Below are 71775 nucleotides of genomic sequence, written 5' to 3'. Positions count from 1 at the left end.
GAAGTGCCAACCGCCCCTGGAGTGATTGGGTTCGTGAATGTACCCCTTAACTCAGGGGATGTGCGAGCATTTAAGAAAGAGATGGGACGATTGTTAGATGATCCGTTTGGAGTGGCTGAGAGATTGGATGAGGTTTAGGTAGCACTATTTATACATATGAGGATCTCATGGCTATCCTGAGATCCCTGTTTAGTCAAGAAGAAAGAGAAATGATTAAACAAGCTGGTATCAGAGACTGGGAGCGGCGAAACCCGCAGGGGACGCCAGGTGATCAGAAATGGCCTAGCGTGAGCCCGAGCTGGAACGCCCAAACAGAGGATGGTAGGAGAAGTATGATTGATTTAAGAAATATCATTGTGCAAGGAATAAGGGAAGTGGTTCCCCGAGGTCAAAATATCAGTAAGGTATTTGGGGAATGCCAGGGAAAGGAAGAATCACCCACCGAATGGTTGGAGAGATTGCGACGAAGTCTGCAGATTTACTCTGGGACTGATCCTAGCTCTCCGGTGGGGGAAGTCTTGCTCAAAACCCAATTTGTGGCAAAATCATGGGAGGATATCCAAAGGAAATTAGAAAAGATTGATGGGTGGCAGGAGAAAGGTCTCCAAGAGCTTCTAAGGGAAGCTCAGATTTACATGAGGAGAGAGGATGAGAAACAGAAACTCCAGGCCAAAATATTAGTGGCCGCAGTAAAGGAGGCTCAAAAACAGGAACAGGCACAAGGCAAATTTAAAACAGCGCCGAAAAAGCCGCAAGAGTCTCAAAAGGATGGCTCCGCCCCGCGAAAGGATCCTCCAGAGTGTTTTTACTGTAAGAAAGTAGGACACATTCAGCAGAACTGTCGTCAAAAATTAAAAGATGAAAAGGTATTTCAAGAAGACTAGGGAAGTCTTGGGCTTGTTCAGATGGGGATGGTAACAGCAAAAGAGCCCTTGATAAAATTAAAAGTGGGTCCCCATTGCCAAGAAATAGAATTCTTGGTTGACACGGGAGCTGAAAGAAGCACCCTGCAGAAATTACCCAGGGGATGCGTGGCAAGTAAAGAAAAAGTAGTTGTAATTGGTGCTAAGGGAGATCCCTTCAAGGTCTCTGTAATAAAAGATGTGGAAATTGAGTCTCAAAATAAAATATGCTTAGGAAATTTATTGTTAGTAGAAGAAGCTGATTACAATTTATTGGGAAGAGATATGATTGTTGCATTAGGTATAAATATTGTTGTGAAGAATTCCGAATTGGTAATAAAGATATTCCATTTGACTCCAAAAGATGAAAGGGAAATTGATCCCAAAGTGTGGCATTCGAAAGGGGAGGTGGGGAAGTTAAATATTACTCCCATCAAAATTGAAATAGAAAACCCAGAGGATCCGATAAGGATCAAGCAATATCCCATCCCGATAGAAGGGAGAAGGGGTTTGAAATTAGTAATCGATGACCTCCTTAGAGGGGGTACCCTCGAACCCTGCATGTCCCAACATAACACCCCCATCCTGGCAGTAAAGAAAGCGGATGGGAGCTTCCGACTGGTTCAGGATCTCAGAGCAGTAAATGCTAGAACCCGAACCAGGTTTCTGGTGGTGGCAAATCCTTATACTTTACTAAATAGACTCTCACCGGAGGATATATGGTATAGTGTAATCGATTTGAAAGACGCTTTCTGGACCTGCCCTTTAGATGAAAAGAGTAGAAACTTCTTTGCCTTCCAGTGGGAAGATCCGGACACCAACAGGAAGCAACAACTAAGGTGGACTGTCCTCCCACAGGGGTTTGTAGAATCTCCAAACCTGTTTGGGCAGGCTCTGGAGCAGCTACTCACCGAGTTTATTCCAGAGGAGGGGACAAAATTACTACAATATGTGGATGACTTACTGATTGCTGGGGCATTGGAAGAAAAGGTGAAAAAGAGTACAATTTCTTTATTGAATTTTCTGGGACAAAAGGGTTTGAAGGTATCCAAATCCAAGCTGCAATTCACAGAGCCCGAGGTAAAATATCTTGGACATTGGATATCTCAGGGGAAAAAGAAATTGGACCCTGACAGAGTGGCCGGGATTCTCGTGCTCCCAGCCCCAAAAACGAAAAGACAGATCAGGCAATTTTTAGGGCTCCTGGGATATTGCAGACAGTGGATTGAAGGATTCAGTGAAAAGGTAAAATTTCTGTATGAAAGATTAAACACTGACAGATTGAAATGGACAATGCAAGATGAAACTAAATTTCAAGAATTAAAGAATGCCCTCATAACCGCTCCGGTACTAACTTTACCGGACACAAATAAAGAATTTCAGCTGTTTGTGGACGTAAGCGGACAAACAGCACAGGGAGTTCTGACCCAGGAATGGGCAGGAAAGAGAAAGCCTGTAGGATTTTTGTCAAAAATCCTAGATCCAGTCAGTCGAGGCTGGCCTACTTGCCTGCAGGCAATTGTGGCAGTAGCCTTACTGGTTGGAGAAGCCAAAAAGGTAACTTTTGGAGCTCCTGTGACAGTTTTCACCCCACATGATGTAAGAAATATCTTACAACAAAAAGCAGAAAAATGGTTAACTGATTCAAGGCTTCTGAAGTATGAAGCCATGTTAATCAGCTCACCAGACTTAGAACTGAAAACAACTGCTGCACAAAATCCAGCACAATTTTTGTTTGGAGAACCAACAGGTGAGCTGCTTCATAATTGCATTGAGACAGTAGAGCTGCAAAAGAAGGTAAGGCCTGATCTAGAGGATCAGGAATTGGAAGGAGGAGAAAAATGGTTCATTGATGGCTCCTCGAGAATGGTGGAAGGAAAACGAAAATCAGGCTATGCTATTATAGACTGGACAAATCATAGAATCGGGCCCCCTGAAAACAAACTGGTCGGCTCAGGCTTGCGAGCTGTTTGATCTCTTAAGAGCACTTCAGGGCCTGAAAGGGAAAAGGGGAACCATTTTCACCGACTCAAGGTATGCATTTGGAGTAGTGCATACTTTTGGAAAAATATGGGAAGAGAGGGGGTTGATCAACACAAAAGGAAAAGATTTAATACATGAAGAAATAATCAGGCAAATTTTAGGAGCAGTCAGAGAGCCACAAGAGATATCGGTTGTTCATGTAAGGGGACACCAAACGGGGTGGCAGTTCCACACAAGGGGAAACAATCTAGCGGACAAAGAAGCTAAACGAGCTGCTTTGTTGACGGTAAGTATTCCTGAGATAACTCCTGGAGAACCACCAGAAGTCTCCTTGCTTCCATCCGAGAAGGAGCTGGAAGATTTCAAAAAGGTAGGAGGTTACCTAAAAGAAGGGAAATGGTGGTTACCCGACGGGAGGGAGCTAGTCCCAAAGGGGGTAGCAAAGGGAATACTCAAAAGGTTACACGAACAAACGCATTGGGGAACCAGGGCATTGGCTGAACAATTTTTAAAATTTTTCGGGTGTAAAGGAATTTTCGAGCTTGCAAAACAAGAGGTGCAAGGCTGTGTGATATGCCAGAAAGTAAATCGATCAAATTTTAAACAATCGAATTGGGGAGGTCGGCCACTCTCGTACCGACCGTTCGAAAGAATTCAAGTAGATTTCACAGAATTACCAAAAATTGGTAGGAATAAATTTTTATTAGTAATAGTGGATAAGCTGACACATTGGGTGGAAGCTTTTCCCAGAACAAAAGCAACGGCTCAAACAGTATCTAAGATTCTACTTGAAGAAATAATTCCAAGATATGGGATAGTAGACCATATCGACTCTGATCAAGGCACTCATTTTACCTCAAAGGTTATTAAACAATTGTCGGAAGCATTAGGAATAAGATGGCAATATCACACTCCCTGGCATCCTCAAAGCTCGGGGCAGGTGGAAAGGATGAATCAGACTCTAAAATCACAACTATCCAAATTAATAATTGAAACGAAAATGCCGTGGACCAAATGTCTCCCCTTGGCACTGCTGAATATTAGAACTATGCCACATTCTGAAACCGGCTTGTCCCCATTCGAGATGCTATATGGAATGCCATATAAGCATGGAATGCCGGTGGCACATCCCCGAATTCAGGATGTGCAACTGCAACCATATCTCATTTCTATAAATAAAAACTTACAGGAACTAAGGAGAAGAGGATGGATTCCTCAGAGTACCCCTCTCGGATTTCCCATCCATCAAATTCGACCAGGAGATAAAGTCCTGATCAAAACGTGGAGAGAGATCCCCCTGAGCCCTCATTGGGAAGGCCCGTTCCTCGTCCTCCTGACCACAGACACAGCGGTTCGGATGGCTGAGAAAGGCTGGACTCACTCCTCCCGAGTGAAGAAAATTACAGATCACAGTTCAACAGAGTGGGAAGTTACTACCCCCCCAGGAGATTTGAAGATCAAACTCTGGCGGCAACGCAAATGAGTGGAGATCGGATAAGTTGTGTCAATTTCGATTGTTATTGCTTTCCTTTTGTTCACTTCAAATGCGCTTATTGTAAACAAATTTGGGTAGCTCACTGTTTGATGGGACGTAAACCAAGGGGTTTATGTACAAAGTGTTTTGAAAAGGAATTGCAACAGACCGATCGATTCTTAATACTCGCTACCCGGGCGGGCCTGCTGGAACTTGACTCTCCTGAGTGGTTCCTGTTTTATCAAAACGGTTTGAGGGGTCAGCTTGACTGCAAGGCAGAACCCTTAGTAGTCGAGTGCCGGCGAACAATAAAAGTTCCGTGCAGATTTGACACGGTTAAAGCTTCTCGGTGGGCGATCTTTAAACGAAGATTTGCCATCAGAACATCAAGGGCCCCTGAAGATAGTCCTTGCTGCCGAGAAGATGGTTTACCCCGCCGTATGCTCATATACGGGCGAAGGGCAAGGCAGAGGGATGAAGTGGTGGGGAATCCTGATGTTCCTGAGCCTAGTCATGTGCTCGACCAAGGGGATAGACCCCGAGGTGCCCCCGGGGGTGGACCCCACGGGGAAGTGTGAGCAGTGTCAAGCTGCCACAAAAGCTGAGACATTAGCCGTTTGTCCCCCAGAACTGCACGAAGGAATATGCTGGTTAAATGATACCCAATTAAATTTGTGCAAATTAAGGGAGAAAATTTGGTGTTCCAATCCGGGAGCAAGTATTACAGAAAATCAAATTCGGAACTTGGAGGAACAAAAAAGTCAAATAAATCACCTCCGAACTAAAAGGGAACTGAAGGGGGTTCCCCCAATCTCGGTCTGCGGGCAGTGTAATAAGACTGTCTGGATTGGGGGAAGGAGACAATCCATTTTTGTAGCATATCATCGAGTTAACCCTATTTGTTACAATAAAGCAACCGTAAAGCCGTGCACCATGGGGGGAAAAATGTACTGGGAGGGAAGAAACTTAAAACATGAAACTAAAATACCATTGAATAATGATCCTATAATTTTAGATTTGCTAGAAAACAATGATGATAGAGTGTGCTTGCAATTCGATCAAGTGTTCTGTTTCTCGAAAGATAGTGAAGGGTTAGACCCAGAGAGTAAAATAAAACAACTAACCCTGGAACTAAAGAAACGAGAAATGGAGACCAGGAAAAGAAGGTTAGAGCAGGAAAGGCTGAGTTCCCTCAGCGAACAATATGAACAGTTAGAAAAACAGTACAACAGCTGGAATTTACCCAGCCCCAATCAGAACTTATTCATAGATCTAATGCAAGAGATCGCCACAGAATTAGGCTTGTCCAACTGTTGGATATGTGGTGGTCTGAAATCAGCCGAAAGATGGCCATGGAAGGGAGAGGGATTGACCCCGGAACAATTGCTAAAATGGACTGGATTAAAATTATCCAAAACAACAAGGAGACCCGAGGGTTGGGTAATCGACGAAAGAATAATTGGGACATTTTGCATTAGCCGGGAGGGAAAAGAATTTACCGATTTGGTAGGATACACCCCGTGTGTAAACACGCTCACGGTAGATTCAGACAAAAAAACAAAGGTCTGGCAACCAGAACCACCCGAGGGTTATTGGAGCTACTCTCGGGAAAACAACTGTGAATGGGTGGACATAATTGGGCTTTGCTGGAATAAAGTCCAGGGGGCAAATCCCTTCCATGCCTTTGTAGGTCTGAGGGACTATTGGGAGGATCCGGCAAAATCAAATAAAGGTTGGGAAGCACCGGACGGAATTTACTGGGTATGCGGAAAGAAAGCATACAGTGAATTGCCAAGAAAATGGAAAGGGTCTTGCAGTCTCGGAGTAATTCGGCCGTTTTTCTTTACATTACCTAAAGACGAAAGTAAGTCTTTAGGTGCCCCCCTCTTTGAAACATTGGCTCGGCAAAAGAGGGACTTGAGACGAGAACTACTGATGGCTGGTGGTAACCAAAAGTGGAAAGAGGAGGAGTGGCCTGCCGAACGATGGGCCCGCTACCTGGGCAAATGACGGCAGTTGGGGTTACCGAACCCCCATTTACCTTCTCAATCGACTCATTAGGTTACAAGCTGTGGTAGAAGTAGTCTCAAACCACACTTCGGAAGCCCTGGAATTGCTAGCAAAACAGCATTCACAAATGAGAGCTTTTGTCTACCAAAATAGATTGGCTCTCGACTATCTGCTAGCTGAGGAGGGAGGAGTGTGCGGGAGATACAATGAGTCCAAGTGCTGCATGGAAATTGACGATTATGGCGAGACTATAAAGGGACTAGCTGCCGAAATAAAAAAGGTGGCCCATGTGCCAGTTCAAAAATGGAATTCCATTTTACAGGCTTCCTGGTGGGATCAAATTTTTGGACAAGGGGCGTGGTGGAAAAAGCTAGTCTTCTTTATAGGATGTTCGGTTGCTGGAGTAGTCTTCCTACCTTGTTTGATTCCTTGTCTGATCAGGTTAATACATTCAGTGGTACAAGGAATGCAGATTGCCACCCTCCCAATAGACCCAGAAAAAGCGCAGGGACAAACCACACTTCTTTCTAAACTGATGAAATTAGAGGAAGAAAAAGAAAGCAAAAACGTGATCAAAGCATTAGAGGAATTTGAAACCAAGCACATGCTAACACAGGAAAATAAAGAAAGTACGGAGGAATACTAGTATTCCTCTCCAAATAATAATAGAATATGAATTTTTAATTGGATAAATTATTAGGTGGGGGACTGTAATAAATTATGTGTAAATAAAAATTCGTAAAGATATAAATAAGATGTATATATTGAAATAATAAAAAACCAAAGATGTGTATGTAAAAAGAAAAAAAAACCCTCCTCCCAAGCCTGGCCGGGAGTTCTTCTCCGAAAGCAAAGGATTGCAGCCAACACCCAGATAACGAACATTAACTCGGAAAATAGACAGGATGGGAGCCATCAAAGACAACAAAAGGACTAGCTCGGAGGAGGAACCCAACTCCGGACCTGACCAACGTCTCTGCAGATCTCGGTTGTAAAACAATCAAAGTCGACAAAGACGAGCCTCAGAAAAGTATCTGCCGCTGGTCCTGAATCGCCCACCTGTCAGACCAGTGTTGGAGATACAATCACTGGAAACGAAGGGGGAGACTCCGCCGAGATTTCCATCAGCACCAACCCCGGATCACACCACTTCAGCCTTGATAACCCAAAATTAAAATACATACAGAGTCTCTTTGCATATGAGGAGACTCTGTCCGGACACTGGTTAGGTCTATTTTTCCAAGCCAGGAAATCTATTCACCGAGCAATCAAGAACACTTGGTGAATGGAGCCTGCTTGGAATTTTAGCCTGAGGACTTAAAAATCCTATAAAACCCCAATCCTGAGAGCGCTCAGACGTGGATTTGGGAACCCTACACCTTGGGTGTAGACCCTGTCCACCCAGCGCTGCGCTGACCATTTTTATTGTGGTTTTTTTCTCTCTTTGTCATTCTTTGTTGTTTATTAATAAATTTCTCTTTTTGATTTTATCCCAAATTTGCCTTTGCATTTATAACAGCCTGGCACATCAGAGACACAAAAATACAAAGCTTTAGTTGATACTGGTGCACAGTGTACCCTAATGCCATCAGGACATGTGGGGGCAGAACCTGTTTCCATTGCTGGGGTGATGGGGGGATCACAGCAATTGACTCTGTTGGAAGCTGAGGTGAGCCTGACTGGGAAAGAGTGGCAGAAACATCCCATTGTGACTGGCCCAGAGGCCCCGTGTATTCTGGGCATGGACTTCGAAATGGCTATTACAAAGACCCAAAGAGACTCAGATGGGCTTTTGGAATAGCTGCTGTGGAGGCAGAGGACATTAAGCAATTGAATAGCTTGCCTGGACTATCAGAGAACCCATCTGCAGTAGAACTCCTGAAAGTGGAAGAACAGCGAGTACCAATTGCCACCTCGACGGTGCACCGCCGGCAGTATAGGACAAATTGAGATGCTGTGATCCCCATCCACAAGATGATCCGAGAACTGGAGAGTCAAGGGGTGCTCAGCAAAACCCACTCACCCTTCAACAGTCCCATCTGGCCTGTGTGCAAGTCTGACAGAGAATGGAGATTGACTGTGGACTATTGTGCATTGAATGAAGTGACTCCACCTCTGAGCGCTGCCGTGCCGGACATGCTGGAGCTTCAGTACGAGCTGGAGTCCAAAGCAGCAAAGTCATACGCCACTATTGACATTGCCAATGCATTTTTCTCCATTCCCCTGGCAGCAGAATGCAGGCCTCAGTTTGCCTTCACGTGGAGGGGAGTGCAGTTCACCTGGAACCGACTGCCCCAGGGGTGGAAGCACAGCCCCACCATCTGCCATGGACTGATCCAGGCTGCCCTGGAAAAGGGTGAGGCTCCAGAACATCTGAAATACATTGATGACATCATTGTGTGGGGAGAACACAGCACTAGAAGTATTTGAGAAAGGAGAAAAGATCATCCAGACTCTGCTAGAAGCTGGCTTTTCCATCAAGAAGAACAAAGTCAAAGGACCTGCTCGAGAGATCCAGTTCTTGGCAGTAAAGTGGCAAGATGGACGGCATCAGATTCCCACTGAGGTCGTCAATAAGATCACTGCAATGTCTCCACCCACCAGCAAGAAGGAAACGCAAGCTTTCCTAGGTGCCATAGGTTTTTGGAGGATGCACAGAGTACATGCCAGATCGTGAGCCCTCTCTACCTGGTTACCCGAAAAAAGAATGATTTCCACTGGGGCCCTGAACAGCAGCAAGCCTTTGCTCAGATCAAACAGGAGATTGCTCATGCAGTAGCCCTTGGCCCAGTCAGAACAAGACCAGATGTGAAGAACGTGCTCTACTCTGCAGCCGGGAACAATGGCTTGTCCTGGAGCCTTTGGCAGAAAGTGCCTGGGGAGACTCAAGGCCGATCTCTGGGATTCTGGAGCCAAAGCTACAGAGGGTCCGAAGCCAACTACACTCCCACAGAGAAGGAAATCTTAGCTGCCTATGAAGGAGTTCAAGCCACCTCAGAAGTGACTGGCACAGAAGCACAACTCCTCCTGGCACCCCGCCTGCCAGTGCTGGGGTGGATGTTCAAAGGAAAGGTTCCTGCTACCCACCACGCCACCGATGCTACATGGAGCAGGTGGATCGCCCTCATCACGCAGCGGGCCCGTATTGGAAACCCAAATCGCCCTGGGATTTTGGAGATAATTACAAACTGGCCAGAAGGTGAAAACTTTGGTCTCACTGATGAAGAGGAGCAGGAACAAGTGACACGAGCTGAAGAAGCTTCACCGTACAACCAACTGCCAGCAGAAGAAACACGCTATGCTCTGTTCACTGATGGTTCCTGTCGCATCATAGGGATGAACCAGAAGTGGAAAGCAGCCGTATGGAGTCCCACACGACAAGTCGCAGAGGCCACTGAAAGAGAAAGTGGATCAAGCCAACTTACTGAACTCAAAGCTGTTCAGCTGGCCCTGGACATTGCTGAAAGAGAGAAGTGGCCAAAGCTCTACCTCTACACTGATTCATGGATGGTGGCCAATGCTCTGTGGAGATAGCTGGAAAGGTGGAAAAAGGCCAACTGGCAACGCAGAGGAAAGCCAATCTGGGCTGCTGATGAGTGGAAAGACATCGCCACCAGGGTAGAGAAACTGTCTGTGAGGGTCCGTCATGTAGATGCCCATGTCCCCAAGAGTAGGGCTAATGAAGAGCACCGAAACAATGAGCAGGTGGATCAGGCTGCAAAGATAGAGGTGTCAAAGATAGACTTAGATTGGCAACACGAGGGAGAGTTGTTCTTAGCTCAATGGGCCCGTGACGCCTCAGGCCATCAGGGTAGAGATGCCACCTATAAGTGGGCACAAGACCGAGGGGTGGATCTAACCATGGACAGTATTTCCCAGGTTATCCATGACTGTGAGACGTGTGCCACGATCAAGCAGGCCAAGCAGTTGAAGCCCCTCTGGTACGGTGGGCGGTGGTCCAGATACAAGTATGGGGAAGCCTGGCAGATCGACTACATCACACTGCCCCAAACGCGCCAAGGCAAGCGCTACGTGCTCACGATGGTAGAAGCCACCACTGGATGGTTGGAAACCTACCCTGTGCCTCATGCCACTGCCCGTAACACCATCCTGGGACTTGAAAAGCAGGTCCTTTGGAGGCATGGCACCCCTGAGAGGATTGAGTCAGACAATGGGACTCATTTCAAGAACATCCTTATAAACACCTGGGCTAGGGAACATGGCATCGAGTGGGTGTACCATATCCCCTACCATGCACCCGCTGCTGGAAAAGTTGAACGGTGCAATGGCTTGCTTAAAACCAGCTTGAAGGCACTGGGTGGAGGAACTTTCAAGAACTGAGAGATTAATTTAGCAAAAGCCACACGGTTGGTGAACACCCGAGATTCCACCAACCGAGCAGGTCCTGCCCAATCTGAGCCCTTTAAAACGACAGATGGAGATAAGGTTCCAGTGGTACATATGAGACGTATGCTGGGAAAAACTGTTTGGGTTAATTCTGCCTCCAGCAAAGACAATCCAATCCGTGGGGTTGTCTTTGCTCAAGGACCGGGTTGCACTTGGTGGGTGATGCAAAAAGGTGGAGAGACCCGGTGCATAACCCAAGGAGACCTGGTTTTAGGGTGAACTACCCATGACACTGTGCTTGTATCTGTATCTGCATGTACATATGTATATAGTTAAAGTAGTATGTGTTTGTGTATAATTTAAAGGTTTAGTATTTGATGTAACATTTTGGTATGGGAAAAAATTCGGGGTGGATAGTGTTGAGGGTTAGGTGTTCTTTTTTTTTTTGTTTTATTTTGTGTTCTGGCCTGCCCATGGAATTTTTACCCATTATATGCTGGGACAACCTAACTACCGGTACTTAGGGGTGCTCACAAAGGACAAAGAGTGGCCGGGCCCGGGGGGGGAAGGGGGCAGAAAAGGAGGGTGGGGACAGTTTTTTGGCTGGCTTTTTTCGGCTTCGGGGAAGGATGTTCGTGTGCTGGGTCGCGGAGCTGCTGCGGTGGAGAGAAGAGAATTTCACCATCACCCAGATGGAGCTGCTGCTTCTTCTCCTTCTCCCCTCTTTGTTGGTGGCCTCGCACCCCCTGCCCTGCTGGGACATGTGGCAGTGCCAGGCACGGCCGCGGAACTGCTGATACACCTCATCCACCAGCCCAGGATCTCAGCTCGTCCCTGCTGTTTCCAGCCGACTGTTCCTTGGAGCCCTGCAGGAGCACTGGGACTGACTGCCCGAGGGATTTGTGAAAACAAAACCTCTCCCCCATCCCATCTCAGCTGAGAAAGCTGTCCCGGGGTCCCTGGTTCTGTGTTCTTGTTATTGCTGTAGTTATTGTTTGTTTGTTTGCCTGGTTATACTAGTAAAGAACTGTTATTCCTATCCCCAGATCTCTGCCTGAAAGCCCCTTGATATCAAATTTATAATAATTTGGAGGGAGGGGGTCTACATTCTTTCATCCCAAGGGAGGCTCCTGCTCTCCCTAGCAGACACCTGTCTTCTAGAACCGAGACAGCATCTCATCCTTCTCACCTGTCCAAGCCAGAACCAGGCCTTATATCTCCTGCTCAGGAGTGGAATTTTCCCAGTGACAGCATGTTGTGGTTTTAAACCAGTAATTAATCAAAGGGGAAAAAATTACTTATTTCTTGTTGTGAGATATGGATTAAAACAAGAGCAAAACAGGCATAAAACTTAAAAGGAATAAAGAAAGTTTATTGACAAACTACAATAATAAGAACACCAGAATAAACTTCCAGAAAAACCTTTTCATTTCTTACTGTCCACCATTCTTTTGTTCACATGACAACAGAGCCAGAAACTTTAGAACTTTGATGGTTTAAACAGTTCTAATTCTTTCTACAGTCTTTTCATCAGTCTCTGTAGAGAAACAGAAGTTCCTTTCTGTTAATTTATGGAGTTTCTCACAAGAAAACTATTTTTGTTATAGTTTTCCGTTTCTCTGATATCAGCTGCCCAGAGCTGCTGTTATCAGAGCCCACCCCTCCTATTCTACATCACTCTGAAATGTGTTATGGGTCATGATGTTTAGGGATAGCATTTTTAAGGATAAGTTATTCAAAGGCAAAAAGTATTCTTCACCTGTTTCTGTGAGCTTCACTAGAAAACACTTTTCTCATTGCCTCTCAAGGCTTCAAATCTCCCAGCACTTCACTATACCATAATTACTCTACTTTTTACTCAAATTTACACTTTGAACACTCTATTCCTCCCCATACTCCATCATGAATTAAAGGAGTTCTTTTCAGGACTTCATTGTCCATCCCCATAGTTTTAACAGAAAGATATTTCAGCTTAATTAAAGCATCTTCTTAATTCTCTACCTTTCTTGAAGCTTCTTTTCTTTCTTGCCACTAGCAGTTTATAAAGTCGCTTTTCATGTTGATCACTCTCCTTTTCTCTCTCTGGATAAAAAGATTAATCCGCAAGTCTCATCTGGGTAAGAAAGAGTTAAAATCCTGCTCAAGCTTTTGTAGATAGTTCGGTGATCTCTGCTGAACAGGAGCTGGAGCCATCTGCGATGGAAAGTTTTTCATAGCTGCTCTAGAGAGTGTGGTCACCGTCTCTGCTTGCAGCAGGCCCACAGCCCCTCTCCTTCTTTACTCGGCAGTTTCTGGTAAATTCCATCACAGCAAAACCTGCAGCCAAGCCAGGAACCGGCCCGGCCCAGCTTGGCTCGGGGCAAGGCCCCGCAGGCCCCATCTCCCGGCCGGGAGAACAGCAGGCCCAGCCCGGCCCCCCTCCGGCCGCATGGGCTGGGCAGGGAACCGGAGGCCAGCCAGAGGTCTGCTACTTTTCACAGCCAAGAAACAAAGAGAACAAGAGAGTTCTGTTTTTTTTACTTCAAGGTGGGGTTCACAAGTTGATCCCACTTTTCAATGGCTAAAACTGCTGTCAATTCTCAGCAATGACCGATAATTGGTCAGGAGAAAAGACTCCAGGCAGTCCCCAGCAACTCCAACTTTCCTTAAAGGTAAAGTAACTCCATGACACAGCATCAGCTCCCACATGGCCAGCACGTGAGATGAGACCACGATGGCTCAGAATACTGACTCCATGCCAACAATGCCTCCATGATGCACTGTTCCTCTTTCAAAAGTTAACTGCCCACCCATTGACCAATACATTGTTTCGCTGGCAAGGGTCAAGTTCCCACCTCTTAAATGAGACAGCTTTCTTCATTGTCTTGTTGACCTGCTCAAACATGGATTAAATATGGCAGGGCCTCAAACCTGACTCCGGTCCCTGACACAGTCTTTTGGAAACACCCATTCCTCATCTTCTCCTCTGGATGTCAAGAGACTCCTAAAACCACTTTCTACCCTTGAATGCCTCCCAGCTACCTTCTTAACAGGACCACTCTCTTTATTCCAAGGCTAAGATAGCCACTTGCACACATTAATCACTGCAGTGGGGGAGTCCAGGCCTCAGCACTGTTTGTTAAAATTAACAGAATTCACAAGATTAAGCCCTATTGTTTACACTTCAACATTTCCCAACACCTCTCCTTCCTTTACTGGGAATCAAACACAAACTTATAGTCAAGAAATTCTGCAAGTGCTCTTGCTGCATGAAGCCACATTGTGTCTTGCATTCAGAAATGAAGGAAAAAAACACAAATTGCCTACTGAAACCCTTCTGCTCCCTTCCAAATCACTACTGAAGGAGAAGCCTCAGGCACATCCTCATTCTCTCTCTCTCCCAGCAGCTCCCAGCTGCATTGCACAGTGCTTGCTCTGCACCAGAGAGCACAAAGCAGGCTGGCCTGGTACCCCTGAATATTTCTGCAAAACACACTGCATTTCACACCTTTGCTCTGGCTCAGTGCAGAGCTCCAGGACTGCAGGCACTTTGTCCCAGAGCTGTGTGAGGCACCGGCTCCTGCACATCTGACCTGACTTGCTGTCACTGCCTCACGCTGGCCTCGGTTCCCCTGGCAGAAATGCCGTGCCTGAAGGACACTGCCCTGTGCTCCAGCCTGCAGAGCAGCCCGGCTCCCTCCCCCTGTGCCCAGAGTGCTGCACACACTGCTGACCATTGCCAGCAGTTCCAGGGCAGCCGGCAGAAGAGCAGGAATGGTCAGCCAGGGCACCAGTCCTCAGCTGCTGTTTGCCTTTCTCTCCTCCTGTGCAGACTCCAGATGGCCAATGGCACCAGTCTGTGCTGTGCCCAGCACGGCTACGCTTCCCCTCAGGAGCAGCCAGCTGCCAGCTTGGCTCTGAGAGTGGAGGATTTGCCTGCTCCCAGCAAGAGGCACCCAGGGCCGGGCTGCTGCCTCTTGCAGCTCCAAGGGCCTCCTTCCAGCCTGTCTCTGACGAGGCTCAGGCTGCTCCAGGCTTTGCCAGGGCTCTGCTGGGGCTCCAGCCTGGGCAAGGTCGGGCCTGCTCTCACCTCCCAGTCGCTGACAGCTCTGCACCAGAGGAGACCTTGCAGAGCACCCTCACTGATCTTTCTGCTTTCTCACTAGAGCAAGACTCTCCTCCAGACAGAGAGATTCCATTTGAGACACAAATCCAAGTGGCAGGAACCCAAATACTCTCGAGTCACTTCTGCACAGCCTGCATCTGCACAGGATGTTTGCGTTGCACCACTCCTCCTTTGGTTTTTCCTGCAAATGCCATTGCTGTTTCTGCCTCAACTGGAAATGCCACAGCTGGGCAAAACTTGGCCATTGGGCCATATTCCAAAGGCAGTGTGATCTGGAGCAGATGCATGAAGAAGAGCTTTCCCCACTTACAAACCATACCAAAGAAGCCATCAATGTCACTTTCCACCTCTAAGAAAAAACTGGCAGTTCAGAAGGAAACATTGAGCTTTCTCACAGGGTCAGAAGGAAGGGAATCATCCAAAGGAGTTGAGGTTTCATAATCTTTATTGATTTAAAATCCTACTCTATAATCCTACTCTACAATCCTTGTCTACATTCCTACTCTACAATCCTTGTCTACACTCCTACTCTACAATCCTTCTCTAAATTCTTACTCTACAATTCTACTCTAAGATGGCCATGGCGAAAACTGTTCTAAATTGATTAGAACATTATCCTTCTCTCCTTCCACTGTTTCACTGAAATGATGAGTGGCACCAGGCTGCACCCAGGCTTGGCCGATGTTAAAAATTGATGCTGTAGAAAGGAAAAGGAAACAAGAAGAAAGCATGATTTTCCAAGCTAAGAGCTTCAAAGGCAGGGGAATATTTTTTAAATGAAAAGGGGATTGAGTCAGAGTAGGTTTAAGGAGCATGGGGCTGCAGTGGCATAGGTTGGCCCAAGAGCTGGTAGGTGCCCCACCCCTGGAAATATCTCAGGTCTGGGTATCCTGTTCTCTTTAAAGATGTCCCTGCTCCCTGCAGGGCACTTGGACCACATGAGCTTTACAGACACCTGCCAGCCCTGTCTGGCCTAGGATTCCTCACCATTCTCAGCTGAATGGCACCAAGATTGGAAGGGAGGTGGAGGGGGGCACATCTGATGCCTTGGAATTCAGCAGAGAAGGAGCCCATCCCTCAGACACTGTGTCACCTGCAGCCCCTTGGCATTTTACCTGCAGGAGCTCCTCGGCAGACCAGCGCCGCGCCTCGTCTGTCTGCAGGCAGCAGCTCAGGAAGTCACGCAGTAAAGCTGAGAGGAGTTCGGGCTGCCGCAGCTGTGGGGTTCCTCCTTCGGCTATCAGGAGTTGAACCTGGAGCAAAAAGGAAACAAGAGGCTCCACCTGCTCCTTTCCCATCTGCAACTGCTCTCCCAGAGCCCATTGTTTCAGCTCCACTCTGCAGTGGCAGCTTTTGCCCTGGCAGAGAGGCAGAGATGACTTCCCTGTACCATCAAAAAACCCAAGCCCCAAAGCAGCCCCAGCTTTTCCAACATCCAGCAGGTCTGGCTTTGGCAGCTGATTTCATGGACTGATGTAGTTAGTGGGAAAATAAAGACATGCAAATACATGTTTTCTTCTCTGAGGATTCACACCAGCTTGAAATGCTTCTTGGAAGAGGGATTTTGCTATTCTAACTAACTCTACTCTTTCCAAGGATTATTACATGAAGGGCATCTCTGCAGTGCTTGTTGGTCCCTTAAGCACAGCTGCCATAAAACAAAACTCATTAAGTTTTTGTCCTGTTGTTGAAAACAATGGTAATTGGAAGAAAAGAAAGGAAATCCCCCAGGTGCTCTTCAGGGAAGGAAACAAATATTTGGGATCTCCTATTCAACACAGATACATTAAGATGGCTCCACAAATGGATGGGGATAAAAATGCCTGTTTGGGCACACAGGAGCCACCTGCAGCTTTGTCTCTCAGCAGTCTGAAAATTTCAGGTTCCCTTATGCGGTAAAAGGAAAATATTCCTGGAGAAATCAGAAGAAAGAGAAGCGTCATGCCTTTGGTAAGCCTCTGCTTGTTGGATACTCAAGTCAATGCATAAATGCTGGGCCCATTCCGGAAAGTGCCAGAAACAAACTGGAGGTTTTGGCAGGCTCTCCCCATCACCAGGCTCCAGCTTGGTTATATGGAGAAAGTAGCTTGGGTTTTGAAAGAATATGGTCACTGTTTCAGCAGCACGTCACAAGAAGCAGCAGGGACTCTGTGGCTTTAAACTATCCTCTCCAGGTTGCAGGCAAGTTTCCCTGTGAGAAGAATGGGGGTGCACTTCTCTCAAAAACACTGTTTCAGAAACTTTTTTTGGTTTGAGATTCTTTCCTTCATTGCTGGAAAGATAACACCAGTTCTGAGATGCTTGTTTCCTGTTATTAGGACCATCTACATAGCCAAAAGAGCTGGAACAATAACCCAAAGAAAATGTTGTCTGAGAATGGAGCTTTGTTTGCGTGGGGTAAGGCTTGAGTTGCCCCACTGATGCAACCAAACCTAGAGCAGATGCTGATGTGCTGCAGGGACATTTCTAGAAGGGGGCCTTGGTGGAAGTACTTGCAGCAGATGGCAATGGCATTTTGTCCAATGGCACAGAGAACATGGGACAGGTGAGAAAGAGGGCAGCATTAGAGAGTATTTGCTCCTTACCGAGACAGAACTTCTACTGTCATGAGGAACTTGTCGTTCTACCATTTCAATTCCCACAATTCCAAAAGACCATATGTCCACTTTGGGGCCATATGGTTGACACAGCACCACTTCAGGTGCCATCCACCAAGGAGTCCCGGCTGCCGAGCGACGATGACTTTGCTGAGGGGTGAGCTGAGCAGAAAGGCCAAAATCAGCTGAGAAAGCAAAATATTAGTTTTATTTGGATCCTGTCAATTAGAAAACCAATCTAAAGAATTGGCCAGTAGAATTTGGAGAATGTGCTGTTGCATTTCCTGGACAGCAGTCCCTGCTCTGTTTCCATGGGGCTTTAGCCAAGGAAATATGGCATTGGCTACTTAAAACATCCCCACAGTTTTTACACTTCCTCCAGCAGCACCTTTTGTTGCCCTGAAGGTTTAGATTGTAGCTCCCTCACTCTGGAAGGGACACACACAACACACACACACACAGCAATGCCACTCTTGACTGCTTGTGGTACCTCTGTGCACATCGCAACTGTGCCTTCAGCTCACAGCAGGGGCCCTGCACTGCCAGCAGCACCATTTCTGGGGAGCTGGCAGTCACTGTAAGCAGCCCCACACCCCACATCCCTGGAAGGCTGAACCTGACCAAGAATAGACTGACCCAGCTTGACAGAGCCATCGGTTCTGAGAAGGATGTTGCAGCTCTTCACATCTCGATGGATCACATGGTTGGAATGAAGAAAATCCAGTCCTTGCAGGCACTGAGAGAGAAAACAAAGAGGGTAGCAAAAATGAGTGATGTGATTTCATTACAGAAGAAAGGAAACAGCTGTAAAAATTCCCTTTCCAGGGAAATGGGGAGTAATGGCAGAACACAGTGCCACTGAGAGGGAGAACTTGCTGCTGCAACAGTAGCAGAGCAGGAGCTTTGTCAGGAAAGGCATGCCAGCGTTTGAACCAGCAGCAGCAACTGCTGTTGTAGACTGTCCCCTGCAAACCAGGCAGAGTGACTGCAGCTGCAGTGGGTGTGCTCAGAAGCAAACAGCATTTGGGCTGCGCTGTTATCCTTGTGAGCAGAGGACTGTGCGAAATGAGTCTCTTTTCTTCTCTGCTGTTCATTTCAAGTCCTGCCAACCAGCACCTTTGTTTTTAAAGGCAAGGAATGCAGTGCATAAAAGCACAAGGTAAACATTTAGAGAGGCAAGGTGGAGAACAGCAAATCCAAATACAAGCAACAGAGCTAGAATACAACAGCAGGAGATAAGAAGTGAGTAGAGTGAGAGCAGGGACACTGGCAGGCAGTTCACTTGAAAGGCTCTTGCTTGCTCATAGCATACCAGCAACAGTTGCAACCAAGCTTGGCACATGAAATCACTCCCATTCTGAGCCCCTGTTTCCCAGACAATCTTGCTCAAGCCCTTGGAAGCACAGGTGGGATCCCTGACCTCACGACTGACAGCTGCAATCTCTCCTTCAGACATGTAAGTCTTGCTGATGACATCACTCAGAGTGCCTCCGTCCATGTACTCCATCACCAGCCAGAGTTCCTCATGCACAAGGTAGCTGAAAGAAGGAAACAAGGCCATGCAGATGAACATGCATGGCTAGCTTGTTTTTTTGCTCAATTATTGTTTCTGGGTCCCTTTGAGACAAGGACAGAATTAAAGGAAAATTGCCTCTAGGCTGTGCAGTGTTTTGCAGTCTGTGCTGTCTCAAGGAGAAAGGCATGTATGTAACAGCACAGATAAAAAAGCTGCCACACAAGGTATTTCTGGAAATAAGCACCTAGTCTTCCTGGCATGCACAGCAATGGGAAATAGGGGCAACAATCCAAGGGAAATCCTCTCTAGGATGGATCATCAGCATTTAAGAAACTTGAAAAACTCAATCCCAAGAAAATGTGGAGGCAATGAACATACAGGGTTTTGAATTCTTAAGATAGGGCTGGTGCAGGTTTTTGAACAATTTTCAAACTGCCTTTGCCAGGGTAGATAAGTGCAGGCAAAATGCAGTCTCTTCCCACCCACTGGAGATAAGTAGAGAAATAATAATTAACCAATAATTAACAGCTCTATTTTCTGCCAGTGGCCAAAGCGGGTTTTTAACCTCTCATGCTTGTAATATGGAAACAAACATTGATGGGATAAGACCATGACCACTCACCTGTCTAAATAATTCACAACACTGGGACTCCTATTACTCTCCATGATCATGATTTCATTAACAGTTAATTGCTTCCTCCTCAGTCCTTGAAGATTTATTTTCTTTATGGCCACCTCAAATGATATTGAAAATGAGTAATTTGAGTAAATTGGTGGCATGAGACCACAACACACATGGAGGGAGTGATTCTGGAATGGCACAGCCAAGCTGTGCCAAAGCACCTTGTGATTAGACATTGGAGTAATTAGGAAGTGACAATCCAACAGCCCATTGCTCTGCTCCCTTGGGGGCAGTTACAGACACCTGACCACTGACACTTTGCCTTGTCCACTTGGTAACAAAGGTGTATCAACTCTCACCCATAAAGCTCTGACCACACTCTCTGCTGCTCTGTCTGGACTTCCAAAGAAGTCATCTGTGCCTTGGTACTCTGTGGATACAGGCAGGCCTTTGGGCTTTTAGGGACACCTTGCAGATCTCTCCCTATGTACAGTTCCCAAGTGGCTAATGAGCTACCAGTAACATTCAGATGTATTTGCTGGCAGCCAGAAATGAGGATTCAGGACTCTGAAGCTGTAGCCCCAAAGAGCAGTGAGATGCTCTAAGTGAGATGCTAAACCTTGGTTTTAGCAAATGAGAGCAAGTGGGCACTTCCTTCTCTGCAAGGATCCCCTGCCCTCCTTGCCTTCCTACTGGCAGCTGAGAAGGACCAAGACTGTTCCAAGTGCAATTTGCAGGCTGGCACCAGTCTGTGCTTCTTGTGCCTTTTCAGCACAGCTCTACCCAAAGCTCCACGCACAGATCTCACCAGTAGGGAAAGGCCTCGAGAGCAGCAGGGTCTGCGGGGGCTGTTGACATTTACCTCTCCTCCTGTGGCAATGTCAAGTGCTCTAGAAACTTCTCCAAAAGCCCTAGAAACAAAACAGTAAGAAAGAAAGGAGAAGCTGTTTAAATCTTGGAGAGAAAGCCAGTCCAGACAGGAAATCTCTGCTGTAAATGCTTAAAAGCTGCAGGTTGCAGGAGGGGTCTGCCAGAAGGCAGATGATACATTTTCCTCTCAAGTGCATGGGCACTGGTCCTGTTCCTGAAGTGCTGGGCTTTCCTGCCTCAGCTCAAATAGACAGCTTATTCCTTCATCTCGGCTATCAGTTTCTAAACTGTGCAGTTCTAACCCTGAGCATGGAGTATTTCCTTTAGCAAACTCTTGGAAAGAAATGTCCCTGAGGACTGTTATTGGACAGCTATTGTAAGGGGGTAAGCTGCTCTTTCAGGCAAGCAAGGTTCTTCTCCTGTCATTCGTGTGGCAAAATTCTATGATCTTGAGACATACACAAATGCTAAGGAAATTACCACAGAGCTGTCCCACACTTGAGAGACAAGGAGATCTACCAGGTTCTGTTCCTTGCTGCAGGCAAGACCTTGGTTGGCAGCATGGAGATGTCTTTGACAATGCCTTCTGAGCACGCTTACAAATTCTGGCTAGCACTGAGAGATGGGGCAGACTAACCCTGGTGTCTAAACATGTTTGCAGCTTGTCTGACTTCCCACTTGATGGATATTCCACCAGCGAAACACCTGGCCCAAGGCTGTGTAGAAGTATCTGTGGACTCACCCGCTGCCAAGAATTTCCAGTTCAATGTATTTTGGTATGGGATTTTCCACGTTCACCATTCTCCCTGAGGGAAACAAAATGCAAGATTCTCACTTTCAAGCAGAAATCCCAATTTCCAGGAGATATGAAAGGCGGCCCCACTGTCTGGGGCTCTGAACCCTTTGTGGTCAGCTGTGCAGCAACAACAACAACAAGAGCAACAAGACAGGCAGTTCTGCAGTCCAAATGGCCAGCAGAGAGACTGGTTTTGTCCAGTCCTTTGAAGACTTCTCTTGTCAGGAAATAAAGCCCAGGGAGATGCATTCCCAGGAGAGGAGGGCATCTTCTCTCTGCAGCAGTTTGCCAAAAGAATGAATGCCTTTCCATCTGTAAACCAGAGCAGCTCCTGCTGTAACCCATTCCAAGGGGGCTTTCAGCACCAGGACCCTCACCCTGTATTTGCAGGCTGAGCTCCAAGACGCCCTTGCCCGTGGCCCATGGGAAGAAGCCCAGTGCTTCCCTTCACCCTGACAGCGCGCATCAGTCGCTGCCATTGGACTCGGCCTCTCAGCACCGCACACATCCCCCCCACCTTCCCAGCTGGGCACAGCGGGCAAGGGCAGCGAGGACAGCAGTGCTGCTCAGGCGCCGCTGTGACACGCACAGCTGCCCAGAGGAGATGCTGTCCCTCTCGGGAGTCCAGGCCGTGCCATGCAGAAGCCGGCCCAGAAGAGGGGCTGCTGCCTCGGGGCAGCTCGGCTCTGCAGCGGCCGGCCGGGCGGCAGCACGACTCTCCCAGCTAAGGAAGGCTCCAGCCCCTGCAGTCACAGCAGCCCTCAGGGCCAGGGCACACAGCAAGGCTGCCAAAGGCCAAGCATGAGCACTGACAAGCAATGGCCACAAGCCACAGCCAGCCTGAACCCCTGACAAGCTGCTGTCCCCATTCAGGACACAACGGGATTGGCTTTGGGATCAGACACACCGAGGTGTGGATCAATGTCCTTTTTTGTCTCAACAGGTGAAGGTAGACACAGAATGAAATGGGATCTTTTCTCAGCCCCACAGGTCTTTATGGGAGGGCACAACACTGGCAGCTCTTATGGGCGAGAAGCAGATTAAATGGGTTGTGCTGCAGAATCACAAAGGGCTTGATGTGTTTTCCTAGAGACTGATCTGAGCAGGGGTTGGGTCAATGGGTAGCATTCTAAGAGTCATGGGAATGATTTGAAATCAGATATGAAAAAGTGCCATGGATCTGAGGAATACACAGTGGAGGGGCTGGAGGCTCGCTCCTGAGAAATGCCTGAGGTGAAGTTTTATCTGCTCACACCATGTCTATGTGTCTCTTGGAGATATCTTTATAAGAATAAAAGTAGGATATTAATTTCAGATTGTTATACAAGTACCTGTTTTTCCCTTGTGGGCCCAGTAAAAACTGCTCTTGCTCTCTGTTTCTGCTGTCACCTGATGTTCTTTCAAAGGAGTCCTCACTGACAAAAATACCGCATTCTCATAAAATAGACTTGTCGATATAATAGTGGTAATAAGAATGTTCATACAAATGACCCCAGTAAGACACATGGGGCAGAACAGCTCCTTCAGGATGGAGAAAAGAAAACTCTACAAAAAAACCCCAAAAAACCCAGCAAAAAGAAAAATTAGAAACAGAACACAAAACCCCAAAAGCAATCAATTTCTCTGAAGCATTTTGGTACTGACAAGTGTTGAGAAGCCTGGAGTCTAAGTCGAATTTAGGGATCTAATGTTCTCTTCAGTTTGGCCACTAGCATGCAGGACTTGCATAGATAATTTGCAAGAACAATCTCCTCTTCTGCCTTTAGCAGAAAAGGAAGCCCAGGCAAACCTGAGCCAGTCCAAAATTCCCTCAGAGGCAACAGGAACACCCAGAGTGCTCTCTCACTGCCTTGAAGCACAGCACTTCCTGTGGGAGCCCTAAATGTCCCTGTGACACCAAATTGAGGAGGAATATTTGGTACAGCTATGCTGGCACGTGCACACAATACACTGTCCCTCAGACAAGAAATACACAAGCCATACTCAGTAGCTCCATGTAGTAGTCCTGTAGCTGAGCAGCATCTGTGTCAGTGCTGGAGATGGATGAACTGCCCAGGCTCCAATTCTCTGGCTGGGGAACAAAGGCTTCTTTAGATGACGCTGCTGCTGCTGCTGCTGCTGCTGCTGCTGCTGCTGCTGCTGCTGATGCAGCAGATTCAATAGAAGAGCCTGAGTAGATCTGAGAGAGGAAATGAGTTGGTGTCAGAAAAGTGACTGGCAGGGAATACCCTGAGTTATCTTTACAAATGCAAGCCTGTATGAGGTTGCTGTAACCCACATGCCAGACTCATAAACTGGATTATTTTGGATGCCCGCTTCTGAAACCAAATGGTCAAAACCAGAAGTTGGTTTTAATTGAGTTCATAGCCACCTTCATATTCCTTTTTCATGGATATTCTGAAGGATGATTGCAACAACGACCATTCCACTTCCTCCCAAGGATCCCTTTCCCCCTCCAAGGGCTTCAGACACATTTGCAGCTTCTTGTCCAAATGTTGTACCTCTTCCCACTGAGTCCACTTTTCCTCCACCATCTTTGAGACGCGCTCAACCTTCAGCATCTCTGCTTGGGACAGTTGCTGTGCCTCACGCCGACCTTGGGGCTCTTCATCACCAGTCATTTGCTGGAAGCCTTTGAAGGCTGCCAGGTGAGATGTCAACATTTTCACCTCAAGTCAAACAGAAGAACAAAACAGTCAGAGACTGCAGCTTGTCCTTGTCTGCCAAGGCTCATTGACTGTGAGGAAAGGGAAAGAGCAGGAGAGGAGCAGATTCACCAAGGGATACAGACAGCTTGTGGCTTGTGTTCAACATCTATCTGGGTGACTATGTTCAGTTGCAAAAACACGTGTAGAAACAAGGAGAGCAGGAAGAGGCCAGCAGGAATGCATTCAGATGAGTGCTGGCAAAAGGGGGAAACGACTTGTGCCACTGTCCAGAGCAGCAGTTGGGATTCCGCACACCAGGAAGTTTCCTTCAAAGCAGCTGGGATAGACACTACAGCAGGATGGCACTGAGAGGCATCACCCCACCTCCCTGCTGCTCTGCAGAGGAAAGGTAAGAAGGGCAGAAACCAGCAGGCTGCAGTGACTGCAGTGGCTATCGCTGTTCCACTCACTTGCTCGTCTAGAACCTCCATCTCCTGAATCAGGTGATTCGTTTTCGCTTTGATGATTTTCATTCCTTCCTCCAGCCTCTTCTCTCTTGCCTCGATCCTAGCCCAAGCTTCCTGCAGCTCTGCCTGCAGCTTTTCCTTGATGTTCTGTAAGGAAGAAGAGAGAGATGGCTTGATGAGTGGAGTGGCTGCCACTCTTTGACTCACCTCATCTCCTCTCTGCTGATGGAGCCACATCTCCTCTTCGATGCTCCTCATGTCTTCCTGGTGCCTCCTCTTCACTGCCACGATGGCACCCTGAGCTTCAGGCAGCTCTGCTTGTGGCTCTGCCTTGATGCTCTGTACACACAAATGGAGAACAAGTGACTGGGAGCTGCCATCAGGCTCAGCTTTTCCCTCTTTCAGCCTCAAAATCACAATCATTCAGCCACTTCTTTCTGATTCCCTGCCCACCTCTGCTTCCACTGTAAACTTCCTGTCCCAGTGCTGATCTCTGCAGATTACAAGGCTCTGTGCATTCAGTGCCTCTGGAACTCCTGTCCTCCTCCTCAGTCCCAAGAGCTGTGTTTTATGCCCCTCTTCCTTCCCATCACTCTGTCACCTGCTGAGTCAGGCTTACCTGGCCATTCTCCAGTGGCTCTTCCACGTGCTGCCCAAGCTGCTCTTCCTGCTCTCAGGCTGGGAACAGCTCTCCCTCAGTCTGGCACGGCACCTCTGACAAATCAATCTGCTCCTGCTCTTTCTCCAGAAGGACCTGCACAGAAAGCAAGAGAACATGAGCTTCAACTCCCCACACAACATTTGTGGGCCAAGACTCAAACACTGATGGGCTCACACATTCCCAAAGCACTGTGCTGCTGCTCTCCTGCCTTGTTCTCTGCCCATGGGGAGACCCAGATTCCAAAGGGACACTGGCAGTACAATCAGGGTCCATCTGGGTCTGAATCCCCAAGAGACTCTTGGGCAGCTGACAGGAAATGTGTGGCATTTCTCAAGGGACTGCTGAGGGCCTCCCTCCCCTTCTCCTCTGTTCTCTTTGTCTTGCCATAGGGACTGACACTCAGCCCTGTCCCACAGCTCCATCCTGGCTCTGCAGGTGGTTTCCTGTGTGATTTCATCCCTTGTGAGAGACACTTGTGGAGTTCATGTTCTCTTCAGGCCTGCACCAGCATTCCTGCCTTTCTGACATCTACACTCTTGTTAGAAATCCCAGTCATTCAGGAGAAAAGGATGAGTGCAATTTGATTCTCTGATGGAGGTCAGAGAGCCCCTATGGCCACCTGAGTATATGGAAGAGGACCAAGGTGTTTATCCTCCCTCTTTTGTCAGCTGAGAATTCTGAGCAGCACTAACAGAGACCCTCAAAGGCGCCCATCAACAAATGAATTGACACACCCCTAGGGATGCCAATGAAGGAAACCATGTGTCATGTAATGCATGTGTGACCTAAGTATCCAAACTCCACCTAGAGCTTGAGATTGTTCCACTCCCTTAGGACATGTAGCAATTTGTTGGATAAAAAGAAGGTTTCACAGCAGAAGAGAGTGGAGGAGGAAGACAGCTCTGAGGGGAAAAATCAACCATCTCTGCAGGGGGAATCATCTCTGCCTGCTCTGGATCAGTCAATGGAACCTGTCTCTCCTCCTCTCCTCAAAGGGATGCCTTTAGGTGACCTTTATACCACCAACTGCTTTGGAGCAGAGATGGAAAAATTCAAATGCAATATTTGATATCTATCAAATGGATGATAGATAGATAGATAGATAGATAGATAGATAGATAGATAGATAGATAGATAATCACTCTTATAAACTCTCTTACTATACTTTCTGTCCCTACACACATCAACACTTGGTAGCCAGTGCCCCCATCAACAGCAGTGCTGAACTTGCTCTCCTGTTGCTTCAATAAATCACACTCTTTGGGAATCTGGATTGTGTTGGTCCTTTGCTGTCAGACCCAGAGCACTGCTCTGGGAACTGCAGTCTTTGTGCATCTGTGCTCAGACAAGTTCTTCTCTTGGACTCAACCACACTGATGGTGCTGAAGTGGCTGCAATCAGAAATGAAGCCCAGCCCCTCCCAGCCCCTCTGATCTCTCAGGACCAGCTGGAATGCAAGGGCATTGATTTCCTGCTCAATTCCCAAACACAACACTTATTGATCAACCATGGGCTGCCAAAAGGCATGGGCACTGTTCACCTGAAAGTGATGTGCAAGCCCTGCTGTCTGGCCTGGCACCAGAACAGCTCCTTCTGCCCCAACATCCCCACCCCAAACGATGTGTTCTCCTGCAAAAATACTGCATTTTCCAGAACTGCCATCTTCCAAATTCAAATTCTAACAGAGTCTCTTCCAGTGCTGCAAGTGGGCAGGAAGGCTTGAGCAAAAGCACCTTTAATGGCTGCAGAATGAGAAATTACACAGGGTTCTTCCTACTATCAAAGCAATAGACAAATAAACAAAGCAAAAGATGAAATTGTCACCCACTCCAGGGTCTAATCCTCTTGGCTGCAGGGAGGGGATGTTTGGCAGGAAAGTGGCCCAAGTGGTGAGCACTGTCATGTAGGGATTGATGGAAGTCTGCTTGAAGCAGACTTGAAGCACCACGGCACTGCCCAGCACAGGGGGACGCTCAGTGCCCTGCTCCTGCTGCCCCACTATTGCTGACACATGGCCAGCATGGCCCAGGCCTCCTTGGCCACCTGGGCCCACGCTGGCTCAGGTTCAGCTGCTGTTGAGCGACACCCCTGGGTGCTTTGGGCGCAGGCAGCTGCTCAGGCACCAAGTTGCACATTTGACTTTAAAGACACCATCCAGAATTTGGAGATGCCTTTCCTGTTCTTAGCAACACAAGACAGCACTCAAGGACTTGCGGCTTTATCCCAGCCTCCAGGCTCCAGGGGAGTTTTCAAAGCTGCAGACTTCAGGAAAAAAAGTCTCAACAGACATATGTAATCTCTGGTTTTGCCTCAGAAGAGGGGTTCAGAACTGTGCAGTTTGTGTCTTTCACCACACAAGAGAAGAGTGGCCCCATATGGATCCATGAACAACAAAATCATCTCTTTGCTGCTTATCAAAAGCCAAAAGAGACGTAGGCTCAGAGCGCCTGTCAGCTCTGCTACTGACTGCTCTGCCTGAAGAGGCAAAACAACAACCTGGACACAAAGGCACCGAAATCCCTGATTTCCATGAGAAATTTCACATGCCCAGTCTGTCTCTGAAATACGCCCAGGTAAGCACACCCAAGAAGCTCATGGAGACAATCCATCCCAAAGTGCCTGTGTGGTCTGATCAACATCTTTTGTGCCTGCAGCTACTTGGCCAGTCTGTAGGGCACAGGACTCTCCAGATCCCAGTGTCCTATCCAGAATGTGACATGGCTGAGCACAGTGTCTTTGAAATGCTCCCTCCTCTGGGCACAGAGAGCCTTCATGCTTCAGGCTGGCCCCTATCAGAATCCCAGTAATTGGGGGCCTAAACATGACAGATCAAAAGTCGTTTTTCAGCTGTCATTGGCTGGGGTGACTTGTTAAATGCTGGCAGGACTCCAGCACTCAGCAGCCTCAGCTACCAACAGCAAGTGCTGGCTGCTCAGGAACTTGCAGTTCTGCCTTGCACTAAGGACAACACTACCCAGAATTGGCACTTACAGTCTCCGAATGTTCAGGCTGGGGTGTGACCACCGCTGGAGGCTTGTGGTCATTTTGCTCCTCTTTGGCCTCTTCTCCAGGAGCAGAGGGAGCCAGAGAAGAGTCTGCTGTTGGTTCTGGGCTCTGTGGACAGATAGTAATGTTAGGGACAGGCAGCTACCTATCATTTATAACCTTACTTCTATTCAGCTCTATTTCTACAACTAGCTCGACTAAGGACAAATCATCAACTTTGATAGCACTGGGATTCTAAGTCACTCCAACTAAATGAAAATGGGTTAATCAACTGGACTGAAAATTGTCTGAATTAGATCTCCCACCCTGGCTACTATCAAGAAGCAGCAAAACTGGTCTTCTGGTTCTTTTAAAGCACTGAAGTGGAAAATGAGGAAATAGCCAGCAATGCCTTTGCTATCACTGCTGCAGACATGGAAATGGATTTCCTTTCAGCCTACTCAGCTGCCCACCTACACTCTACTGCCACAGGCCAAGCTCCCAGCTTGCTCCACAATTCTCAAATAGCAGGAACATCAAAGGTTCCTTTCTCACTCACCTCAGGATGGGCACCTCTGAACACACGCCTCAGGTGACCTGCAGTGAGCAAGGGAAAATGAACGCGATGTGGTGAGAAAACTGCCCAGGCTGCTGAATCCCATAGAATAAGTGAACCCAAACAGAGGGTATTTTCCTCTGACAGCATCCCTCAGGGGACACCATTCTTTCACACATCCAACAAGGAACTGGGCAATATTCTTGCTTGTGCCTACAATTTGGCTGGTTTTGCCAGTAAGTGAACACAAACTTGATCAAGAAAATGCAAAGTGTTCTTTCACACTCAATGCTTGTGTCCTGTCCAACAGATAAAGTAGCTTTTGCTCTTTTCACTTTCATGTACTTTTTTAAAAAATAAGTTACATGCAATAATTCTCATTAACTTGCTGGAAACAGTTGCCCAGAAAATCTTCCCCCAAATCCCCCTGAGCTGTGGCAGTTCTATGGTGCAGCACAGCAACAGCAGCTCCAGCGTTCAGGAGCACACACTCACTGCTTTGGAGTTTGCACTTCATTGCAAAGGGTATTGCTATTCTAGCACTCAGAAAAAAGTGAACTTAGTCAAATCCTTTCATGATAAAACTGAGAACAAGAGAAGCTTTCCCTCAATTGTGGGGAGAACCACAAAGTCTTAAGAAGGCCTTCTGAGAAGGTCTCTGCATTTTCAAACCTATCCTGCTTGACCCAGCAAACTGACGAAAGGGCAGACTCTGCTGCCACAGACTCTCCTGTGCACAGAATGGAACCCTTGCAAATGCTGCCTGCAGACCCCTGGCTACAGGTATCCCGTTTTTTGCTGAACTTGTTGACAGGAGCTTTAGCAAAGCAGTGGCATCCTAATGGTCCTTCTGTTTCAAAATCAACCCAGCCACTGAGAAAAAGCAGGAAGACCTACAAAAGCCAGGTTAGGTTACACTCAGGGAAAACATCTACTTACATGCCAGATTAGTCAAGTAATAGCCAGAATAAAAAAAGCCGTAAACAGTGCAAACTGCAGCAGCGAGTGGCTCCATCATTGGAGCACTGCTGTGCCAGTTTGCAGACTCTGCTCAAACAAAAGAAAGAACAAGGCTCCTGTCAGTGTGCAGCTGTCCACTGACAAACACCTCAAGCAGGAGGATGCTCCTGCACTGAGCAAGCCCAAGAGCTGCTCTGACCCTGAGGCCTTCCGTGCACCAAGGCAACCTTCTGATGTCACCATGACAATGTGGCAACCATGCCCTGACATCACAAAGCAAGTGTTCTGCGTTGGAATTTATGCAAATTTATGCAAAGCAACCCAACCTTCCTTCCAGCAAACACAAAATAGCCTGGGAAGTTCTCCTCTGTCACAAAGCTGCACAAACTCTCCTGCTGGAACAAACCCTGTTGTTCAAGGGATCCAAGAGTAAAAGCAAGAGTGGCCCAAGCAGCTACAGCCTGTTCCCCAACTGAGCACTCAGATGGGACCAAAGACAAGGCAACCAGACCAAGAGAATGGCCCAAAGCATTGCAAAGAACCAGGGAAGAAAGCACTGTTGGCATAACAGCTGAAATAATTCTTAACAAATCACTCCACATATTTACATATTTATTGGACATGCCCAGGGCTCCTGTGTACATATATCTCTGCCTTTATTCCCATTTGGAAGCAGCTGAACTGGCAGATCTGCCCACCTGCAGCAGCTGCTCCAGGCTGGGAACATGAGTGGCAGTGCTGATTTCCAGAGCCTTCTGTCCCCCAGGTGAAGCCAAGGCAGGAGCAGGTTGAAAAGTGCTGGCACTGCTGCTGCTGCTGCTGCTCAGTGCCAGAGAGCTCTGGCTGGGCAGGGCACAGTGCCCACTGTGCTGTGGGCTCTTTCTCCTGGCAGAGCTGGACACACCTGGGAACAAGTGATGATGACTTCTGGGAAAACCAAGGGGGTTTTGGGAGCTGCATTGCTCCGCACACACTCAGGCCACCTACAGCACAGAACTTTGGCCTTCAAAAAACGTAAACCAGAGAGAAGCAGCTGGAAAATGTTTCATTTTGACCTTTATTTCCTGTTCAACAAAAATTGCCAAACTTAAAGTTACCAAGCAGGGCCAGTTCCCCATGGCCAGCTCAGGGTTCAAAAGGAGACATTACTTTATTTCAGTGCTGGGTGTGTAGAAAATCCCTTCCTGAAAAGGTGCACATGCTGCAATCTCACCTACTAGCTTGTATCCATGGAACTAAGACATCTTCAGTACTTTGCTGAAACTCTCGAGGCTAACCATTTCCCCAGATTTTCTGATGTATTTAAATCACAACTCAGAATTTATTGACATGAGAGGAGGGGTATCCTCAGGCTCTGTACTCATTCTCAAAGGTTCAGTTCCAGGGTCTTCATTTCTTCATGCCAGAACAGGAACGACACAGCACCAATATGAGGATCAGATCATTTGTTTATTCTCTAAGCTTGGTTACATTTATACTGTATACAGATCTATTCATACAAGTATCTCCTCTACAATTGGCTGCACACATCCTTGTAAGCATTTTTTATTGGATAATTACATTTGTGTATATGGGACCACAACTTGTGTGTTTACCTTCTTTATCTCTCATCTTGTTTGGCTCTTCCTTTGTGTTCTTTCGCTCACCATGACTGTTCCTTCCCTGTCTGATAACCTTGCCCACATTCTTAACTCTTTCTCTTTATGGTCAAATTTGTTCTAACGCAGCCCAGGGTCCAACATCTCCCCTTCTTTTCTTTAAAATTGGAGGAACTAAATGGTGCAACATTTGTTGAAGGCATTGTAACAAACAAGGAAAAATCAGCAGAAAACTTAGAAATACAATCAGTAACATTCTTGCCCTCTTGATCAAGGTCTGCCACCAACCCCTTAAACCCAAACTAGCAAGCCAGTCTGAAAAGGGATCATATCTTTCTCTAATAGGCTTCATGTTTTCATGTAGTCTGGTCAATTGTTTATGAATATTTTGGGAGTGCTCAGATAAATTAAAACAACACATTCCTTCAAAATCTTCACACCCGTGTCCATGTGCTAATAACAAAAGTCTATAGCTGCACGATTCTGCAGGGTGACATGCCTAATACTATCTACATCAGTTAGCAACTCACTCAACACTTTCTTAGTCAATTTCTACTATTTTTCTCCCCAAAGGCAAGACAAGCTTTATTTTTCACATTCATTGCAGCCCTTCCCCCTGGTAAATGGAAAGATGTTGCAGTGACAGTCGCCAATGATGGTAATTGCACATTAACATTACAAGTCTCATTAAAATTCCAAATGGGTTGAAGTGATCTTTGATGATGACTTTGACTGGCATTCAATAAATTCCTCATGTGGAGGGCAAATAATGTTAGTGGACTAAGAGAGCATGGTCCACCAACAGGTCATCTTGGAATACCAGGCCATGCTCGATTCCTACAAATCAAAAATAATCCCCGTGGGAATTCCCACTCTCCTGAAGTGTTTACTGTCAGACCCCCTGTTTTTAATCTGTTCCATGGAGATTGTCCTGTAACATTTTGATAACCTTCAACCAATGTTTTTTCTCCTTGCTTTTGTAACGAACTAATCCAAGGATCCCCAAACCAAACTACTCCTGTACCATTAACTGCTTGCCATGGTGGGACCATACTGTTGCAACTAGGCAGAACAGTAACATTGACATCCAAGGTTGGGAAAACACTGGCTAACAAATCCAGTTCTTGAAATGGAATAGGATATGATCAGTTCAAATTTGCAATTACTCTATTCTGCAAGGCTGCATTGCGCATAGACGGCCAAGTATACTGTCCGTTTGGATTTAGACAGTCATCACTTTTGCTGCTTCTTAAATTTACAATTTTCGGGTCCCACCAACCAGAAAAATCTGTTTTGTTCTCCTGAAGGGGAATTCCAATTAAGCAAGTTCAAAAAGGGTCATTGGCCTGCTGTAAATTGAGAAAAAAATCCTGCATACCAGACACATTAGCCCAGGTTACCCAAACATTTCTTTGTGCTTTGTCCAGAAACACCCCCCACCATACAATGAAAAACCCCAGAAAATCAACATTAACATTGCCATGGGCATGCACATCACCATCGTCTTTCTGCCTTGTCCCTTTCACTACTACAAACTTGACGCCTTTGGGCACCTCCACCACCCAGTCCACACTTGGTGCTCACTACCTTATTGCCTTGCCTAATCCATTATAATGCTAAGCGTTTAAGAAGCTCAAAGCTAATGTCTGCTAATACTCTCTGTCCAAAATCTTCAATCTGTTCCAATGAGTTTAGAAACTGTTGTTGCTAACTCTGACTGCACCCCTTGGAGCATTCACTCCAGGCAACTGATCTAATGGTGGATGACCAAAGTCAGTCAACCATCGTGCTCTAGAGTAGGTAATAACCCGTGTGATACATGGCTGACACTTATACACCTCCTCTATTTCATGTGCCCGAGTGACTCTCCAACTCTCTTGATTACACCAAGAACAATACACCAATATCTAGGGTCAATAGTGAAGCCTTCTGTGCTTCTCTGAAATTCCTCTTCTGCTGCCTTATCTCTTATGGGAACATCCTTCTTTGACAGTATTCTCAAGTAGATAATTGTGTTCTTGCACCTGATGAAAAGGCAGCTTTGAAGGCTGCATACATGAAGGCACTGCTCTACATTTCTGCTCTACCATTGTTCCTTGATTTATGGTCAAAAAAAACCAAGACTGTTTTTTCTGCCATTGTATTCCATTGTAAATCTTGGTTTAAAAGACAGTAACAGCAAAGGCTAGAATCTGTGCTGCTGCAACCTTATCTAAAACTATCTTAATTTTTAGAAATTCTCCCTCTATAGTGCAAAACCAATCAAGAACAAAGATGTGTTAGATTGCTGTTAGGAGAACCTGGTTAAAAAAGGAAGAGCCAAGCACTAGAAAGTCACAGGGAATGGAGTTTTTTCTTTCCATTTGATTTCTAGTAAACACACAGTTTTCTCAGTTGACTGAGCCACCACTTTTCCCATCAGCAGCTTTTCATGTCTGCATGCTGGAGATAGAAACCTATCACCCATTTACTGCAGACTAGTTTACTGAAACATGCAAGCATCTCAATGATTTCACCGTTGTTTGTTGAACTCAGCCTTTTCATGGAAACTCCATGGAAGCTACAAAACCTGGCCTGTGGTTTCCTGGAGTTGTAGTTTGAAATGGCCTGGGAGCTTCTCTCCATCCTAGCTGCAGAATTTCTTTCTTCAAAAGCTCTAGAAATGGTACAGACTGAAAACAACATTGAAAAGCTAACCAGAAAATCCACAAGGAACACTTGATTTTGTTGATATATTTTATATATTAGTAAAGGCCTGTCTGCACAAACCAGTCTTTGAAATAAGTCGTGATATTAAAGGCTAAAGTCCTTGAAACCTTCCTGCAGAAGAGAGAGTAAAGCAAAACAATATCCTTGTGTACAGCAGAAAAAATGTAAACCTGTGTGTGTTAGCCAGTAGTAACTTGCTTAGCCTGCGGACCCTGTAGAACCCTATAAAAGGTGTGCTAAAGATAGAAATGAACGGCGTTCATGTTTACTTCTGTGAAGGCTGGTGAATAGCTGGCGGGCTCTCAATATGATTTGTCATCAGAGGGACACACCCAGTAGGGCAGAGTTCAGTTGCTTTGTTAAATCTATGTGTTGCCCCTTTTGGAGGTTGCACTTGCAAATGACAAGGTTTTTTTAGCCTTTTTTTTAGGAGGCATGTCTAGAGTGTGCACTCTTACAAGTGGAGCTGTGCTTGTAGAGACAGGTGCCCTGAGATGGTGTTTGCACATTTCTTCTTCACATACACATGGTAGCTGCAAACCTTGGGGTGTCTTTGGAAGGATTCCTGCTTGAGTCTCTAAAGACATGAGCTCTTCAGAAGCAAGTTAGAAAATTCTGCCCACCTGCTGCTGGAAAAATCAAGTTGGGCCTTAGGCTGAAGCTTTTTGATCTGTTGGTGGCTGTTGTGGTTTTAGCTCTAGCTAAAAATCACCAGAGTGAATCACTTACTCCTTTCTTGCTGTGAGATACAGATTAGGAGAAGGGCAAAACAGGCTTGAAACTTACAAGGAATAAAGGAAGTTTATTAACAGAACTACAAGAATAAGGAATCAGAATAAAACTTCCAGAAACATTTTCTCCCCACCCCAACTTTCTTCTTTGCCCAACTGACAACATAGAGACAAATCTTGGGATGTTAAAGCAGTACCAACTAGACAATAGACTTTTAATCAGTCTTCGTAGAGAGAGGAGTTCTGTCTTGTTATTCCATGTAGTGTGCTCCACAAGAAAAACAGTTTTCTTGTGGAGAAATTCTGCCATCATGCTTTCCTCCCATTTTCACACCACTCAGAGGTGTGTTCATGGGCCATGAACTCAAGGGTATTAGTTTGAGTTGTTTATAGGCAAAGGTTCTCTTCATCTGTCTCTGTAATCATCTCTGGGAGCAGAGGTTTTCCTCTCTCCCTGGGGGCCAAGGATCTTCATCAACTCTCACTTCTCTCTCTCTGTTCAATCATCTCATGGGATCACAACTATGCTACTATCTTTTTAGCTTCATCAATGGATACTTAGATTTACAGTTGGAATACTTCATTCTCCCCAGGACTCTTTAATGAATTAATGGAAGTATTTTTCAGAACTTTATTGTCCATCTCCATGTCCTTAGTGAAAGAATACTTCAGCTTATTAAAGTATCTCCACCTTCTCCTTCCATCTGAGGCTTGATTCCTTCCTTCACTGACTTTGGTGTTTTATGTTTTCTCTTTAGATGTTGTTCACTCTCTCTTTCCTCTCTCTGGAGAAGGGGATTAAATCTGCAGGTCTCATCTGTGTAGTGAAAGAGTTAAATATTGCCCAGGCCAGGGCTAGGTATTCATGGTGTCGGATTTCAGCTCAGCAGCAACTGGAAGGCAGTGGATGGTTTTCAGCCTGGAGCCGTCTGTGCGGGCCATGGGGACGAGATAGCAGCAGCTGTGGCCCAGCCCAGCCCAAAGCTGGAAGCCACTGCAGAGCCCGGCCCCACCTGCAGCTGGGGAAGGCCCCTCAGTCTCCATCCTCTGTCCAGGAGCTACTGGAGTCTGGGTAAGCCTGGAGCCAGGGGAAGCTCCACAATCTCCATTCTCCACCCAGGAGCCGCTGGAGTCCAGGCCAGCCCCCTCCCACCAGGCCGGACAGGCCGCAGCGGAAGCAGAGGCCAGCCGGAATGCTGTTACCTTTCCAGGCCAGTAACAAAAAGAGAGCCAGAAATTCCCAGGCTTAGGTTTAGAAAGTGGTATTCACAAAAGTGATCTTACTTTTTAGTGGTCAAAAATGGTGTCAGTTCAGAGAAATGGCCAGCTATTGGCTTGATCTCAAGCAGAGAAGAAACTCCCAGCAGCCTCTCTCAAAGCCTTCACTTCCACATTTTCTACTTTTTTTTTTTTTTTTAAATGCCAAACCATCACTGTGGACCATGGTCTCTTGGTCCACTAACATTATTTGCTCCCCACATGAGGAAGTTATTGAACACCAGTCAAAGTCATCATCAAAGATCACATCCATCCATTTGGAATTTTGATGAGACTTGTAATGCTAATGTGCATTTACCATCATTGGCAACTCTCATAGCAACATCTTTCCTTTTACCAGAGGGAATGGCTGCCACGAATGTGAAAAATAAAGCTCGTCTTGCCTGTTGGGGAGACAAACAGTTGCATTTGACTAAGAAAGTGTTGACTGAGTTGCTAACTGATGCTGATAGTATTAGGCATGCCACCCTGCAGAATCGTGCAGGTATAAATTTTTTGTTACTAGCACATGGACACGCACAAGTGAACATTTTGAAGGAATGTGTTGTTTTAATTTATCTGAGCACTCCCAAAATATTCATAAACAATTGGCCGGACGACATGAAAATATGAAGCCTATTAGAGAAAGACATGATCCTTTTTCAGACTGGCTTGCAAGTTTGGGTTTAAGGGGTTGGTGGCAGATCTTGGTCAAGAGGGCAATAATGTTACGGATTGTATTTCTAAGTTTTCTGCTGATTCTTCCTTGTTTGTTACAATGCCTAAATGTTACATTATGTACCTTGTTAAATGTACATAATTATGTAACATTTATCATATATGTACATACATAATGTACATATTAAATGCACATTGTTATGATGCAACAAATGTTGCACAATTTAGTTACTCAATTTTTAAAGAAAAGAAGGGGAGATATAGTAGCCTGAGCTGCATTAGAAGAAATTTGACCATAAAGAGAAAGTTAAGAAAAAGGTCAAGGTTATCAGACAGAGAAGGAACATTCGTGGTCAGCAAAAGAGCACAAAGTAAGAGCTAAACAGAATGAGAAATAGAGAAGTTGAGCAAGTTGTGGTCCCATATACACAAATGTAATTATCCAATAAAAATGCTTATAAGGGCACGTAAACAATACATGCAAACAATTGTAGAAGAGATACCCGTATGAACAGATTTGTATACAGTATATATGTAACCAAACTTAGAGAATAAACAAACAATCTGATAATCATATTGGTTCTGTGTCGTTTCTGTTCCTGCATGAAAAATGAAGACCCCATTTATGGTAAGCTACGGTATAGTAGAAAGGACAAGGGACTTATTGGGAAAGAAAACTGAAGTTAAAATCAAAAGAGGTGGGCTATTACAGGTGAAAGGGAAAAAAGGCTTGTGATCCCCTCTTACGTGTTATGGTCATTAGTGAGAGAAGAACATGAGAAAACACATTGGGGTTTCCAGGTGGTCCTTGCAGTTATTTCAAAGAATCATAGCCAGAAACTTATAAAGTACAGTAATTCAGGTAACTCACTAATGCAGCCTTTGCCTCTAAACCAATCCCAAAAATACTCCTAAACCAAAGCTTGGGCAAACTGGGAAAAGATATGGAGCTGGGCAGCATTGGCAAATTGATTTTTCAGTATTATCCAGGAAAGGAGAGTACCGATACTTATTGGTGTTAACAGATAGCTTTTCAAGGTGGCCAGAAGCTTTCCCTACCAAAACTGCCAAAGCACAAGAGGTAACCAAAGCATTGTTACAAGAAATAATACCATGCTTTGGAGTCCCAGCCACAATGTCCTCAGATAGGGGGACACATTTTATTTCAAAAATTGTGCAGCAGATTAGCTGCCATTTAGGCATAGACTGGGAACTTCATACTGCACATCATCCTCAGTCAAGCTGCCAAGAGGAGAAAATGAATCATTTGATTAAGCAGCAAATTATAAGATTCATACAAGACGCAAAGCTACATTGGCCTCAGGCTCTTCCATTAGCATTATTACAAATTCGGACTAAGCCAAGAGTAAAAGAAAAACTAAGCCCTTTTGAAATATTGTATGGAAGGCCATCTGGAATTCAAGAAGGGACAGCACCCACTCAAGTAGGGGAAGAAACCTTACACAGATATATGATAGCCCTAAACAAACAACTTAGAAAAACTGAGAAACGTGGCTGGGGCTTGAAGCAGAGAATTAGATGGACAAGTACATGATGTACAGCCTGGGGATTATGTATATGTTAAGTCTTTTGCAGAAAAAATTTTGGAACCACAGTGGGAGGGACCATTCCAAGTGTTTCTCACCACCTTTACTGCAATCAAGATCAAGAAACAAAGTGCCTGGATCCATCACTCCCGAGTGAAGAAAGCTCCTGAAGGACTCTGTAAAGTTATACTGGGTGATATTGAACTGAAACTAACTTTCTCGGGAAAATAAATAAGAGTGCGGGTGAGATGATAAGAATAGTATAGCAACTCTCTGAAAAATAGAAAATTTTATATAGTTGTAATAGATAATCAAGAGAGTTGTGACATTTATGATCATCACTATAGCCATAGCTAATGCAGTACCGCTTGTATATTATGTGACTGGTATAATACGAGTGCCAAGGAAAACTTATGATTTTGACACCCATGAGTCTCTGATTCAGATATTAAAAGTCACAAATGCAACTGTGTGGGAAAGAAGAAATGTTTGGGGATGTAAATATGCATTTGTCCAAGATGGATTCCATGAATCTCATCAGAAACCCATGAAACCTATTTGAAAGGGCTGTGAATGCTGTGACAAATGTGTAACTAGATGTTCTGAGATTAGTCTCAAAATAGAAAGATGTGCAATTAAGGACTTTAAGATTGATTTTAATATAGCTCAAGTTTGTACTGTTCCCTGAAAAGATGAAATGATGATAACTCAACCACCTCAGCCAGTGCTAACCTTAAAAGAACCACAATGGATGACTCAAAACACTTTAGAACCCCTAACCCCCATAATTACCAAAACTGGGCAATATGCTGTTAAGAAGACAGGAATTCAAAAATTGTTAGTTAATCCAAATAGTGATTAAAATGAGTAGAGATGGCAATACAGATAAATGCCTCTGATAATTCAGCCTGGGTGTGCTCCATTTTTAAGGACCTCTTTTATGGATTAGCCCACTGCTTGCAGAGGCATCTACCTTATATGTCCAAACAGAAGAGATATGTTACTGGATTATTGGAGATGGGACTAGGGGTTCTAAACACCATGGATTCAGAAATATTAATGAATAAATTGACAGTAATTAGTAGTGGTATAGTTAAACTGAAACAACCTTTACAATCTTCTGTATCGGCAATAGGTACCAACCAGTGGAAGTTGTCTAAAATATCACCAGAATGGGAAAATATAGAAGAGCAGGATCAGCAAGTCATAATTAATACCTTTGGTGCAGCTAGTGAAAATATTCCTTTGGCACTTGGGTGTGCACAGGCACAGTTATAGATGTAATCAGAAGCAGCCTCAGCCATCAGGGACAGAGGAGAAGGCATATTCCATACTGAAATTCATAAAATTTGTTTGGGATATTGCCTCAGATCTAGAAAGAGAACTCCAATCTTAGTGGGTTTTAGTTAATTTTACTTACAGCCCGGTGACAAGGATGGTAACAGCTTTTGTTTTGACTATTTATGATGCATCAATGAATTTGATACATCCAGTTGTTGCTTTGGGACTAAATCATGAAGAGACCATACTATATCCTTCTGAGCATGGAATGTGGGCATGGAAAGTTGAAGGAAAGTGGCAAACCATTAATTTAGAACCCTCTTCAATGAAAGAGAATTTTGGGTTTATATGTGAAGATAATGTAAGTGATGATAAAAATACTTGTTTGAATACAGAGCAAAGCGTTTGAAATGCATCCCATTAATCAAACAACCCTGCTTGTGTATAAAGGACAAGGTTGTGTCTGCATTAGGACAGGATGCCACACTATAATGGTAAATGAGATCATTGTCAATGAAACTCAATTTAATTTGTGCATTTGTAACTTTGTCAAAATTGAAGGATGTTATTTTTCCTACCAGGCACCTATCGTATTGCACCAACATATAAAGGTGAACTTGACTACTGTGCAAGAAATCACCCGTGCCTATAGGGAAGAACTTAACTTTAGTTGAACAATTATTGAAACACAACAAATTGAAGAAATTAAAAATGAAGGGAAGAAAACTTTGATTACAGTACATCATGACAGAGAATATACAGAGAGTATTAAAAAAGTTAGAAGAAAGCCCATCCCATCATTGGTGAGATGTGCTTTTTGGGTGGTCACCAACTGCAACTGGTCTGCTTAATACCTTGGTTCACCCAATTGTTGTTTTGCTTACTTTAATTAGTATACATTTGACTCTGTCTGTTATAATTTATGTTTGGAAATAGAGAATGCTGAAGCAAGTAGCAGCTTTAACTCCAATATCAAGAACATATGGTACAGTCTTAAAGGACACCTACCACACAGCTTTGCTTTGAAGAAGAATCTGTATAGTAGTAAAAGAATTTACTAACCTTGAAAAAGGAGTGGGAAAATGAATCATGATTTTTGAAGGGTTAAGATTTAGCTGGAGGTAGAAGAAATTTATAATGATCAAGATAAAAGTCCAATAAGGAAATAGTAAGTTAATGATTATTAGATGCTTAAGCCAGAGCTAATTCTTATATTGTTTGCTATTACGAGCTTGTTTATAGAGGAAAATGGAATAAGTGAAGCGTTAGAAGAACAGATTGAAACCAGAGAGAACAATGACCATCACCTGGACTCAATACCAATCAATCACCAAGCAGGGGCCCTTGGATCGTGCCAAAGGGTCACAGGGACCTGATGAAAGCCTTAATTCTTCCTTCGAGGACCACTGACCCAATTAGAGACCACTGACCCAAATCAAGGGACCTGCGCACGCATGAAGAACCAATAGCCTCATTTTAGTACTGAATGGGGATGGGAGGTGCTGAGGTTATGCATACTTATTGTATGTGAGATTTTGGGAAATAGAGGGAAGAGAACCTTGTTTGAGGTGGTCACACCTTTTGGGGATGATTCCGACGCTGCCCACTGGTGAATAAATAGACCACTTTCTAACTTTTATTAGTTAGAGGGTCTTTGTCCGTGGTCATATTGGTTTTTCATCACTCACCTGCACTTTGTTACTAGAAAATATCAGCAAGATACTTCCAGATAGATCACATAGTATGGGAACTGACAGTGGTCAAATAAGAGATTTTTAGGCTTCAGGCATTAGCTTGAGCCTGTGTGAAACTAAGTCACACGACTGTCCAATATTGGTGATGTGTTAGTTTAATGACCAATGAGAGTTTTACCTCTTGGACCTTCTCAGAGCTGTCTATAAAAGAAGATCAGGAATAATAAAAGGTGCTCTCTTGTTCAACCCAGCTGGAGAGTCTGTGTCATGCTTCTGCCATTCTTGATATAGTGTGACAACACAGATCTGTAGGAAAAAAAGGTTTGTATAACACCGAAAATGTAAAATCCCAGAAAAGCTGCTAAGTACATGAGAAGTGCCCTAGAGACCTCACAGTAAGTCTTCATAACAATACTTAATTAAAAAGCAAGCAACAGTAAGACACAAGCCCCATAAACACTGCCAACAATATTCAACCCCTTCCCTTTCCTTCCCTTTTCTCTACTTTAAAAGAGAAATAAACTTGAACACAAAGTGAAACCTTAAAAAATGGCATAGCTTAGCCTCTGGAGCCAGCTGACTTATTGAAAAAGGGGGTTTTTCCTTCCTAAAAACACAATTATTTCTGGGGAGAAAGGCCACATAAGCTCACTTGCATTAAAATCACTCAGAAAAGAACAACTCTTCCTTCACACAAATACTGATATGTTTTGTAATAGGTATTTCTATTGTGTTTCTAAATAAAAATGTCATGATCCAAAAGTTACAATTAAGCAAACAAAAAAAAATCCTACCTTGGTATTCTTTCAAATAAGCGCATAATTTTAAGATGGCATTTCTGCAGAAAGTGTATTTTGGCCCTGGACTGTGGTAAAACAAAGACTTGCTTTATGATGGTAAATGACTACATTCTGGGAATTTCTTCATCAGTAAGATGGATTTATTATCTTTTAATTAGCTCCCTGTGGCTAGCATCAGATAGTCCTTTCAGAATGCCCTGCAGAGAAAGTGGAGCTGAGAGACTTGATGCACGCTCCAGTCACATCTAAATACCTGCAGCAACTCCATCAAACTGAGCAGTGGACAAGCCACTGTTAATGGTATTCATTTGTAAACATTCAAATCCTTGCAGGGGGATGAATATCGGTCCTTTTTAACAAGACTGCAGTGTGAACAAATGTCACTGAACTCAGAAGAGGCAGCTGGTGACTCGGGACACTCACCCTCTCATTCGCATTGTGGAAGTTCAAGATCAGGGCTTCAACATTCTCTCAACATTCTCATTGCATTCAACAACAACTCATACAAGAGCACACAAAACTCTGTCCAAGCTAATCCTTCCAGGGGAACGTTTGGCTCTTTGGCAAGCACATGGCCGTCTGCCATTCTCTGGTATAAGTTTAGGAGGATGGGCAGCTCGCTCTGGAACACAAAGAAAAATTAATTGCTGCATCTGGGCAATGTTAAAATCAAAAGAGATGCATCATATGTGTGGTAGCTGGGCCGGATGTGGCTGAAAACAAGCCTGCAAAGTTCATTCTCACAGCTTTGCAAAATTCCCCAATTCATTTCTAACGCTTGCAGTTCTAATATTGCATAATATAGCAGCAGAGTAAGAAAACATTTCATAAAATTTATCTAATTACACACAGTAGGTAAATAAAAGAGGTGAATAAATCCCAGTCCTGCAGGGGCCACAACCATGACCCGGCACAGATAAAAATCTCTATGCTCTTGGTGGATGCAGTTCATTCAGCCATGCTAATACTTTCAGGTGCATTCAAACTGTGCCTAAACACCTGCACAGCACACAGAAAATTGTCCAGTTGCCTTGGCAGCACAACCCACTCTAAATTATTTTAAGAATTTGTTTTGCGTGGTTATATATGAATGGATAGCTGGCCAAAATAGGCCTACAGTTCCATCAGTCCAACTCCCCAAGCCATGCCTCATTTATTTACAGTGAATTAATCAGTGGCGCAATAAACTGGATCAAGTTATAAATAAATTTAAGCAACAGCAGCATGCAGTAGAAATCCAATTCTTCATACTTTTAGCACATACAAGCAACTTTGAAACTTCATTAAGATAATAGAAAGCTGTATCTCAAATGCCATGAAGATAAAGGATGTAAACCATTGTATCAGTACAGTCATAAATCAATATAAGATTATCAGACTGGAGTGGAAAGAACATATTCAAAGGTCATAAAAGTGGTAGAAAATATGAAAAAATACTGAATTTGTCAGGAAAGCAGGAAGGGAAAATGAAGGGAAGAGAACACCCCGACATTTTCACACAATTTTAGGATGAGTATAGCAAAGACCAACAGCAATATATTAAATGTCTTCTGTGCTTAGTTTCTGCTACAGTCTTCTGCTTTTTTCATTTTGGGAAGCAAAATCAAAGCTGTCTCAATGGAGTAAACAGGATCACATACAGGCACTCCCACTTCCCAAAGAAATACAAATACCTTTTTGAAAAATGCAAAGCCATCCAAGGCAATAAATATCTAATCTCATAAGGGAACCACTAATACAACTCATCCAAAAATGAATATATTTATTACCTGCCCAGGACAGTCCTGTAATCTGAAATCCTTTGAGGAAAATAATTAAAACAACCAGCTGTATGAATATGACAGTGAGACAATCCTTGGGCTTTTTAACCTTTCAATAGCATAACATTAATTCTGAGTACACCATTAAATACTCTTAAATACTGTTTTCATTTCCAGAAATCTTTCTCATGAATGGAATTCTTGTCATGTATAACATATATTTTATGAAGAATTAGAAATAAAAAGGAAAGCTCTTTCCACAACAACAACTAGCAAGCACTTAAGGTTTCTAGATGAACATTTTCAGCTTGTTCTTTTGTTTAGTAGTTAGAACTAGCAATCATCACTGTCTGACAGGGCAGATAGTTGCTTTGCTCTCTTTGAATTCCTTTTGCGCCTGATGAAATTACTTTTCCAGGCTAACTAGAAAATGTCTTATAATACATTAATGCTTGCATGGAAGAAGTTGTTATTCTCCCAAAAGAAAAAAGAAGATTCAGTTTATTATTTACGTTTCCTCACCACTGGGCCTTCATAGAGTGACTATGCTACCCTGTGGCTTCCCTGGGGGGGAAGATAAATTTGTTACTAAAACACAAGAAAGTGAGAGTTATCTGTGGTATCCTTTACAAACTAAAAAGCAACTGCAGAAATAAAAAAAAAAATAAAATAAAAAAAGTGGGGCAAAAAACCAGTAAGTCGGGTTTGGGGAAAAACAAAGGTAAAAAGAAATTGCTAGAAGAAATACCCCAAGATAGCCCTTTGGGAGTTACGTTAGCTAATTGGGATATTACCCCAAGTACAAGGAAAAAGGATAGAGGAAAGATGATTAATTTTTGCATGATCGAATGGGCAAACAAGGAAGTAAGATCTGACCACGTTTGTTGGCCTAGATATGGTTCTTTTGAAACTTGGATTTGTCAGGCTTTAAACGTCTTTGTAAATTCAAAAGAACCGTTTAATGCAGAGGAGAAAGAATATGCAGCATGCTGGATATTGGGGGACACAAACTCTGAGAGAGTAAAAATTCTAGAAATATCAGAATTCTCAAAGACAAAACAAGAAGAAAAAAGGAAAGAGAAAAGCTGGGACCCTTTAGAAGTGTTACCCCCTCCTCTCCTGCTTGGCCCCCCGCCTGCTGCAGATGTCCCGCTGGGGGTCCCGCCTGCCCCGGCTGCAGCCGCGTGGCTCGCACTGGGCAACCCGCCGGCCCTGCCGGGCGTTCCATCTGCCCCGGCCCCGGCTGCTTTGCCCGCACTGGGCACCCCCGCTGTCCCACCCCCGGCCACTTTTCCCGCAGCTGCCCCGGCCATCCCGGCCCCGGTGGCTGTGTCCGTGCCGGCTGCGCTGGGCACCGCTGCTCCTGCCCCAGGAGACACGTGCAGACTGTCCACGCCCCGCTTTGCTTCCCGCCGAGAGACTCCGCTCTCTCGGTGGTTCCGCTACCAGTTCCTGCCTACGGCCCCCCCTTGGAGGACTCAGCGGCGGGACGGATCCCTGCCTTCACCATCCCATCAACCTCTGCCATGGACGCAGCGGTCCTAAAGAATTTCTCCCTTAACGGAGAGGTACCATACCAAAATACAGGAAACTTAGTTCAAAAGCAGGTTTCCCCTGACTCCTCCCCAAAACAATACAGAAAGGCTACTAGTTTATTCCTGAGAGGAATGACAGGTTTGTCTTTACAAACAAGCTGTGGGTCAGTTGATAAGATGTACTATCAGTGAGAGACGACAGAAACAATGGGATGGATTCCAGTAGAAGATCAAAGGGGCACTAAAAGAACACTATGAATTCTATAAAAGTTAAGAAGGGATTATGCATGGGGGGGGGAGAAAGGTATCACCGCCGGTATCAGGCGTTCCGGGAAGTCTGTACCTCTCAAGTACCTCAGCCTATGGGGAAAGAGAGAAGGGACAAGCGGCCGGGAATTAGGATAAAAAGGAGGCTGCGCCCTCCAAGAATTTGAGAGACCCCAGGGGAATGCCCCATGGCCTCTCCCTTTATTCGAATAAAGAAAAAGGACTCCTCTGTCTCCTTTTTGGACATAAACCTCTGGTGTTTGTGGATTAATTTTCCTGACAATTTTTGGGGGCTCGGTCCGGGATATTTCCACCGTCCGGGGCGGCAGGCAGCGAGTGGAGCTGAAGGCACGCCTCACCCAGTTTCGGTGATCAGCTCCCCTTGGTGGCGGCCAGCACCGGGCGATCGATTGGGTTCCCGAGACTGTCCAGGAGACAGACGAGTGGCGGACCAGGGGGGTCCGTGAAGAGTCCACAGGGAAGGACCACTGAAAATCTCACCGGTGAGTAAAATGGGATCTTCGGGGAGCAAGACTGGGAGGGCACCCAGGGAGGGTAGCACAGGCAAGCCTGGGAGGGCACCCATGGAGGGTAGCACAGGCTAAACAGGGCACCCATGGAGGGTTGCAAGGGTACAGCCGGGAAGGGGTCTCGGCAAAAGGGATGACGATCCCACAATACCCCCGGAGAGTCCCTTGGGGAGAATGCTGAGATCTTGAGACAGATTATGCATTCACACAGAAGTAACTATAGAGATGATGGTGAAATATTGTTATTATGTATGGCCAGAGTATAAGTTGCCAAATGGACTTATATGGCCACCTTAGAAAACAGAATTCATTTGTGTTGAGTTCTGTGAAGGTGTCTAGAGGAGAGCTGGAAAAGATAAATTAAAAGAGAATGTGGATTAATGTGGTTTGTACGGGCAGCAGGAGATGGATGGATTGTGTTAGTGTGCTGGAACAGAATTGGTTAATGAAGAGTGTGGAGAGATGTGGTTGAAGCAAGAACCAGGAGTGGAGGAGCAGGACCAGGAGCACAGGCTGGGGGCCTGTGAGGCTGCTGGAACTCAGCACTGGGCAGTGCCTGACCCCACCGGCCCCGGGCAGGGGCAGCAGCAGCTGCCGGCCCTTTGAGGCTGCGGGACACCCCGGCCGCCTGTGGTGCTGCCGGCCGTGCCCACCAGGAACACTGGAGTGGGGAGGAGCTGTTTGGACAATGTGGCAGGACAGGAACTGGCTCTGGTATTTGGTGTGTGGTAAATAGAGTGAGCACAAGGAGGAAAGACGAAGGTGATGGCCTTTTTCAGGCCAAAGAGGGAAAAACCGCAAGGTCCAAGGGGTCCCCCGGGACAGAGAGGACGGGATCAGGCACAAGGAAGTAGCAGAAGCTTTCTCTCCCCAGCAGGGGAGACCCAAGCCAAACAGCGGCTGGGAAAAGATCAGTGTGCTGTCTTCAGGGCGTAAGACACTGAAAACGGCAATGTCTGCAAAATAGCCAAAAACAGCTGGACTGTCGAGAAAGTCCAGAAGATAAGATAAATGGATTGTTAAGTGTCAAAGGCTCTCATTATATCCACCAACCTAGAGCCGTTGTCAACTTTTAAAGTGAGTCTGGATCGAGGAGAGGTGTGTGTCTTAGTAGAAACAAAGACCTCTCGATTCACCTTAATTTTTATCCCCGAGGGGGAAAATTGTCTAAAGAATTTTTTGATCGTTCAAAAGAGTTGTGAGAATTGTGGTTTCTTCTGTGTGCTCAGAAGTTTGAACACATCTTTCTCTGAAAGAATTGTAAAAATTGTAGTAAATTAATTTGAAGATTTAATTAATTTGTCTACATAAAGTTTTGTGCAGAATGGCTCCAGTTTGGAGGGGACCACACCCCTCTGCTTTTTGTATGTTTTGTTGTAAAAAAGCCAGAATTGGCAAATTTCAGTTATGAAGCCAATGCGGCAAGTCATACCTTGTGGGGAACACGCCCACCACTCTGTAGTTTGTTGTAGCCTTAAAGCAAATTCTGTAGCTACAACCTTGTGAAAATAGTGTCCTATGGAAGGCCTGGGTATTTGTCATGCACTTCCTCTGTGGAAGTTATGGGAAAACTTTAAAGGAAAGTATCTTGTTTCTTTCCTTAATAAAAGTTTTAAATGTTAAAGGTTATAAAATGTTATAAATATTAAAGTTTCCTTAATAGAAGTTAATTTGTTAGTCACCTCCATACACCTAGGATGGACTTGATGCAAAAAATTGAGATGGAGAGTGGTTAGTTACTAAAAAATAGAGAAATGTAATGTAATTAGCTTGAAACAGTGGCATTACTTGCTACTGAACTAAATCATGTTTATACAAAGTCACCTGTTTGCGCAAACTTCACAAAAGAAAAATGTTAAAAGAGTTTGCTCCACCCTCAGAAGTTAAGTTGTTGCGGTATGTAGATGATTTATTGTTATCAGGAGAACAAGAAGAAATGGTTAAAAGAGCTACTGTGAAACTGCTTAATTTTCTTGCTAAAAAAGGACTTAGAGTGTCTAAAAAGAAAGCACAGTTAGTAGAGAAACAGGTCAAATATTTAGGGCATATTTTAACTGGAGGGTTACGGTGTATTGATCCAGAAAGGATACAAGGAATTCTACAAGTACCATTACCCCAAACAAAAAGGGAATTGCGGCAGTTTTTAAGGTTGGTAGGATACTGCCGAGTGTGGATAGAAGACTTTTCTGTTGTGGCCAGACCTTTATATAGCTTTTTAACACAAGACAGTCCTAATGTTGTAGTATGGACACCAGAAGGAGAACAAAGTTTTAAAAAGTTAAAAGACAAATTGGTTAAAGCCCCAGTCCTAGCTCTTCCAGATATAGAAAAAGATTTTGAATTATATGTAGATGTTACACAAGGCCATGCAAAAGGAATTTTAGTTCAAGAGCATGGGGGAACACAAAGACCTGTTGCCTATTTTTCAAAAATGTTAGACCCGGTGGCCAGAGGCTGGCCCCATTGTTTGCAAAACTGTGCAGCCACAGCGCTGATGGTCGCTGAGGCTAGAAAGCTGACAAGGGGGGGTTATCTGATTGTTAAAGTTTCACACCAGATTAAAGCTTTGTTAACTGAAAGAGCCTCTAAGTGAATGACCAGCTCTCGGTTGTTACAATATGAGATGTGTCTATTAGAACAGGAGGATTTAGAATTTAAAAGCAGAGAAAGTTTTAACCCAGCCTCCTGTTTGAATGGCCCTGAAGAGAGGAGCCAAGGCAAATTCCATGATTGTATTCAAGTAATAGATCTACAAACTAGGGCAAAGAATAATTTGCGAGACATTCCATGGCCTGAAAGAGAAAACGTGTTTATTGATGAGTCTTCAAAAGTGATAGAAGGAAGACGCAGAGCTGTGTGCTCTTGTGAGTGGCTGTGAATTATACCGAGACAAGACAGTAAATGTTTTTACTGATTCTAAATATGTATATAAAGTGATACATACATTTAAGAAACTGTGAGAAGAAAGAAGTTTATTAACCTGCAAAGGAAGGACGTTGGTTCGTGAGAGTTTAATCTCCTGCCTGTTAGAGGTGGTGAATTTGCCAAAAGAAGTAGCAATGATGCACATTAGAGGGCACCGGGCAGAGTGCTCGGGGGAGGCAAGGAGAAGCGGACTAGTTGATGGAGAGGCGGGGAGCTGCATTGTTGCTGGAGGTTTCTGAAATGTTTCCCTTGCTCCCGGTGACTGCCCCCTTGCCAGAAAGGTTGTCTTTTTCACTGAAGGACCTTGAGATAGTTGTGGAGAGTGAGGCAGAGAGAAAGAGAGGTGGTTAGTTTGCAAGGGATGGTGAGCAGATGCCGAGAGTTCCGACATCGCAGTTGTTAAAGCAGCTTCATGGGGGAGGTGCCGAGGCTCCGGAGGGATGGCAAAGACCTTCCTCAAGATGTATACTGCTGTGGGTCTTTTTGTTCTAGCAAAACGAGCTGTTGATAGTTGTTTGATTTGTGCTAAGACAAATAACAAAGCTACAAAGAAACTGGCCAGGGGTGGAAGGCCTTGGGCCGTACGTCCCTTCCAAAGATGCCAGGTAGATTTTACTGAGATGCCCCGGGTGGGGAAATTTAAATATCTTTTGGTAATAATATGTCAATTAACAGGATGGCCAGAAGCCTTCCCTGCTGTTTCAGCAACCACAGGGTCAGTTATTAAAGTATTCTTGGAACAAATAATTCCAAGATATGGGATGGTAGAAGCAATAGACTCAGATAGAGGAACTCATTTTACTGGAAAAATTCTTAAAGGAGTAATGACTGCTTTAGGGATACAATGGAACCTCCACACTCCCTGGCATCCCCAAAGCTCAGGCCAAGTTGAAAGGATGAATGGAGAAATAAAAAAACATCTTCTGAAGCTAGTGATAGAAACCAAAATGCCATGGCTGCGGCTCTTACCACTGGCTTTAGCAAGAATAAGAGCCAGACCTAGGGAAGATATTCAACTATCTCCCTTTGAATTGATGTTTAGAATTCCTTATCCTTGTAATTCTCAGCCTGGGGCGGGGGTAGAGATAAGTGATGTATATCTAAAACAGTATGTGGCTCGGATACTGTCTCTTGTGAAATCTCTTCGACAGGAAGCTCAGCTGACACAGACCCTGCCTTTGGACTTTGCTGTGCATAATATCCAGCCAGGAGACTGGATCCTAGTTAAGGAGTAGAAAGAAGCACCCCTGGTGGCTAAGTGGCGTGGACCTTTCCAGGTGTTACTGACTACAGAAACAGCCGTCAAGACAGCTGAACACGGGTGGACACATCACACTCGGGTCAAGGTCTCTAAAGCTCCAGAGATTTGGACATCTCCGCTGGAGGAGAAGGATGGGAAGCCGCGACTGACACTCCGCAGGAGTGGCCCGGAGCAGTAGCTGGTGCGTCGACATCGGGGGAAGCCCTGAGTGCCTACCCACAGACTGACTGCTGAAATAGTCTGTATGGGCATCCCTACTCTCAAATCTCCAGACACTAGGAGCCAATCCATGCTGTCATTGCTTTCTTTATGCTAAACTGTTTCTGTGCTTTCACTTGCCACAGGTGGTGTAGAAGACAACGTGAAATTGAAAATTAGAAATTAGATTGTAACACTATTAGAATGTCTCTCTTAATAATTTTACCTTTATATTTTCAGTTAAGTTGGAGTCTAAAGTGGGAAAATAATTTTTTACTTTAGGAGAACAAGTAGCAAAAACCTTTAACCTTAAGAACTGTTAGGTCTGCAGGGGGCCGGGGGGATCTGAAAGCTGGCCATGGGTAGCCAGCCCAGTCGAGCCTAAATGGTGGGTTAGCACCCTGAGTGAAGTCCATAATGAAACAGGATTTTGGGACAAAGAAGGAAGTCCATGGCAGCTTCATTCTTCTGAAAGAGGCATTTATTGCCTAAACAGAACAGAGAGCACATATGTAGGAAAGAGCGTTTGTGACTAGACTTTATCTTTAGGTTTAGATTGTTGGACCCCCAACTGCCCTCCTTATGACTGTTCCAGATATCAAGGCAGATGGAATCAAACACATGTTAAACTCACTAATGGTAGCTGGGTAAGGTGTTCCTTCCATAATTACCAAAAAGATTTTGAAGGCTGTAAAGCAGTGGGGAAGGATAAGTTTTTTGACCCTTTATTTTTAAGCTGCCCCCGGGATAATTCCACAAGTCCGACCCATGTTGTCCGAGACTATCAGTGGAAATGGCAACACCGGAATGGAACTCGAACCCTTTTCAGTAAGTTCTGGTCCAGATCTAATAAAACAGATCTGGGATGTGATTGCAAGTGAAAGCCTCATGTAAGAGCTTGGAAATGTAAATATTGTGATTCTTATGGCGAGGCAACTATTGTTGGTGGACCACTAGGCCCTGGAAGCAAGCTGTATTTTAACCCACCAATTGATGATGAAAATTAAAAAGGTCCCTTCGCTAATGGGACCTGGGCTCTAAAAGGGCATTACTGGATTTGTGGCCAAAATGCTTACCGCAAGCTACCCCCAAACTGGTCAGGAATATGTTATGTGGGGTATATTAGACCATTGTTCTTTCTGCTACCACAAGTTCAGGGAAATCAGTTAGGAATCAAAGTATATGATGATCTAATTAGAGAAAAGCGGTCCATTGATACATCCCTGGTTGGAAAGAGCACCCAAAAGTGGGGAAAAGATGAATGGCCACCTGAACGAATCATACAACACTATGGACCAGCTACCTGGAACCCAAATGAATTAATATCAGGTGCCAGAGAACCCATTTATAATCTAAATCGGATAATTAGGTTGCAAGCTGTCTTTGAAATAATAATCAACCAGACAGCTACAGCTCTTGACCTTCTTGCTGACCAGTCTACTCAGATGAGAAATGCAATATTTCAACATCGGATGGTATTAGACTACTTATTAGCAGAAGAAGGGGGGGTGTGTGGAAAATTTAATGACTCAAACTGCTGTTTGCAAATAGATGACAATGGAAAGGTAGTGAAACAAATAACAAAAGGAATAAGAAAGTTAGCCCATGTACCGGTCCAAACATGGAAAGGATGGGAATGGGACATGTTTTCATGGTTACCTGGTGGCCTATGGGTCAAACAAATGCTTTTTTTCCTCTTATGTGTTGTAGCAACTCTAATCTTTTTACCATGCATGATCCCTTGCTTCATACAACTCATTCAACATGTGATCAAAGGAATGCAGGTAGTAGCAGTGCCTACTGACCCAGAGATGGCTACAAAAGGGCACAGAGTGATGCCCCTGCAAATAATTGCAAAGCCAAAAAAGACCCAAGAACAAGAAATTAAGTCAATGATAACTAAAGTTTGTAAAGACAATTATTAACAAAAATTAAAAGAGGAGGGATTGAGAGGAATGACAGGTTTGTCTTTACAAACAAGCTGTGGGTCAGTTGATAAGATGTACTATCAGTGAGAGACGACAGAAACAATGGGATGGATTCCAGTAGAAGATCAAAGGGGCACTAAAAGAACACTATGAATTCTATAAAAGTTAAGAAGGGATTATGCATGGGGGGGGGAGAAAGGTATCACCGCCGGTATCAGGCGTTCCGGGAAGTCTGTACCTCTCAAGTACCTCAGCCTATGGGGAAAGAGAGAAGGGACAAGCGGCCGGGAATTAGGATAAAAAGGAGGCTGCGCCCTCCAAGAATTTGAGAGACCCCAGGGGAATGCCCCATGGCCACTCCCTTTATTCGAATAAAGAAAAAGGACTCCTCTGTCTCCTTTTTGGACATAAACCTCTGGTGTTTGTGGATTAATTTTCCTGACATTCCCATGACGAGAAATCCCAATGGGAGGGGGAAATATATGGGACTTGTAAATGCCCCTTTGACTTCCTCAGAAGTCAGAGATTTTAAAAAGGAGCTAAAAGGGCTACTAGAAGATCCTGTAAGTACAGCAGAGCAATTGGAGCAATTTTTAGGTCCCAACATATTTACTTGGGAAGAAATGGAATCAATAATGAAAATTTTATTTTCCCAAGAGGAGAGACAGATGATTAGGGTCGCTGGCTTGAAAATATGGGAAAAGGAAAACCAGCAAGGACCACCAGGGGACCAGAAAATGCCAATGGTACCTCCCAATTGGAATCAAAATGATGAGGCAGGACAAAGAAATAGGAATGATTATCGTAATCTGATAATCAAAGGAATAAAAGAGGCAGCACCTCGAGGGCAAAATGCAAAAAAAAGCATTTGAAGGACAACAAGGAAAGGAGGAGACCCCAACTGAATGGTTAGAAAGACTCCGGAGGGATATGAAACAATATTCTGGGATAGATCCTGAGACAATAGCAGGGCAAAGCCTTTTAGGAGGTAATTTTGTCACCCATGCCTGGCCAGACATTAGGAAAAAACTGGAAAAAATAGAAAACTGGCATGACAAACCTTTAAATGATTTCTTCAAAGAAGCTCAAAAGGTTTATGTAAGACGAGATGAAGAAAAAGCTAAAGAAGAAGCAAAAATCCTGGTAGCAGCTATGGCAGGAAGTAGTTTCCAGAGAAATTTGGAGCCTCTGAATACTACCCCTAGGCATCCAGGGTTTAGGGGCAGGGAAAAGGAAAAACACAAAACCTCAGTACAAATAGAATCCCAAGAGCGCTTTAAGAACACCTGTTATCACTGTGGGGTGAAAGGGCACTACAGGAGAGAACGTCCTCACCTATTGAAGGACCAGAAAATTTTCCAAGAAATAGGCCCAGAAGAAGAATAGGGGAGTCATAGGCTCTATTTTCTTGGGGACAAATACCATCTGGAGCCTGTGATAACCTTAAAAGTAGGTCCCCAGGAGGAAGAATTGGAGTTTGTTGTTGACACGGGGGCAGAGAGGACCTGTCTATTACGGATTCCAACAGGTTGTGATGTAAGTAAAGAGACTGTAAAAGTAACAGGGGCAAAAGGAGAATGTTTCACAGGTCCAGTCATCAAAGATGTGGTGATTGAGGGAGAAACTAAAATTTGGATGGGGAATGTTTTGTTAGTCCCTGGAGCAGGTAACAACTTACTGGGGAGGGATTTACAAGTGAAGCTAGGAATAGGAGTTATACCTGAAGAAGGGAAAATGACTGCCAAAGTTCTAAAATTGAACCTAGAGGATGAAGATAAAATAAACAAAGAAGTTTACTGGGCTGGGGAAGGAAATAGGGGAGGACTGGATATTGACCCCATAAGGGTCACGATTGAGAGAGAAGAATGCCCCATACGTGTGCATCAGTATCCCATATGCTTAGAAGGAAGAGAAGGTTTAAAAGCAGTGATAGAAGGACTAATAAAAGATGGGACATTAGAACCTTGTATGTCCCCTCATAATACCCCTATTCTCCCCGTAAAGAAACCTGATGGGAATTACAGATGAGTACAAGACTTACGGGAAGTTAACAAAAGAACTCGGACCCGTTACCCAGTAGTTGCAAATCCTTATACCCTCCTAAGCAAAGTTCCACCCCAGCACCAGTGGTTCAGTGTGGTAGATCTTAAAGATGCTTTTTGGGCTTGTCCATTAGCTGAGGAAAGCCGAAATATCTTTGCTTTTGAATGGCAGGATCCCACTACTGGGAGAAAGCAACTGAGATGGACAAAATTGCCACAGGGGTTTACTGAATCTCCAAACCTATTTGGGCAAGCTTTAGAAACAGTATTACAAACTTTCCCCACTCCTCCAGGAATACAAATTATCCAATATGTTGATGATCTTTTGTTATCAGGGGAAGCTGAAGGTGAAGTTAAAGAGGCTACTATAAAACTTCGGAATTTCCTTGGGGAAAAAGGACTAAGAGTATCAAAAGGTAAATTGCAATTTGTAGAATCAGAAGTAAAATACCTCGGACATTTAATAAGCAAGGGTAGCCGAAAGCTAAACCCTGAGAGGATGGCAGGAATTCTATCTCTCCCCGCCCCCCCCCCCCCCTTCAAAAAGGGAGATTAAGAAATTGCTTGGATTATTGGGGTATTGTAGATTATGGATCGAAGGCTATACACAAGCAGTAAAATTTTGATATGGGAAATTGGTAGAAGGTGAAGAAGTAAAGTGGACCCACGAAGATGATAGCAAATTAGAAGAATTAAAGTTAAAACTAGCCTCAGTATCAGCTTTAAGCTTGCCATTATTAGAAAAACCCTTTTATCTGTACGTGAATGTGGAAAGCAGAGTAGCTCATGGAGTTTTAGCCCAGGAGTGGGGGGGAGTAAAAAACCCAGTAGCATAGTTGTCAAAAATGCTGGACCCAGTGAGTCATGGCTGGCCAGTATGTATTCAATCTGGAGCAGCTACTGCAATCCTAGTAGAAGAGAGCCGTAAACTTACTTTTGGAAGCAAACTAATTGTGTACACACCTCATGCAGTCCGAAATGTGCTAAACCAGAAAGCTGAGAAATGGTTCTCAGATTCTAGAATGTTAGAAACTGAAGCAATCCTAATAGACAGCCATGATTTGACACTAGAAGTAAGTAAAAGTTTAAACCCAGCTCAATTTTTGTATGGAGAACCAAAAAGTGACTTAACTCCTAATTGTTTGGAAATGATCCAATATCAGACGAAGGTTCGGGAAGATCTTGAAGAACAAGCTCTCTCAGAAGGGGAAATAATAAATGTAGATGTCTCTTCCAGATGTTTACATGGGAAAAGGATGTCAGGTTATGCAGTAGTTGATGGGAGAAACATGCAAACTGAGAAAGGAAAATTACCCTCAAATTGGTCAGCTCAAACTTGTGAATTATATGCTCTAAAAAGAGCATTAGAACATTTAGCACATAAAAAGGGACCCATCTACACTGATTCAAGGTATGTCTTTGGAGTGGTACATACTTTTGGAAAAATCTGGGAGGAAAGAGGATTACTAAATTCAAAGGGAAAAGGATTGATACATGAAGGAGTCATTTTAGAAGTTTTAGAAGCATTAAAACTGCCTGAAGAGATAGCAGTAGTACATGTTAGGGGTCACCAAAAAGGAATGACCTCAGAAATAAGAGGAAATAATTTGGCAGATCAAGAAGCTAAAGATGCAGCAGAACATGGGATCAAAAGAGTTCTGTTAATTCTAAGTCCGGACATGGAAAAATGGACAATTCCCAAATTCAGTGAAGCAGAAGAAAAGCAGTTAAACAAGATAGGGGGAAAACAGGATGAGTGTGGAAAATGGAGGATCCCTGATGGAAGACAGTTACTTAATAAGTCACTCACTAGAAAAATACTAGAAGATATGCATCAAAAAACTCATTGGGGCACTCAAGCTTTGTGTGATCACTTTTTAAGGAATTATGGGTGTGTTGGGATTTTTGGAGTGGCAAAACAAGTAACTGAGAGATGCATAACTTGCCAGAAAGTAAATAAAAAGGTAATGAGACAAACAACATTTGGAGGTGGTGAGTTAGCCCTCCGACCATTTCAAAGTATCCAAGTTGACTTCACTGAACTTCCCCAGGTACAAAGATGGAAATTTTTATTAGTCATAAGAGATCATCTAACCCATTGGGTGGAAGCAATTCCTACTGTCAAGGCCACAGCCAATGTGGTGTGTAAAACCCTTTTAGAACAAATCATTCCCAGATACGGGATGGTTAATAGAATAGACTCAGACAGAGGAACACATTTCACATCAAAAGTCTTGCAGCAAATAACTCAAGCCTTAGGAATAAAATGGGAACTACATACCCCATGGCATCCCCAGAGTTCAGGTCAGGTAGAAAGAATGAATCAAACTCTAAAGAGAACTATAACAAAATTAATCATCGAAACACAAATGTCATGGGTAAAATGCCTACCTCTAGCTTTACTGAGGGTTCGAACACAACCTCAATCAGATTTAGGAGTGTCACCCTATGAGATGATGTTTGGGTTACCCTTTCTGACCACCCAACATGAAACTGCTACCTATGAAGTCGGGGAGACAAGTATCAAACAATATGTGAAAACAGTTGCAAAAACACTTGAAAATTTGCGGCTAAAAGGGATAATTCCTCAAACCACACCTTTAGACTTTAAAATTCATGATATCCAGCCAGGGGAATGGGTATTGGTAAAAACATGGAAAGAACAACCCTTAACTCCACAATGGGAAGGTCCTTTTCAGGTACTGCTGACAACGGAGGCTTCAATCCGGACCAGGGAACGAGGGTGGATCCACGCCAGCAGAATCAAAGGACCTGTGAAGAAACCTGAGGAGTGGACTCCTCAGAAGGAGTAACTTCTGAACCGGGGGATACCAAATTGACTCTAAAGCGGGGACTGGGTGGTAATGAACTGGGAAAATCCACATGATCCAAGGAATGTACAGAGAATAGCACCTACCTGAGAAGGAAGGCCAAGCTTATACCAGTGGTTTCAAGTGCTGCCTGGACAAGCTTTAAAACATCTCAGATACCCACCTTGGGAAGGAATACTTCCACCTCAAACAGGGGGATCCGGACTGTTTCAAATTGAGAAATTCCCAAGTTCTGCCTCTTGCCTGTGACTTATACAAAGAGGAGGGAGAATTACAACTCCCATCAGTGCCATACCATATACCCTGTCTCAAACATCCTAGTACAAGACATGCTAGCTGGGTTAAATGTAAGTGTTTAAATTGTAAGGAAAATTGGTATTGTAGTACACACAATTGTCGTTCTCTTTGCATGAAATGTAGAGTGCTAAATCGATCCTCTGTCCAGACTGAATTAAGAATAACTGAAATAATAACTTTGCTTTGTGGCTGGGAATTATTAGTGCCTGTTGAGTGGGAAATACCTGAGGAACAGTGGGAAATTACAATTAAGAAGTGCCAAAAGCTATTTGCCTGGAAACTGACAAAAAGGAGTTGATAAGGAAATAGAGGGCAAGAGCGGCTTGGCCGCTGTAGTCGCCACCAAGAAGATACTATACACCTGCTGTGGGTAGCAACCCCATAGGCATGGGAGGTGGGAATAAAAGCCATACCGGACCTCTCTTATGTAATTTCTCTTTCCTTGCCTCCTTTGGGCTCAATTCTCTATGGATATAACTTTTCTCTAGTCTCTCAGCCTCCTTTGGGCTGAATTCTCTGTGGATACTCCCTCGTGGGGAGTTCCACTTATCTCAGTCTTTATGATTGGAAGAAAACTCCCGAGCTCGTTAGAATCTTGTTTCTCGTGTTTATTAACAGGTGGTCACAAAACTTAACAGCTCTCTCCAGGCTGGTTACAAGGTTAATCTTTGCAATTTGGAACATTTCTTTCTTCTGATGGTACAAACAAAGCTTTGTGGCACACTTTGTGTCTGATACACAAAATGGCCCCGAACTACGCAGTTCTTTTATCTTTAGACCTGTTTTTACCCAATTAACAAGAGACACGTATATTATTTTTCTTAATGACCCAATGACCCATCACCTCTGTGATGCACTGCAGCATTTTCTATCCAATCACTTACTATTACCCAAAAACCTCTAGGAGAAGAAGATGAAGAAGAAAGAAGAAAGGACAAGGGACAACACCCTAAATCCTCCATCTTGTCTCCTGTTCTCTAAACTATTTTTTTCACCCAGTGATTTAAGAAACTTTCTAATCTACACACCTACCTTTCTTATCTAACTTTAGCATTTGTTTTCATGTATCACTATGAAAACATGCTCATGAATTTCATATTATATGAAATTCAGTGTTTTCTTGAATCTTAGAACTAAATATTAAAAACAAGGGCACACAGTCTGTATCTCAGACTCCAACATGTTACTCCTTTTTTTGTCACTCATTTTTTGTCTTTTCTCTTTTGGAATACCAGCAAACACGTGCCATAAATGCTACCGAAAGCTGTATATGCAAAGACACCGAGGTTCCTTTTTTGTCACTCATACCCGTAGCAACAGTCACTGTTATAACCCATCCAAACTAGGTCACTGTATGCATAATGGGAAAAAATATTGGGTTACAGAAAATTTGGGAGCAAGTAGTAATAGGTTAGGAAGTGAATGTCCAAAAGGGGAGAGATGGATTTGTTTTACACATATTATTGGGAGCAAAACCCAAGATTTAGGAAAAGAACAACTGATAAGCAAAAAGGCAAAACCAGCACAGCAATCTAATCCTGTGTCAGTTTCACTTCAAGATTTGTATACAAAACTGGAACAACAATTAGAAAAAGAAATAGATAGCTCAAGACTGGGAAAAAACCAGTTTGTGGAGTTGGGAGAGAGAATCAGTAAGGAACTTAGCATCACTAACTGTTGGGTATGTGGAGGGGCTTTGACCCTTCAGAAGAATGGCCATGGAAAGGCAGCAGTTTAGGTCCAATTGAACTCCTAAAATGGAACCAGACAATTACAAAGAGAGAAAACCGTCCTGAAGGGTGGATTTTAAGCTCAACAGTGATAGGAGAAGAATGTCTCTGGCACACGGGGAGGAATTTCCTTAATGAAGTAGGAACTACTCCCTGTAAGAGATATAAAGTTAGTAATGGAACTTCCACATGGTGGGTCCCAGATGAACCAACTTGGTACTGGGCTCCCAGAAAAACAAAGGAAGGAGATTGCATATATAATAATGAAACTAAACTGTTTCAATGTAAGGATAAAGGCAAGAATCCTTACTTTAGTATACCTGAAATCTCCAAACTCTGGGAGAACTTAAATCAACAGAAAATTGATTTTTGGAAAGCACCAGATGGCTTATTCTGGATATGTGGAAAAAGAGCATAGCCAAAAGTCCCCCCACGATGGAAAGGGAGTTGTACTTTGGGAATTATACAGCCAGGATTTTTTCTTCTGCCAGGACCAAATGGAGACAAACTAGGAGTGCCAGTATATGAGGACCTAAAAAGAAGCAAAAGGGAGGAGATTGGAGGATTTCAAAAATGGGGAGATGAAGAATGGCCCCCTGAGCGCATATTGGAAACCCATGGGCCAGCCACCTGGGCACAAGATGGGAGTTGGGGATACCCAACCCCAATTTATATGCTAAATCGCATCATCAGACTCCAGGCAGTAGTAGAAGTAATAACAAATGAAACTGCTCGGGTAATAGAATTAATATCCACTCAGCAACGTCAAGCCAGAGCTGCAATATATCAGAACAGGTTAGCTTTAGACTGTTTGTTAGCTGAAGAAGGGGGTGTTTGTGGGAAATTTAATACATCAGATTGTTGTTTAAAAATAGATGACAAGGGGGATGCCGTTCTGGATATAGTCAATGATATCAGAAAAATAGCACATGTACCAGTTCAAAAATGGGACCCAATGCTAAAAAGCAGTTGGTGGGATAATCTATTGGGAATAGAATGGTGGAAAAAGTTAGGCTTCTTCCTTTTGTGTGCTACAACTGGCTTGATATTTCTTCCTTGTTTAATCCCCTGCTTTATTCAGCTAATCACCAGAGTAGTTCAGAGTATGCAAGTGATAACAATGCCTATAGATCCAAACTTGACTACATCTAGAGCGGCACAAAAAATTATGGTGTTAAAGAGACAGAACAACATAGAAGATCCTCTTGAAGAAGCAAGATTAATTTGGGAAAAAAATGAGCACATAATAAAGGCTAGAAGACAAGAAATATTGCTCAAGCCAAATGATTCATGAAAAGAAAAAGGGGGGTTTTGTTATAGATACATTTTATATTGTTGGCTTTTCGCAAATATTAAAATGAATGTTATGTGTATAAGAATGAGGAATTTTGTTGTAATAATATAGTTTTCTTTATTTCTGTTATTGATGAAATTTAGAAGTAGTAGTATAATGCATATATGTTAGGTTATGGCATAGTATTAAAATAAAAACTGCCTTTGTTTGTGTAACCCAAAGACTGAGAAAAAAAAAAAAAAATAGCTAGAGACACCTGCATTTGTAAACTATCTTACCCAGATGAAGACAGCAGTGACCAGAACTCTGGGGGGAGGAATTTATTGCATTCCTGATATCAGAGAATGTAAATCTCAATGGCGCCAAGAGGATTGATCTATTGGGAAGGGGGCAAGAGAAAACTAAACAGAAGAACACCAAAGATCCTAAGAAGAATGTATGAATATGTATGAGAATTTATGGATATGTAGTAGGATTCTGTTTTTAAGGGACAATCCTTTGTTAGTAAGGTGTGCTCTCTTGGCTGAATGCAGAGACACCCGGCTGTATCTGTACACTTTACTTTATTTTTTTCTCCTAATTGTTTTTTTTTATTAAACTTTTAAATTCTATAAAAATTATGTGAACCTCGTTTTTCACATTATCCCATTTGTCAGCCTTGTACCCCTTGTTTACTCCGATGGTTATTAGTAATGTTAATTACTTACTGTTTTCTGAAATGTTTTAAAGGGTCTTATGATACACTCCTCTAGCCTGTTCCCTTACTTCCTTGCTGCTATGTAACAAAGCTGCTCCCATGGGGACCGGGCCACACTAACAAAAGATACCCATTAGAAAGGTATGCCACAGAAACTGCGCCCAGGGATGCTGTGCCACACTAGAACAAAGAAAGTCCCATGAAGCTGTGCAACCGAGTAATATGCAAACTAAGGCATGCAGGACACCAAAACAATGAGCTAGCAGAGGAATAAAAGGACAAGAAAACATATTCTAGCAAGCTATGATGAAAGATCATCTCCCTGCATCACCTAAGCCTGCTTAGAAACCATCTTCCTGCATCACCATGACCTCAAGAGGATTGGAAGGGACTGACCTCCCCCTAGACAATGAAACAGAACAACAGGCCTCCCGGCTACTGTCATGAGGAGGGAAGCCCCAGCTCTGCAGAGTGGGTTGTAGAGCTGAATTGTGCCTCCTCATTGGAGCTGCCAGAGTGGGAATGGCCGTGGTGCAAGCAACCCCCTGGGCCCCCCAGCCCAAGAGCTGAATCCTAATAAAGGCATCAAACAGGAGTCTTGTTTCCTGGCCAATTTCTTTCACTTGCATAAAGCATCATCCATTCATGGTGCAGCACTTTAGCTTTGATGTCAATGCTGACAGAATTGCTGCCCCTTCCTGCTGCTGCTGACCCCGGAGCCGCCGCGCTGTGCCCGCAGCCCCGGCTTTGACGCGCTCGTCCCCGCCGAGTCTGGCCCGTGCCGGGGCTGCGCCGAACGCGCGCGGGGCTGAGCGCAGCGCCCCCCTCAGGCCGCGCGCCGCCGGCGCAGCCGAGGCCGTTGCGGCGAGGCCGTTGCGGCGAACAGTCGGAGACAGGTCGGGACCATGGCGGAGGTGCCGCTGCCCGCCGGGCTCAACGCCAAAAGCTTCCCCACCAAGCTGTGGCACATTGTCAATAGCCCCCGCGTCCTCTCCGTGCGCTGGGACAGCCAAGCCCAGGGGCTGCTCATTGACCGCTCCCTCTTCGAGCGGGAGCTGCTCAGGCCGGGCGGCGACCAGGGGCCAGTCCCGCACACCTTCAGAGCCACTCAGTTCTGCAGCTTCGTCCGCCAGCTCTATTGCTACGGTTTCCGCAAGGTGCCGGGCCGGGCTGGCGCGGCTGCGCCGGGTGGTGCCGGGGCCTGGCTCCACTACACAAACCCCTGCTTTCGCCGCGACTGCCCCGAGCTCCTGCGCCGCATCAAGCGCCGGACCACGGCCAACAGGCAGCCGCCGGCGGCGGGCAGGGACAGGCGCAGGTGCTTCCGGCAGCTCCCGAGGGCGCGGCCGCTGCCGGACGGGCGGGAGAGACGCAGTGGCTTCAAGGAGCTCCCCAAGGAGCGGCCGCCGCTGCTGCCCAGGCCCCTGCCCAGTGGCTTCCTCCTGCTGCACAGGGAGCGGACGCTGCCGGACTGGCGGGAGCTGCGCAGGCCCCAGCCCGGCCGCTTCCAGCAGCGCCCCAAGGAGCGGCCGCTGCTCACCCGGCACCCGCCCTGCGGCTTCCACCTGCTGCACAGGGACCGGCCGGGGCCGGCCCGCTGCGAGGGCCCGAGCCGTTTCCAGGAGCTCTACGGCGAGCGGCCGCTGCCCGCCGAGCGGGAGCTGCTCCGAATCCCGCCCTGCGACTTGCTCGGGCTCCACGGGGAGCGGCCGCTGTTTCTCGGCCGGGAGGGGCCCCCCAGCCACTTCCAGGAGCTCTATGGGGAGCAGCTGCCTCTGGCCGACCGGGAGGTGGTCAGGAGCCAGCCCTGCAGCTTCCAGCAGCTCCACAGGAAGCAGCAGCCCCCAGCCTACAACCCACCAGGTAGGAAAAGAATTCTAGCCTTGCTTTTCCAAAAGGTCATGAGAAGTGGCGGTTGGAAGTGTTTTCCCACAATGCTGTGTCATTCTGAGACAGAAATTGTCAAGCCTGCTAGGAAGGGGGTCCTAGAAGGCGAAAAGGTTCTCTGCCTGGTTTTCCTGTGATGTTGCATCCAAGGCAGCAGTAGAGCTCTGCATCCCAAGGCCACCTTCTGGAGCCTGACCACAAGGTGTTTGGATTCTTGCAGCCACTCCGGGCACGTCAGCCTCCAGTGCTCCACCTGACAGTGCCGCCTGTGCAACAGCATCAACGGCCTCAGCAGGGAGCGCACTTAAGGAAGAGGAATCTCCACCGCTGGATCTTGGCCTAGCTGTGGAGAAAATGATTCGGGAGATCAGGAGATCCCTGTCTGAGAAGTCTCCCTCTGCTCAGGTAACCCCACTGGATGGGAATAAAAGGGGCTGGACCGAGAGCTCCGTGGCTCAGAAGCACCACCTTGTGATGGATTGCCTGAGCGCTTGGGGTGGGGTGGTGAGACTCCCAGCCACAAATGTGTGCTCTGTGTGTGGCTTTGCAGCACACAGCCCTGGGCAGTGCTGGGAACGAGCTCTGCCCTTACTGACAGCTGTGTTGGCAACAAGGAGAGCCCCTGGCTTTCTGCTGGCTGATTTCTTACAGCTCGTGGGGTAAGCCAGGGTCAGAGCATGAGGGCACATGCCCTCATTTGGTGTCTTCTGGTTTTCTGCGTTCACGTTTTGCCTCAGAGGTCATTTTGTAAAAGCTTCCACTTAGCCTTGGCCATGGAATCCTGAATTGAAAAGATTTATCATGTGAAGCGTGTGGGGAGTGTTCCGCCCCCCAGCCTATGCTCCATGTCCTTTGGGAGTGGTGAAGGGTTATTGTAGCCCTGATGTGATTCCAAGAAAATACTGAGTGATCTTTGGGTTTCTTTCTTTCTGCTTTTCATTCAAGGGGAATATTCATGTTGCCTCCGAGTCCTCAGGAGGGGAACCCGTGAACGAGGCTGCAGCAGAGGAAGCTTCATCTGGCACCGAGAACTGCGGTGACAGTTCCCCGGAGCCTGAGGAGCCTGGTAAGGAGAGAGCCCACATTGGTTTGAGCCCCATTGGCCCATGGCTGCTTTGAGCCTGTCCCTGGCAGGAAGGGAGATCAGGAGAGTTGAGTTCTTGTCGGCAGACTTGGTGCTTCCTGCTGCCTTTAGTTCGAGTCCTGCACTGGCACAAGCTCCTCAAGCCCTGCCCTCCACACTTTTCCAGAGGCTCTGACACTGAGTCCTGTGCTATGACAAGAGAGCTGGGAGTAAACCTGACCTTGTGGCAGCTGTGTCACCAAGCTGGGTGTCCCAGTTTTGTGCTGAAGTCCATGGATCAATTTTCTGCAGCGTGACAGGGGAAACCAGGCTGAGCACCTCTTGCAGTAACAGGGAGAAAAAAGAGTGAAAAATGAGGGCGGAAGTCCAAATCACTGACTGTAGTACCAGTTTGCTGGTATCTGCCCTGAGACACAAGGAAAACAAAGAGAGCAGAACATCAGAGGCCAATTAATGGAAAAATGACAAATCCGGTAACACAAGAAAAAGCCTGAGGGACCCCAGATCAGCGAGACTAAGAGGAGAGAGGAAGCCCTTTGGATCCAATCCTCGGCCAAGTCGGTGCAGCCTGCAGGCCTTCTAGGGAGCTCTTTCCCTACCAGCTTGTCCTGTCAGAGCTGATGGTCAAGCTGGAGCATCTACTGCTCACTGTAGAGGGCAGGTTGTAGATCTGACATCATGGAGCTGCTTCATGATTCAGCTCACAGCACCCTTCAGCCTCAGCCACTGCAGCGAGGCCTGAGGTCTTTCTGTCAGCACAGAGGAAAAAAAACAATTCCGGCCTTCTTTGTGGCAGCTGGCACCGCCTGCGTTTCAAGCTCTCGTGCGTGCCATTTGCACTGTGGGAACCGAGACTTTATTGAGATACTTGAATGCTTCACACAGTTTTGGAAACTTGGAAGGATCCCTGTTCTTGAAAGAGCAGGCTTCAAATTCCCAAGGGAGAGTCTGCCTTTCAGACCATCTTCTCCAGTCCCTGATAGGACAATGGCTGCCCAAGGGAAACAGGGCCCCACCCACAGGGGCCAATATTGACTCCGTGTTCCCTTTGCTTCCCAGATGCCTGAGAGACGTCTCCTGGAGGGCTGCCCTGCACGGCAGGAAGAGACAGAGGGAGGGCCTGTGACCATCAGGCAGGCACAATCCCTCTGTTTTACATCTATAGCTTTCTGTAGTTCTGTAGTTCTACTTAGTAGTGCTTATAGTTACGTTTCTAGATTCTAATGGTCTGTTTCTATAGATTGAATTATTTTATATATTTATATATAATATAGATTCTATAGAAGCTCTCTGTTTAGAGATCTGTCTAGTTAAGTGTAGATATAGATAGTTAAAGATGTGATATATTTTTTATATGGAATTGCATTTATAGATTTTCTGATTGAAATTTATATATGTCAAGAGTAAAATTAATATACATATATACATATATAGACAGTTCTATTTATAAATGCATATAGGTATATTTGAAGAGAAATATAGATGTTCAGAGGGATAGGTTTATGTTTGTGTAGCCTTAGGCTGCATTTTAACCTCTCTCCCCCCTCGGCTGCCTTTTTCACCTCTTCTTTTTCCCCCTGCGCCCCTTCTGTCCCCTCTTCCTGTGCTGGGTCCGAGCTAGGGCCAGGCCCGGTGGAGCAGCAGTTCCAGCGCCAGCTGTCCCTGGAGCGGTGGGAGCTGCTGGTGGCCCCAGGCACTGTCCCCTGAGGAGCTGCTGAAGGACGGTGAGACTGAGGGGGCCGAGGAGGCGGTGACGCTGAAGGGACGGTGACCTTGAGCTGCTGGGGGCACTGAGGACTGTGGGGGAGCAGAGTGCGATGGTGGCACTGAGGTGACAGGGAGGTGGCACAGGCAGAGGGGGGTGCCGGCTTTGAGGGGACAGAATGGGTCAGAAGGGACTGAGAGGGGTGAGAGGACTGCGAGGGGCTGAAGAAACTGAAGGGGGGGCTGGAGTTTTGCCGAGAGGACGGCGGGGCTGAGGGGATGGAGGGGCCAGCAGGGAGCACAGAGGGGTCAGGGACTGCAGCTCTGCCAGGCCTTGGAACCAATTCCAAAGCCTCCACTTTTGCCACAGCTGCCCTGAAGACCTTGAGGCCAGCCAGACACTGCCAGGAGCCAGCAGGGAGAAGCTGAAGGCCACGAGCAAGAGCAGTGAACAGGGAGCTGCTGCTGCTGCCACCCCGAGAGCCTGGGTGAGGCCACAGGGCTGGTGAGGCCGCGCGGTGCTGAGGGTGGCGTGGGCTTTAGCCGTGGGCGCTGCCCGGCTGGGCAGGAGCAGCCTCTGCCCATGCTGGGGCTGCTCAGCGCTGCTGCCCCGGCCGCCACAGGGGCTGTCCTTGAGCAAGGCAGCTGTGCCGGCAGGGCCCGGGAGCTGTGCCGGGCTGCCGGGGGCTGCGGGACAGTCCCGCCGCGCCTGCGCTCGCCACACACTGGCCCGCTCGGCCTGCTTGTTCTTTCAGCCCTCCTGGGGAGGCTCTGAGGTTTTCCCTTCCCTGCTGGAAGGGCAGGTGCTGCCAAGGGAAAGGTCCCAGTAATGACTCGGTGTTCCCTTTGCCTCCCAGATGTCCCATCTGCTGTCCTTGTCCAGGAGAGCTGCTCTGCACGGTTGGAAGAGACTGAGGGAGAGGCTTTGAAGATGGGGGAGCTGAGTTCCCTCTGTTTAAAGAAGAATGGACTCATTGCATAAAGAGGGATAATTATGTGGCTATTTATATATGTATATATGTATATTCCTATTTGTATAGAAATATTTCTATATATATGTTTTTCTATTTATGGATGTATTCTTTGTACATGTGTATGGATATATACACATACATGTTTGTAATTTTGTACGTGTATATAAGTATACATATATGTTGTTATAGTTGTGTTAAATTCTATCTCCTTATACCTAGGAGATACAGTTGTGTATATTTTCACTGCTACAATTATAGTTATTTTGCTCTTTAAATAGGTATATTGGTATTTGCATAGATAGGTATGTGTATTTTTATATTTTTATCTGTATGTTGATATAGGATAAGGATTGACATGATATGGAGTAGTAGAGTTGTATAATTCTGTTATCTGTGATGATCACTATTTGTATACTGTTATTTAGAGAGGGAAAGTATATTTTTGTATTTCTATATGGGCCATATGTTTTTAGTAATATGTAATAAATGGTTAAACATCTAATTGATTTTTATGTATAGTGAGTTGTTGTAGAGGCTGGAAATAAATTATCTTTTCTTAACATAATTTAAGTTGGTACTTGTATATTTGTATATCCTTACATAACAGTATTTGTATATTTTTACATAGCATTGTTCTAATAATCTAATAAATGCCTTTTTTGACCCTTAAATGAGATTTCCATGGTGGAATGTATTGTTAGCGCAGGTGTAGCCATTTGTAATTGTAAGATGGGTGTCTGTGAGGGAGGGCAGGAGGCCTCCCCCGGAATGAAAAATGTAGACCCCCCTCCCTCCAAATTATTATAATTCTGAATTTTGAAATGAAGGGGCTCTCAGGTAAAGATCTGGGGATAGGAAGAACAGCTTTTGACTGGTATGTACAACAAGGCAAACAAACAACTCGAACTACAGCGTTACCAACCAAACAGAACCAGGGAGCTCGTGACAGCCCTCTCAGCTGAGACGGGAAAGGATAGAAGAGAGGCTTTGCTTCACAAAGCCCCTGCAGGCAGTTGATCCCGGTAGCCCAGCAGGGCTCTGAGGAACACCCACCCAGCTGCAAGAGCAGGAATGAGCAGAGATGCCGGGCCGGTGGCTGAGGTGTAGCAGCAGCTCCGCGGCGGTGGCTGGCACTGCCGCACGTCCCGGCAGGACAGGGGCTGCGAGGCCCACAGGAAAAGAAGCAGCAGCAGCAGCAGCATCTCCATCTGGGTTATGGCAAATTCCTTTCCCCAAGCAACAACAGCCCCTCAAGTGTGTCCTGCTCTGCAGCTGAAGAAACCAGCCAGCCCCCACCTGCCCCCGCCCTCCCTTTTTCCCTGGGCCACCTCCCCCCTGGGCCCAGCCAAACTCTTTGTCTTCTCCAACACCCAGTAAGTATGAGCAGTCAGGTTTCCCTGCAGCTAGTTAATGGGGAAAACACGATAGGTGAGAAGGAACAAAAGGAAGGACACTGTAATAAATTATTGTTGTATTAAAAATTCGGAGTGTATATAAGAAAGATATGTTTTGTAGGAACAAAACAAAATATAAAGCATAGAAAAGCCTCTCCTCAAAGTAGGATGAGGCTTTTCTCCAAGGAGTTGCTGATTGCCAGCAACGCCCAAGATAACTAACCCAAACCGGCCCATCAACTCAAACAAACAGACAGGACACGGACCATCAAGAAGACAATGGAACTGGCTCGGGAAATTATCTACCTCCGGACCCAAGCAACACCCTGCAGATTCCAGTGGGTACAGAAACTGATCAGTGAAAAAGACAAGTTCCAAAAAGAAAGACTTCGCCAGACTTAAACATTTCTGTGTTGAAAAAGCAATCAGGGGAGACAAAGGAGAAAACCCGGCCGAGATACCCATCGGCACCAGCCCGGATTCCACCACCCTGTCATGAAAAACCTAACATTGCAACACACACAGAAACTCCTTTACATATGAGGAGATTCTGGCCGGACAGTAGTTAATGTCTTTATTCTATGCCAGGAAATCCATTCACTGGACAATCAAGGACACTTGGTGAATGGAACCGGCCTGGAATTTTAGCCTGAGGACTTAAAAATCCTATAAAACCCCAAGCCTGAGAGCGCTCAGAGGTGGACTTGGGAAACCTACACCTCGGGTGTAGGTCCTGTCCACCCAGCGCTGCGCTGATCATTTTTATTGTGGTTTTTCTCTCTGTTTTTTCCTATGTTGTTTATTAATAAATTTCTCTTTAATTTTATCCAAAAATTGCCTTTGCATTTATAACAGATTGGTGCCGTGGACTCGGATCGGAAAACTGTGGGAGAACCTCGCTGTCCAGGAGGGTACCCCCGCTGATTTCAGCGACCTGGGAAGCCGAGAACCTCCGCAGTTCACTCCGATATCCGAACCAAATTTAGGCTGAGGTAAAAACCACAATAAAAGAGGATACGGATCCAAGAAGAGCTCGGGAAAAAGCCATGGCTTGGTAGCTCATAAAAAGTCAGTCGTGCACGAAGACATCCTCGCAAGAAAATTGCTGTAAGTACTGCGAGGTTGAGCAGGGTGATTGGGCGAGCGTGTGTGAGACGTGATCTGATCACGGAGCGAGAGCGGACTCCAAAGCCGCGGTTCCATCCTCCCGCGAGGGAATTGGCCGGCCACGGAGGAAGCGAGTCGGGGTGAGAGGACTCTCTCTACACGTTTGTAAAGCCTGGGGCCAAAGGGGTGCTCTGGGAGACCGATCACAAAGGGCTGGAAGAGGAAGAAGACGTCCAGTAGAGCTCGGGAATGAGTAAACTCTTCTAGCAATCAGGGCCCAAGGAGAGGTCCGGAGGAGAGATCAAAGCGCTAAGAAAGACCCCGGTACAGCAAACCGCGAAGGTGAGTATTAGCAGACTTTTGTCTCTCAAAACACAAACACAACGCAGAGAAACAGGTAAGACTCCCTTTTTTTTCACCATGGGACAGAGAAAGAGTAAAATACAAAAGCCAGTAGATAAGAAGAATCCTTCCATAGAAACGAAGGAATTGTTAGACATCCCACCAGAAAGTCCTTTTAGGTTAGTTGTTAAAATATTGAGAAAATTGCCCTGAGAGAAAAAGAAGTCCAAGGCAAAAATGATCTACTATTGTGCCGAGGTTTGGGGTGGGCAGGAACTGAGACCCCATCTCATTTGGCCAATATTAGGAATGTTTGAAAGGTGGACGTGTAATGAATTGCTCTCTTATGTAGAGAGCAAGGTTTCCTCAGACTCTGAGGAGAAGGAATACGCCAAACTCTGGCTAAAGGCCAGAGTAAAAAGACTAAAAAGCGAAACAAAAACAGAAACCTGGGAGCCCCTTGATCATTTACCCCCTCCGTACCACGGGCCGGCAGGACCTCCCGTGGTGGATCAAGTGGTGCCATCAGCTCCCACGAGCTCGCCGGCACAACCAGGTGAAGCACACACATCGCGAACAGGGGAACCGGCGCCAGCAGTGGTTCCGGTGGCCCCCCCCTCTGGCTCCTCCTGTGGGGACCGCAGCCGCCGCCGCTTCTCCAGAATCCATGGTGGTGCAAGGTCGGGGATCTCCTTATCCCCCATTGCCCGTCCCGCTGCCACAGCCAGGTCCCTCAAATTTGACAGGGGGAATCTTTCATAATAACCTGGTGGCAACGGACTTTACATCAGTAATAAAGGACCAGACTCTCAAAAAAACCCTATTCCCCCCCCCCGCAAGCAGGACTCATTTTAAGTCTAGGCAGATAAGTGAAGAATGAGAAGAGAATGAGAGTAGGCACAGAATGTTCCCTCTCAGGGAAGTGCCTACTGCTCCGGGAGTGATTGGGTTTGTGAATGTACCCCTAAACTCAGGGGATGTGCGAGCGTTTAAGAAAGAGATGAGACGATTGTTAGATGACCCGTTTGAGGTAACTGAGAGGTTGGACTTTTTTTTTAGAAGTAGTAAGCAAGTTGGTATCAGGGATTGAGAACGGCGTAACCCACAGGGGATGCCAGGCAGAAAAATGGCCTAGCGTAAACCCGAGCTGGAACGGCCAGACAGAGGAAGGTAGGAGAAGCATAGTGAACAAAGAATAAGAGAAGCAGTCCCCCGAGGACAGAATATTAGCAAAGTATTTGAGGAATGCCAAAGAAAAGAGGAATCACCCACTGAGTGGTTAGAGAGATTAAGGAAAAGTCTGCAGATATATTCTGGGACTGATCCTAGCCCTTCAGTGGGGGAAGTTTTGCTCAAAAACCAATTTGGGGAAAAGTCATGGGAGGATATTAGAAAGAAATTAGAAAAGATTAAAAGGTAGCAAGAGAAAAGTCTCCAAGAGCTTCTAAGGGAAGCTCAAAAGATTTACATGAGGAGAGAGGATGAGAAACAGAAACTCCAGGCCAAAATACTAGTGGCCGCAGTAAAGGAGGCTCAGAAAACAAGAACAGGCACAGGGCAAATTTAAAACAGCGCCGAAAAAGCCGCAGGAGTCTCAAAAGGACGGCTCCGCCCCGCGGAAGGATTCCCCAGAATGTTTTTACTGTAAGAAAGTAAGACACATTCAGCAGAACTGCCGTCAGAAATTAAAAGATAAACAAGTATTTCAAGAAGATTAGAGAAGTCTTGGGCTCTTTCAGATAGGAATGGTAACAGCAAAAGAACCCTTGATAAAATTAAAAGTAGGTCCCCATCACCAAGAAATAGAATTTTTGGTTGACACGGGAGCTGAGAGAAGCACCCTGCAGAAATTACCCAGGGGGTGCGTGGCAAATAAAGAAAAAGTAGTTGTAATTAGTGCTAAAGGAGATCCCTTCAAAGTTTCTGTAATAAAAGATGTGGAAATCGAATCTCAAAATAGAATATGCCTAGGAAATTTATTATTAGTAGAAGAAGCCGATTACAATTTATTAGGAAGAGATATGATTGTCGCATTGAGTATAAACATTGTTGTAAAGAATTCTGAATTAGTAATAAAGATATTCCATTTAACTCCAAGAGATGAAAGGGAGATTGATCCCAAAGTATGGCATTCAAAAGGGGAGGTGGGGAAATTAGATATTACCCCCATCAAAATTGAAATAGAAAACCCAGA

The 71775-nt window shown here is 45.3% G+C and overlaps 1 protein-coding gene and 1 long non-coding RNA gene across 2 annotated transcripts; one reads left to right on the top strand and one right to left on the bottom strand.

Moving 5' to 3' along the window:
- Positions 1-15425: 15425 nt before the first annotated feature.
- Positions 15426-61996, bottom strand: LOC131572604 (serine/threonine-protein kinase PAK 1-like). The gene is made up of 8 exons (XM_058825850.1): positions 61922-61996; positions 27990-28112; positions 19557-19669; positions 18839-18956; positions 18055-18154; positions 17407-17603; positions 15937-16074; positions 15426-15518 (listed from the first exon to the last, which is right to left on the bottom strand). The coding sequence occupies exons 1-8, from the start codon at positions 61994-61996 to the stop codon at positions 15426-15428; spliced, it is 957 nt and encodes a 318-aa protein (XP_058681833.1).
- A 3680-nt stretch (positions 61997-65676) lies between these two features.
- Positions 65677-66819, top strand: LOC131592765 (uncharacterized). Its single transcript, XR_009280705.1, has 3 exons — positions 65677-65784; positions 66135-66252; positions 66622-66819. It is a non-coding gene; the product is annotated as an uncharacterized LOC131592765 (long non-coding RNA).
- The last annotated feature ends 4956 nt before the right edge of the window (positions 66820-71775 follow it).

The sequence above is a fragment of the Poecile atricapillus genome, chromosome Z, assembly GCF_030490865.1.
Source record: "Poecile atricapillus isolate bPoeAtr1 chromosome Z, bPoeAtr1.hap1, whole genome shotgun sequence".
NCBI lineage: Eukaryota > Metazoa > Chordata > Aves > Passeriformes > Paridae > Poecile > Poecile atricapillus.
This window is presented reverse-complemented; position numbering and strand designations above follow the sequence as displayed.

Coding starts and splice junctions, on each gene's coding strand:
- LOC131572604 (XM_058825850.1), bottom strand. CDS start 61,996: ATGGTCCCGACCTGTCTCCGACTGTTCGCCGCAACGGCCTCGCCGCAA. Junction 16,075..17,406: donor ACAGTAGAAGTTCTGTCTCG/GTAAGGAGCAAA, acceptor TTTTTGCTCCAG/GTTCAACTCCTGATAGCCGA. Junction 15,519..15,936: donor CTGCCGAGGAGCTCCTGCAG/GTAAAATGCCAA, acceptor TCCTTTCTACAG/CATCAATTTTTAACATCGGC.